A 65,431-nucleotide genomic window follows, 5' to 3' on the forward strand; every position below is an offset into this window, starting at 1 on the left:
CGATCTCACGGTCTAAGGAAGAGATACTTGACATTGGCAAAGCTCTAGCAAACGAACTAAACGACCTTTGTGCTATGCTTAGGATTGGGTCTTGTCCATCACATCATTCTCCTAATGATGTGATCCCGTTATCAATGACATCCAATGTCCATAGCCAGGAAACCATGACTATCTGTTGATCACAACGAGCTAGTCAACTAAAGGCTCACTAGGGACATATTGAGGTCTATGTATTCACACGTGTATTACGATTTCCGGATAATACAGTTATAGCATGAATAAAAGACAATTATCATGAACAAAGAAATATAATAATACTTTTATTATTGCCTCTAGGGCATATTTCCAACATTATTGTGTGTAGTTTATATACAAAGAAGAACCATAATTTGTATACATCTCTTCTGATTTTGTAAATTTTGATGAGTTTTCAGTGTGGTCGATCATAATTACGTCAGTGACTTTGTCGATCCACAGTAGCATCATCCGCATCCATTGACTTTTATCCCTGATGTACAAAAGTGAACATATACATATCTTAAAATAGCTCATATATAATACTCCCTCCGTCCCAAAATTCTTGATGCAAGCAGGTGACCGCTTTTAGTAGGGTGAGTCGCATCCCAATTTTAATAACATGTAGACTCATCTGTAAATCACTTGTTAGTAATTATTCTCAAGAAATAACTTGTTAGGGTTTGTGATATTTTCTACTATATAAAGAAGTATGTGACATTTCTCTCATAGCAAGCCATCGTTTTTTCCAAAAAAAAAGTAAACACCTTTTATTCTTATATTAAAAATGCAATTCACCATCTTACTCTCTCACCATATGACATAGTGCTGACACTCACATCTCATCTCCCGGCTTGCTATCCCCACCGCGGCTTCTTACAGCACCCTACACCACGACATTCAGCCCACACCTTACTCTCACAGTCATCTCCCCCCCCCCCCCCCCCCGCCCCTTCGACAACATTGCCCGCCCCCCTTCTCTCTCCCTCCACGACGTCCCAAGCCAATTCCTGGTGCCAAGGTGTGCACACCATCGTGGTCGAGGGCGACCACCATGACGATGCAACCTGCAGCTCACCGTAGCTCCGCACCTTCTTGAAGTACAGCGGCCACAATCATGTCCCAAGCTTATGTGTCCATCCTTTTATCTAGAGTATATTATCACTGCTGAAATCATAATTCTCAAGATATGGTACAAACTTCAGTATCAATACATCATAATAAACCAAATGCATCGGGGATCTGGGTGTACTATCCTAACAAAGACATTGTTTCGCTACGAAGCCTGAATATTTTCTCTACCACATTCGATTTTGCTGCAACGCATAACCGATTTTGTTACCTTGAAAATTCAGTATTGTACAAGCTACCTGCCACCGGTGAACTCAAAGTGGATGCTTAAAAAAGGGCTCTGATAACTTCCACATTATAAGAAATATCAGGATGGATACATTGGCAAAAGCATGTGCAGATTTGGAGGTTATATCTTCTATGTACAAAAGAATAGATAGACAACACAATTAAGCAAACAATTAATTAATAATTTGAACTAATTTTATGGATAGTTTAAGAAGGTTACCTTCAGCTCAGATAAACCAAAATATATGAACAAAGGTAATAATCCAAGGAGTAGTGGAGCAAGGAGATCTGAGAACATCCAGATTTTCTCAATCAATCGATCAGCTCAATTTGTCCACACTTATGGAATAATTCCTCTCATTCAATGGTATATACAGTCCATTGGAAACTTCAAGCAAATGACCATGCTCCATACAACTCAAGATTTAGCCTTTTTAATTTCTCGGGCAACCAGCCAACATATAATTTTTGCCTTCCAAAGTGAATATATATAATGGAACAGCTGAAAAAATATGAAAGAAATAGATTGTAACACACAGATGAATGCAACAAAAAATCTATTGTGTATTTAGGATTTAGAGGACCATTTACGAATAATAATAATAGAGTAATGGCTGATTGTAAAAGAGCTATGAAGGAAACATCACAAGCACCATACTGAATAATTCCACTCACGAGCTTTTCCTCGCAGAATCACAACTTCATAAGACATCCTTAAAAATCAGCCATCAGTAAATAGCTTGCTGAATCCAGACATGGTATGCAAATATTTCACTACATCTGGTTCCATATTCTGTATAGAAATCAAGTAGACATGGAAATATACTCATATATCGCTGAATCTTGTAAAACATTTAAAAGGTAACCAGACACATTTTAACAACACTCTCTCGGCTCTTAAATAAGTGATATTTTTACTTGCCGAGTTTGCAAGGTACAAATTAAATCATAAATTATAGTAAAAACATAATCCACATGTTTGATAATAACTAATCGATGAGCAGAACTTGTTTAACACATGAATAATCCATGACTATAAAAGAAGTTCATTGTACTCGGCCACTCATCTATTGTGTGCACTGTTTTTCCGTCTTTATTGATCATAGCAAGATGCTTCCTGATCAAAGAGATGAGTGATTTAAAGAGAGCGAATGTAAAGTGGTAGGATATTTGGCATGCATCATCGACTTGAGAAAACGAGAACAGGGAATTCACCTTGATAATTTGGGTAAACAAATTAATCTGGCTATTGCCGATACATGGATAATTAGATTCTCTGCAGATTCACAAAACAATCATTTGTGACTGTTATGCAGTTGTGCAGATGTATGCACGCTATTCATATATAAGTGCCTCCATGAAACAAGAATAAAATCAGAGTCCGTAACTAAGCTACTGAAAAAGAGCATTTGCACACAAATTGATAATATCAAGGGAAGAACAGGAAGCGAAGGGAGTCAGATGGGTTACATATCCAGTGGGAGCAGTAGTAGATGCTTGGCGGCTGGTTGGATAGGATGGCGATAGTGGGGGGAGGGATGCTCCCCATCAGGTCGACAAGCCGGAGGTTGTCCCAGCAGGACCCCTTGTCGGATAGCGCCTGGGTGAACCCGTTGCCGGCTATGCTCAGGTACTGGACAGACAGTAGCGCCAACAGGAACGGCCCGACGAAGGGGTTCCGTGACACGTCCATATGCTCCAGCAGGTAGAAGGAGAGCCGGTGAACTTGTTCTGGCTCAGCACCACCGACGCCACTTTCCTCCCAAGACGCCCGAGCTATGATGTCATTACTCCTATTCGTCTCTTACATAATTAACGTGTTTCCGATGCAATCATGGTACCGAGACACACATGAGTAATCTGCATGTATAGTTCTCTAATAATTAATCGTACATTCTGATTTTCAACTAATCCAATGTGCTAGTGCATCAGGCTCAACCAACCTTAATGCTAGGTTGAGCGGCATTCTAATTTCTAACTAATCTGATGGAATCCTCCTATGACACATCCTCTCTGCTTCCCACCTTCCAGCGGCTCGATGATGGTGATGAAGGACTATAGATAAAAATTTAACGACCCTTACTCTGTACACATTTGAATCTATTTTCAGATGAAAAACACTGAACTATGATAAAATAAACAATAATCAACGACCCTGGCTGGGGAATAATATCAGTCCTTCCTTGTACTAAACAAGGTATTGAGGGAAAATAAATCTAAGAACAGAATGTACAGATTGGCAGAAGCTAAACATCGAATGCTCTATTAGCAAGTCTAAATAATTTTGAGAAGTATTACCAAAGAGATGACTCTCCAGGCTGCCGAAGGGCATGTACTCGTACAACAGCAGCCGCTTGTCCCCTGCGCGCAGAAGCCGATCAGGCTGACGAAGTTAGGGTGGCTGAGCACCGCCAGTATCAGCACCTCCACCAGGAACTCCTTCCTCCCCTGCACGCTCTCTCGGGCATGCTGCTTCACCGCCACCATCTGTGCTCGGAAGCGCCCTGCAAGAAGAAGAAGAATCATATTGTGCTGATGATATAATACATATATCATATATAGTCCAGACCAAAGAATGATCAGAAAATCAACATGGTAGTTGGATGTGTCAAACATCTGCGACAAAAGTGATTAAGAAAAGTACTGTGTGAACTAAGGAAGCAGCATCGAGGACGATACGCAAGGAAATATGCTTGTCACTTGTCAGTACACTCCGCTAATCTCACCAAATGCGCATACACTTTTATTGCTTTGAAGAATATAAAGATAGCAAATGAAGAAATCAGTTGCTGCCTGCCCGACTCAGGTTTGCAACATACAAATGATATACACAGACCATGAATGTATTATAACTTTAGAAGAATATACATTAGTCTTTCACAAGTATAGCGAAACTTATCATGGGACGGAGGGAGTACTACAGTTTAGCACATTTTTCTATCACAAGTATAGTTGTTGAATAATGTAGGGAAAGGCTGCGTACTATAGACCCAAAGTGGTCGGACCCTTCCCCGACCCTACGCAAGCGGGAGCTACATGCACCGGGTTGCCCTTTTTTAAGTATAGTTGTTGAATAATGACGAGCAATCTGAAATCATCCACTTACAAAGAAAGAGGGAAGACATAACACGGGCTTGTTAGCTCACCCATACACAGTTGAGTCAGTGATTAAGTGGATTGCCAAAAAGAACATAGGGGAGACCATCATATCCATGTGTGGTGTACTCAGCTCCACCCTTTCTCATCACTATATTTGTTCATGTTCTCTGCTGGTTGGTTTTCTCAGAATTTGCTGGGGCAGAGGAAGCTCTCTTCAACTCCTGCTCAACAAAGAACCTTTGTGAGACCAAACAACCAAAAATCCTTGTTCATACAAACATAAAAATGATGAACTATCCAATAATTTCTTCGTGATCATGCAATAAGCTGTGCCTTCCAAAACTTCCATATGGCTGCGGTAGATTCGACTCACATGAAACATAAATAAAATAATATGTATATAATGATTTTACCTTATAATAGATGTTTTAGAAACTCATAATATATATTTGATAGCTCCACTCCAAAAGTATAAAATTCCTCACGTTGAATACCTATAAACAAAGGTGAAATAAGGATCTCTTTTGGACCTATCAATGTAAAGAGGAAAGGTTATGTCAGCAACTAATCGGAACCGTCGAAAGTTCAGCACATCCGTCTTTTAGCAAATGTACATGCAAAGCAATTCTTTCTCGGAACTCTGAACTATTCTGTGCCACATGTAAATAAATCATCAAATTACAGTAGGGAGACATGGTTTTTACATGTGTGGTTGGTGACCCGATAAGAATCAGTAGAAAGAAATCGAGTCAACAGAGATACTTTTGTAAGGGCCTGAGAGGTTATATAATGAATAGAAGATTCATGGAAAGACGTTACTTACATGATACATGTAGCTAGAGAATCACAGTGCCCCCAACTGAAGTTTTATGTTCTCCCCATTAGTGATCGCACTGAATCAAAAAGCAAAATGTCAGACAAACAGATTACCTGGAGTGAAGGCATCAGGTAAACAAATTATCTGAATCAAGCTCACTAAAAACAGAATCAAAAAGCTAAATGCCAAACAGATTGAGTACTTTGCCTGGTATACATACTTGTCCCACCTTGCATCAACCCCATTCATGGTGGTGGCATCAACAGCATCATGAGCTCCTGCTGCCCTTGCGTTGACAGAAAGGTTGTCATCGTCGGCGCCGCGCGCCTCCGAACCAAGGATCCGTTTGGCATGGAGGAGAGCGCCATCAGTTTGATGCGTCCATCCCCAAACAACAAGCCAAGATAAAGAATATTATGACTGGGAGTTGTGTGTCCCCACTTTGTGTCTACAACCACCTCCTTTCTACAGCTCCAAATCAGGGGAGCATCTCTTCGTTCCCAGCGAGACAGTCTATGCAGGTGCTGCCGCCGGCGGCGACGCCCCACCACAAAAGATTGTCTTCGAGCCGCGAGTTGCCGCATCCAACCCCAAGGACCTGCAGTTGGTAGATATTTACTGGGAAAAAATGACCAATAAAGCATGACTGAAGTTTAAACTTTGCATAACTAAAAAGCAATCAATGTATCAAAGGATTTGATCCCTGGGCATTTTCCTTTTTCCCAAGTAACAACGTCAAACTTTTCAGGGGAAGGGTATATACAATATTTACTAAACTGAATGCTTTCCACGTGTTTTTAAATCAATGGATCCTCCTACAAATTCTTTAAAGAGTACAACTGGAAAGCTATTGCGTGGGCAGCTGCTTTTCCCTCTCTTAAAGTATCGACTCTACAAATATAACACATTTTGTCACCGGAAACTCATGAATCATAAGTTACAGGGGTGGAGCACGCGACGCAACAGAGCAGAAGAGAATGTTGTACCTGAAACTTAAAGGCCACATTAAGGTTCGTGGGATTCTTGTCCGAGTGAAACAAATTGGTCTGTACAAACTGAAATATAGCCAGAGCAGCTATATCAGAACCCATGAGGCCATGAGCACACATATAGTCAGAAGCACAGCTAAATCACGTACCTTGTGAGCATACACCATTCCCTCCAGCCACTTGGTCGGGTACCACGGGGTTCACCTTGAGACACCTCGTGGATGACCTTCATCCCTTCTACACAATTAAGCACAAAAAAAAACAAATTGAGTTCACCTTGCAAGACTATTGAGAGGGATTTAGGTCCTTATGAAGTACAGAGTATAGTACGGAAAAGGGGTTCTCTCCTAAAGAAAATAATGCAGCCTCCATCCAGAAACAAATGGCGAATTAAGCACCCTCCAGTTCAATTTCACTCTCATCTAAATTCTATTTTCATGAGAAATTAATCAATTACCTAGGGTTAGTCCAGTTCATCCAAAACAGTGGAGCTCCAAGGAAGAAAGAAGAACGGTTGATCTAAAACAGGGAAGAAACAAGGCTATCACCTTCAAGATTAGTTCTGTATCAAAGCAAGAGCTCACGATTAGTTCTGGGAATTTTGAGTGATGAAGATAAGAAATGCAGTGGTACTCCTGCTCCCCTTGCTCTGAGAAGGTTTGCATACCTCAGAGTGCCCAACATCTGCCGCTGGCTAAAATAGTGTGCATAAAAAGATTAAGAATATAAGCTACATTCAGATTAGGCTAGATAAGGAGCTATGCGCTTGTACACATCAAGCCTATATCGTTATTTTCACTCACCAAGGCAATTCGAGTGCATTAGATTAGTCCAATGTGGATGACGAACTACTATTAGGAAGAGAATGAACGGAGTTACAACCAGTTAGGATCTGCACAAGTAGGAAATATAGTGACCACACCTACGAAGGAGACTCAGGGAAGTAGTTACCTGCAGCTCCATGTAGTTCCTCCGGTCACATCCCTGTCCCCTCCGCTGCCGCCTCCACCCCTATCCCCTTCTGGAAGCCGGGATCTAGGCGCCTGGAGAGGCGGTGGCTCACGACCGGATCACAAGATACATGGAGGGGGAGGTCGCTGCTGGCGAGGCGCCGACCGATGGGAATCGTGGGGCGGAGTCGTCACCGGGGTGCAGCATCGTTGGTTGAGGCCGCATTGGGGAAGAAGAGGCACTTGAGGCCACCGCCCAGCCGAGGTAGGAGGCGCCAGACGGGAAGAGGTGCGAGGCTAGGGATAGGGGAGGGGGTAGGTCAGCGTGCGGCGTCTCCCGTCATCGGCGGCGGCTCCTCAACGGGATCGGCGGCGTCTCCCGTCATCGGCGGCGGCTTCTCAATGGGATCGGCGGCGGCTCCCGTAGTAGCGCAAGGATCGACGACGGCTTGATGTGCTCGTGCGAGTCGTTCTCGCTCGAGGGCATGTGACGTCGCTCTCGTACGTGCGGGTTTTCTTTTCGCTGGTTTTTTTTCGCTAGTTAATTTTCGCAGGTTTTTTATCGTTGGTTAATCGACGTAGATTTTTTCTTCGACGCTTGTCTCGGGCGCAATCGGCTGTTACGACCTGAAGAGCGCGGGGTGGGTGGAGGACTCGGTACGTGGTTTTTTTGGTTGGTGGTGGGTCAGGGTGAGGTGGGAGGAGGTACCAAAAAAACCGGGTGAGGTGGGACGAAAATAAAACCCGAAACGCAACCTACCAACTGAGACATTAGGAGTAGAGATGAAGCATAGTGTATTAGGCATCTCCAATAAACCTTAAATTCGTCCATGGACTAGTACTCAGGCACTAATGTGGAAGCCGTCCATCCAAAGTCGGGCATGGCTCCCGTCTGTCTATAATGAAGAATATTTCATCGAGGCCGGGCGTTTATTGACTCCATGGCTAATCCAGTGAAGGCGAACAGCAACTACAATGGTCCAGGCCGCTTGTCGGCTTAGGTCATGGCCGACTGTCTTTTCGTCCGACTTTTGGGTATCGCGGGATCTAAAGGTCGGGTAACTGTGCGCAATACAACATGGCCGAGTAGACCATGTGCCCCACTGGGCATTGGCGCCGTTATGAGGCGGTCCTGTCTAGGGCCGAGCAGGTGGGCACATCCGAAAACGTTCAAGCTCAAATTGCATTCAGAAGTGGTCAAGGAAAAAAAGAGTAGAATGTAATGCCTCTAAATGTTTTCCTTTTGTGTTTTTTTTGGCCTTGGGTCATGCACATAGTGTACCTTGTTCATTGCAATAAAATGAAGAGCTCCGTGGTGTTTTACCCTATTGTGACAGGTTAAAAAAATTGAGCAAATATTTGATGCATAGCGTTAGATGGCCGATTGGCCGCCCCGCTGATGAACAGCGTCGAGGATGTCTTAGTTGGGAATTTTTTAAAGCGAGTGATTGCCTATCAAAACGCACTTTGCGCTTACAAATTGGCCAACTGTGGATATGCCAAAGTTTCAACGGCAGCATCATCAACCACCGGATGATGTATCAAAATTAGAATGAAAATATTACATATTAAAAGTCAAAAACAAAACAGCAACAAGCAAAGAATATGCATCCATAGAACTTAGAGCATGGTCATGTTTACAACGGTTAAAACTACTACTCCTTCCGCCTCAAAATGTAAGATTATTTTTTGCACTATCATAGTGTCAAAAATGTTATTATATTTTGGGACAGAGGTAGTATAATACTGCTGAGCAGAAGTCTAGAACAGCATAGGACACCTTCAGCCTTCACTTTGCCTGCCTCATACCAACATCAAAACACACTTTGTGCTGACCAAATTGGCAAATTGTGCATGCCAAGGTTTCAACGACAGCATCACAACCACTGGATGATACAAGTCAAAAACACAATAGCAGGCAGGCAGAGAATATGCACGCATTGAGCATGTTCAGGTTTACAGTGGCTTAACTTAACACACTGGACTATAATGCTATACTAAGTAGTACTCCCTCCATTCCTAAATACTTGTCTTTCTAGGCATTTCAACAAGTGACTATATACGGAGCAAAATGAATGAATCTATACTCTAAAATATGTCTACATACATCCGTATGTAGTAGTCATTTGAAATGTCTAGAAAGACAAATATTTAGGAACGGAGGGAGTAGAAGGCACAGGACACCTTCAGGCCTTCACTTAAACCGCAGTTTGTCAGGATGCCGGCGATGGTCTTCATGTGGAGTTCTTTGGAGCAGCCTCACAAGAAACTGGCCAAGCTGAAGAACTGAGTCTTCACTTAATCGCAGTTTGCAGGAGGCCGGCGGTGGGCTTCATGCAGAGTTCTTTGGAGCAAAAAGCACCCTCACAAAAAACTGGCCATACTGAAGGATTGAGTCATCGGGAGAACTGACGGGTCCAACATACTCATCATGAAAAGTCCACTGAAACAGCGATTCATCGACTCTTAGAAGAACATCCAAATTTTCATTTCTCTTAACCGCGACAATATGTTGGAACAGTTTCACACTCCCAGATATCTTGTCATCAAACAGCACAATCTCATCGTCATAGCCAGTGCTTAAAGCAGTGAACTTCACGTGATGAGGATGGTCAACCTCTGCATAGACTTGTACTACCGCCTCAATACTTCGTGCAATGATCATGTATTTCAGGTCCAAGTTGCAATCAACACCAGGAATCCGACCACCCAGCATAATATCAAAATTTGCACGGACTTCAATCTCAGCATATGCAGAAAGTATATGCTTGTCAGCTGATCCATTCCCCTCCTTCTTTACCCAGAGATCAACTTCTAGTAGTGCCTCGTCCAGTACATATATTCCTCGACACGGGCTACAAAGAGGCAAGTCAAAGGATTCCTGCAATTTGATATCTTATTAGAACCCAACAAGCTACATCAACCTTCAAAGATATACTCCCTCCGTTCCTAAATATAAGTCTTTGGAGAGATTCCACTATGAACCACATACGGATGTATGTAGATGCATTTTACAGTGTAGATTCATTCATTTTGCTCCGTATGTAGTCCATAGTAAAATCTCTACAAAGACTTATATTTAAGAACGGAGGGAGTACATTAGTACTGTACCAACAGAACAAACTCACATAAGACATGCGTGTTCGTCTAAATCAAATATTGGGTGAAAGGAAGCAAGCATGTGACTTTAATGTCATTTTATCCCTTTGACCCCATTCATCTCGGCAGCTTAAAGATTAATGGGTACAAAATATTCACACACATTATAACCCCTCTCTCAGTCCCAAAAGAATGGGTACCTCGCTATCATACACAAAAAGCTTGCTGGTTTAAGTTATAACCATATTATTACCATGTCTCGTTCCCAAAAGTTTAAGACAGGGAAAATCACAATTAGTAACCACAGACGCCTAGTATCTTGCTGATTAAAGTTATAACTATCTTAATGCACACAAGCAGTCAACTCATGACTTGTGAAAAGAAATAGATAAAGTGCTAAACTGAAGTATATTAACCAGATGACGATTTGTATGTACTTGTATTAGTACGCACATCATATAAAAACTAATGTGATCTGTTAAATGGCAGTGCTTCTTAACAGCGCAAATGCTTGCCATTGATTATTTATTTTTACAAAAGATGCAGCTCATCTCATAGATCATTTAATGGACCCAGGCAAATAATAAATAGATCCAAAACAAATCAACTTAGATGACTGACATAAAATATCATAGAGTTGAGCTGTTGAACATCATAGGTCAGCATCCAGCAATTTTGTAAACAAAGCAAGCTTTATTTACCTGATTCACAATCTCTACAGCAGTATCTCTAGGACAGTTAAAGAGGTAATTCCGTCGCTGGTCCAAGTCATCGCGAACAGCAAGTATTCCATACACACTAATGGGATAGGAGAGCCCAGAGCTTGGTAACCTCATTGAAAAGAACTGTAGCATCTGTTGTGGTGTGCGATATCCAAGAGTTGATGGAGCTGCAAATATATATTAGGAACCAGAGTGAGTTGTTAAGCAGACAGCACAAAAACATATTACTCTACTACGAATGAGTGGCACTTACTGGTAGAAGTATCATGGGTCTTGTAAACACTGTGGTAGCAGTACCCCTCCATGAAGCATAGAGATGTTGTGGGAGGGAGCAGTTTCATAGGAAAAGGAGGCAAAGTAGTAGAATCGTCGTGGTGCTCCCGGGCCAGAATGTCATCAAACAGTTTCGAGTATTCTCCCATCTGCTTGCAGTACCTCTCAATCCATTCCTGCTCAATTTCCTCTGCTTCGCTCTCAGGATAGAGCTTTCCTGGAGAATCATTGTGTCATAGATCGGCAGATGATCTGTGGGTGGTCACGAGTTTTGTTTTCAACTGAATAGAGAATTAGATACCTGGGCAGATTATCTTCGTGTTTGGTTTTTTGTCCTTGTAAACGAGTTGGCCATTGCAGTTGTCGTCATCATCATCGCTATCGACTACTTCATTCCCTGAAGAATTAGTGTGGAATCCCAGGAAGTTAACTTATTCATGGTTGAAATTTCGGGGAAATTTAATCTGGAGGCACAAATGGATACCTGGGCAATCTTTCTCCTCCCCTTCAATCACTCGGCCATCGCCCTCGCTCCAGTCGCTCCAGTCTGATTCGCTCTGCTCCCGTGGGAACTTGAGGTCCAGAGCATGCCAGGCAACCTGACCAGGATCTGAATGTGTGCAATTACATCAAAGTAATTGATCAGCTCAAGCAAGATCCATCCGAAACCTTCCTGATGGAGCGTGAATAAATAAAGTGAAGTAAAGGAGTGTGCACATTGTACGCACCGGTGACCATGCGCGCCGGCTGGCCATGGGGGTCGAGTTCGCCTACCTCCACCTCATCCAGCGTATCATGGAGGTGCTCCGTGCAAGGGCTGGGGTGGCGGGCGGCGTGAGGCGAACCCGTTGTTTCCCCTGATCCGCGGCAGGATCGCTTCTCCGTTGGCGCCATGGCAACGCCAGGGGTTCCCTTGGCGGCGGCGGCGGCGCGTTGTGTCGGCAGTCGGTTTTCGGTTCGTGATGGTTGGCAGCGGCGCGTTGGGTTGGGAAAGATTTACGGATTATTTTTAGTGAAATATACTGTAGTATACTCGAGATTATATTACTACATGCTATAAGGAAAACATTACAAGGAGACATACACACTATGAGTACATCCACACAGGATACGGAAGAACACCAAATCCGACTTGACCACATAGTCGCCCCCCTAACTCGCCTCGTCGCCGCCGGAGAGAGAAAAAGAGCTACCCAAAGGCCCAAGACGCATCTAACCCAACCAGGCCCATCAGGAAGAAGAAAGTCCGTCAGAAAATATGCCCTAGAGGCAATAATAAAGTTATTATTTTATATTTCTTTTTTCATGATAAAGATTTATTATTCATATTAGAATTGTATTGATCGGAAACTTAAATACATGTGTGAATACACAAACAAATATCGTGTTACTAGTAAGTCTCTACTAGACTAGCTCGTTGATCAAAGATGATTTAGGTTTTCTAACCATAGACATGTGTTGTCATTTGATAACGGAATCACATCATTAGAAGAATCATGTGATGGGCAAAACCCATCCGTTAACTTAGCGTATGATCGTTTAGTTTATTGCTACTGTTTTCTTGAATGTCAAATACATGTTTCTTCGACCATGAGATCATGCAACTCCCGGATACCGTAGGAATACCTTGTGTGCTATGAAACGTCACAACGTAACTAGGTGATCATAAAGATGCTCTACACGTATCTTCGAAGGTGTTTGTTGAGTTGGTATGGATCGAGATTGAGATTTATCACTCTGAGTATCGGAGAGGTATCTCTGGGCCCTCTCGATAATACACATCATAACAAGCTTGCAAGCAAATGACTAAGAAGTTAGTTACAAAATGATGTAATTGCGGAACGAGTAAATAGACTTGCCGGTAACAGGATTGAACTAGGTATGAAGATACCGACGATCGAATCTCGAGCAAGTAACAACCGACAAACAAAGGGAATTATGTATGTTATCACAACTGTTCAACCGATAAAGATCTTCGTAGAATATGTAGGAACCAATATGGGCATCCAGGTTCTGCTATTGGTTATTGATCGGAGATGTGTCTCGGTCATGTCTACATATTTCTTGAACCTGTACGGTTCGCACGCTTAACGTTCGTTGACGATATAGTGTTATATGAGTTATATAATTTGGTGACGAATGTTGTTTGGAGTCCCAGATGAAATCACGGACATGGCGAGAAGCTCCGGAATCGTCCGGAGGTAAAGATTGATATATAGGACTATGATATTCAGACACCGAAAGAGATTCTGAGTGCACCGGTAATGAGGACATTACCTATGTAAATACCAGCAAAGATATTAGGTGCACGTACATTATTTAGGATTATTGAAGGCATTTGCAAAATAAATATCATGATGAGAGATTATGCACTTGAAGTTTACACGAGCTATACAAGTGCACCATGCACATGTAGCCAAGGAAATGCTCCTCTACATGCATGCGACAGAAAGATGGAAGGAGGAGCCAGCCTTGCATGCTACGATGCTCATGTACATCACGTTGGGGCCACACATCTTGTCAACCGAAGGAAACATCAATTCCGACTAAGGCGTGCAGAAGTTGGACTCCATACGACCTGCGTTTCATAAACAAGGACCCAACGCGGCCGCCACTCCTCTTAATAAATAGCTAGCTAAAATTAGGGTTTAGATTTAAGGTTTTGTTTAGAGAAGTTTAGATATTGCTACTTTTATTTGTCTTCGCTCGTAGTGGCTAGTGCGACCGTCAAGACATCCTATCAGAACCTCATTTTGTGAGATTATTCCATCTAGCATATTCGCAATTTCAGATTGCTTTGCTATTATTTTCTTGCATGTTCTTTAACTTGCTTGCAGGAAAAATCCTTCGTGGATAGGTCGATCGTGCCGTTGGCCCGGTCGATAACGTCGCGGAGTTGGTTCGGCGATTGTCGTGGATATCAGTCATGTATGGTTCTCTCTGTACGGTTGGTAGCCGGATCGTGAGGGTTAAGTCCCAAAAAAATTATTGTTATCCCCTCTCATTGAAAGATCGGGTCCCCAATTCACATCAAGTGGTATCAGTTTTCAGGTTCATCGGTGAGAGATTTACAATTTTATTAGGTTAGATTGTTTTTCAATTCTACAACCCAAAAAAAGCCAAAAAATTAGATTAGTTCATCCGCTGCACCCATCTTTTTAACCTTTAGCAGTTTTTGCATCTAGTATTTGTGTAATTGAATTTTTGGTTGCATTCATCTAATGCTAGTGCTGGTCTAGATTAGTCCGAGAGAAAATTCTCTACTAGATTGAATTATCCTTTGTTTCTCCATGGCCTACTTCCCATAACTGGCCTTACTAAAACTTACAGAGGAACTTTCTGGCGTAAAACACCTATAATGGGGCAATCTGACTAGCTGGTCAAAATCCGTTCCGCGGTGTTTAAGTGATGCTGGAAGGTCTAAATCAACTGCTTCTCAAGAATGGCTGGTAATACCACTTAAGGGCAGATAGACTGTCCACCAAGTGCCGTGTTCCCTAGAGTTTGGTTCAAAGTCTAAGGTATCTCCGCCGCCTTCATAAGAGCGGGAAGACAAGCAAAGAAAGCTTCAAGGTTTCCCTTCCTGCATTCAGAGCTTATCAATTCGTCCCATGCTATATAGTGAAGCAAAGCCTACTTTTTGGCGACTTTCACTTTCAACCCGATTCACCGCCTACGTACCCTTTACGTCCAGTCATTCCATTTTTCCCGCATTTTTTGATTCCACTTCTGTATCAGAAATTAGTGTCAAGGGATGGAGTTACTGTTTCGTTATCTATGTCTCACGTTGTTTGCTCTGGGCTGGGCCACCTCAAATGGCCTGAGCCGCATGCGGGGAGACCCGCATGTACGTTTTCAGGAGGATCCGGCTGGCCGGCGCCCACCCGACTAGAGGGACTGAGAAATTAATCGAGTACAAAACTTATCTTCAAGCTTTACCTTATTTTGATCGTTTAGAAGGTGTTTCTTCCATCAATCATCCAGATTTACGTCGTATAGCAACAGATTTTGTGCACAATATTTTCCGTCGCGAATTCGTCCATGATCTGAATAGGTAAACGAAAAACAAATCTTCCTTTGTTCGGCTGCGCGCCACACCAATACATCCGCGTCGTTCACCGCTTTTCGGGTGTATTCAGTTTTGCACACGCGCCTGCGCGAGCTGCACATGCACCCCATGTCCCAGCTTCTTGCCGCTAGACAGGAGCATCCCGATCCTATCTTGTCATCCATCGGTACTTGATTGCTTCCACCATTATTAGCACATGTTCCATCACCCATCACCTCTTTTAGCACACGTTCCGTCACCCATCACCGCGAGTTGTGTTGTGCAATTTGCATTTGCATCTCTAAGAGCAACTCCAATGGGGCGACCCGAACGGATGACCATTTCGTCCGCTTTTTGTCCGTTTGGGTCGGCCGCCCGCCCGGCATCCGTCATGTTTTAAATATGGGTCGGCAGGCGCCCAACGCGCTGACCTTTATAAGCCAGCGTGGCTGCCTGCCCTCCTTTTTTTGTATGATTGCATAGTTCAAAATAAAGACGTTTTGGACTGAATAAAATAGCGTAGTTTATTACAAGACAAATGAAAATAAAAAGGTCTCACATAGCTCTCACATAGTTTTGCAAACGAATAAAAGAAGATACATCTATTGTTTGCCAACACGAGCCCACATATGCTCAACCAAATCATCTACAGTTGCACATGACTTTCCCAATCACGCATGTCTCGATGAAATTGGATGAACTATTCAAACGTTGCTGCTACTCCATGCTCAGGCACAACATTCTCACCCTAAAACTGAAACCCTTGATCATACAGACGTTCCGGGCGCTCATCTTTTACGATCATATTATGCATGATCACACAAGCAGTCATCACCTCCCACAGTTTTTGTGTGCTCCAGGTATTAGCAGGATACCGAACATTGCCCCATCGAGATTGCAAAACACCAAAGGCACACTTGACATCCTTCCTAGCACTCTCTTGCTCTTGGGAAAATCTTTTCCTCTTCTCTCTGACAGGGTTGGGTATTGTCTTGATAATAGTGGTCCACTGAGGATAGATACCGTCACCCAGATAGTATCCTTTGTCATAGGTGTGGCCATTGACAGTAAAGTTCACTGGTGGGCTATTGCCTTCGGCAAGCCTGGCAAACACCGGTGAGCGCTGAAGCACGTCGATATCATTGTGTGATCCGGCCATGCCAAAGAAAGAGTGCCAGATCCAGAGATCTTGAGACGCCACATCCTCAAGTATGACAGTGCAAGCCCTGACATGGCCCTTATACTGCTCTTGCCAAGCAGAAGGGTAGTTCTTCCACTCCCAATGCATGTAGTCTATACTATCAAGCATCCCTGGGAAGCCCCTGCTGGCATTCATTGCCAACAAACGTGTTGTATCTTCAGCAGTCGGCTCTCTCAAGTACTCAGTGCCAAACACAACAATAACAACCTTGCAGAACTTATAAAAGGACTCTAGGCAAGTAGACTCACTCATATGAACGTACTTGTGAATGAGATCACCAGGCACCCCGTATGCAAGCATTCGGATGACGGCAGTGCATTTCTGATAAGAGGAAAAACCAATCTTGCCAACGGCATCCTCTTTGCACTTAAAATAGTCATCGTAGCCGACTACCCCCTCTCTAATATGGAAGATGCCTATGTGACGCCCGGATAATTAGACTACAGTAATCCCAAGCTAATGATGCCACGTCACCTCCATTACTGTGATTAAACTCACGTTGATTCGAACCCGATTCAAATTCAAATTTAAAACATAGGCAAACAACAAAAGTTTTCAAACTTTAAAACTAAAATGTCCGGAGTGAACTAAATAATGCAGCGGTAATTATGATGGAGAAACCTAACTTTAATAAAATGTTTAAGTGTTCAAAATAATTAAAATTGTAGGTTAAATAATAAAATAAATGCCTTTTGAATTTTATAAAATATTAAACTATTTTAGTTGGGATAAGAACTAATGTGGCAGTAGTTTATTTAAAAGTACCAATTTAGGTGTTAGTGATAATTTTTACTAAAACTAAAATAAAACAGAAAAGAAATAAGATAAAAAAAGGAAAAGGGCAGAAGATAAAAACAGAAGACTAAAGAAAAGAAAAGGCCCCCCCCCCGGCCCCTCGGCCCACTAGGCCACCAGGCTGCCAGGCAGCCCATGACCCACCCCACTCTCCCTGGCCTAAAAGGCCACTCCCCCGACCCCAAACCCTAAAGCACCCCCACTCGCTCCACTCCCTCCCCCGAATCCCTTGGATCAGGATCGATCCCCCACTCTCCCCACACGCCTCGCTCCCCCACTTCTCGATCCCCTTCTGGATCGGGGCAACAACCTCGGCGCCGGCGCCCCACTGCTTACCCCGCCGTCCCCCCGTCGCCAGGCGCTCGTCGGACCCCGTCGGCGCCATCCTGTCGTCTCTCCCTCGCCCTTCCCCTTGCTCAAGATCGTGCCCGAAGGCTGCAGACGCCGCGGCCACCGCCGCCCCGCTTGGACCTCGTCGGACGCCATCGCCGGACTGCCTCCCCGTCGTCCTCTCCGTCGCCTACTCGTCGCCGTCTTCCTCAACGGCTCCAACGGGCCTCGCCGCCCCAGATCCCCTGCAACGGGGGTGAGCAACGAACCCCCCTCTCCTTCTCCCCCCTGCTCCTGGCTGCGCCTGGCCGCGCCAAAGTGCGCGTGCGCCCGTCCCCCTCACCTCTGACCGAGCTCGCACTTCGTCGGAGCCCGCACTTCGTCAGAGCACTTCGTCGGGGCGCTAGCTCCTCGAGCTGCGGCTGTGTCGTCCGCGAGCGCGCCATCGAACCTCCCCGTTGCTCGCCCTGCCCGACCACCGCTCCCAGCGCCCACCTCCGCAACCGGCTCCTGCCCCGCGCCCCGGCACAACCCCGCCGTGGCCTTGCCACTACCGCCTTCGGCGGCTGGATTCGCTGCACCTGTGGCCGGCGCCCCCCCTGTCGATCTGGGCGTATGCCCAGTCGGGCTGGGCACCAGCGCCCGTAACGCCCGACCCAGTATGGCCCTCTGGGCCACTGCCAACGGGGCCCACGCCCCAGAACGTTTTATTAAAAAAAAGGAATTAAAATTAATAATAATAAAAATAATTAATTAATTAATTAATTAAGGAATTAATTAAGTTAATTAATCATAATTAGATTAATCAAATTAACTAATTAGTCTAATTAAACTGTGATTAGTTTAGCTAAAACCTGATTAGCCTAAACAGGGTATGACAGGTGGGCCCCGCTGGACCCACACGTCAGTTTGACCAGTCAACACCCCTGTTGACTGCTGACGTCATGCTGACGTCATGATGACGTTAGCAAACACTGTTTTGGATAAGGTTGGATTTAAATGAATAAATAAAATCAAAAAATGATTTAAATCTTTAGAAAATCATATCTTTTAATCCGTAACTCGGATGAAAATACTTTCTACATGAAAGTTGCTCAGAACGACGAGACGAACCCGGATACGCAGTCCGTTCGTTCGCCACACACCCCTAACCTATCGAACTCGCAACTTTCCCCCTCCGGCTCCTCTGCCCGAAAACGCGAAACACCGGGAATACTTTCCCGGATGTTACCCCCCCTTAACCGGTACCACCTCATACCACGTTAGGGCACACCTAGCACCGCTCATTGTCACGTCACGCATCGTCGTGTTTATGTTTGCATTGTATTCATTGTTTCTTCCCCCTCTTATCTCCGGTAGACTACGAGACCGACGCTGATGCCACCGAGTACGACTACGTCACCGACGACCCCTCCTTCTTGCCAGAGCAACCAGGCAAGCCCCCCCTTTGATCACCAGATATCGCCTACTCTTCTCTATACTGCTTGCATTAGAGTAGTGTAGCTTGTTACTGCTTTCCGTTAATCCTATTCTGATGCATAGCCTGTCATTGCTGCTACAGTCATTGATACCTTACCCGCAATCCTAAATGCTTAGTATAGGATGCTAGTGTTCCATCAGTGACCCCACACTCTTGTCCGTCTGCCATGCTATACTACTGGGCTGTGATCACTTCGGGAGGTGATCACGGGCATATACTATATACTTTACACTGTTACATTACTGGTGATACTGTTTGGAGATGGGGGCTGAAGGGGCAGGCGGCTCCATCCAGGTAGTGGTGGGCCTGAGTTCCCGACGGCCCCCGACGGTTACTTTGCGGCGGAGCGACAGGGCTGGTTGAGACCACCTAGGAGACAGGTGGGCCTGGCCTTGTTCGGCATTCGCGGATACTTAACACGCTTAACGAGATCTTGGTATTTGATCTGAGTCTGGCTATGAGCCTATACGCACTAACCATCTACGTGGGAGTAGTTATGGGTATCCCGACGTCGTGGTATCAGCCGAAGCCCTTCAGACGTTAGCGACGGAGCGGCGCGTGCCGGATTGGAACGTAAGCCTGCTCTTGTATTAAGGGGGCTAGTTCTGCTTTCGGCCGCGTACGCAACGTGCAGGTGTGCTATGGGCGATGGGCCCAGACCCCTGTGCGCTTAGGTTTAGACCGGCGTGCTGGCCTCTCTGTTGAGCCTAGGTGGGGCTGCGACGTGTTGATCTTCCGTGGCCGGGCATGACCTAGGAAAGTGTGTCCGGCCAAATGGGATCGAGCGTGTTGGGCTATGTGGTGCACCCCTGCAGGGAAGTTAATCTATTCGAATAGCCGTGATCTTCGGTAACAGGACGACTTGGAGTTGTACCTTGACCTTATGACAACTAGAACCGGATACTTAATAAAACACACCCTTCAAAGTTCCACAGACAACCCGGTGATCGCTTTTCCGCAGGGCGACGAGGAGAGGATCGCCGGGTAGGATTATGCTACTGCGATGCTGCTGGAGATGCTACTTGGAGATGTTACTTGGAGATACTACTTGGAGGACTCAATCTACTCTCTTCTACATGCTGCAAGACGGAGGTTGCCAGAAGCGTAGTCTTCGACAGAATTAGCTATCCCCCTTTTATTCTGGCATTCTGCAGTTCAGTCCACCGATATGGCCTTTTACACATATACCCATGCATATGTAGTGTAGATCCTTGCTTGCGAGTACTTTGGATGAGTACTCACGGTTGCTTTCTCCCTCTTTTCCCCTTTCCCTTCTACCTGGTTGTCGCAACCAGATGCTGGAGCCCTGGAGCCAGACGCCACCGTCGACGACGACCCCTACTACACTGGAGGTGCCTACTACTACGTGCTGCCCGCTGAGGACGACCAGGAGTAGTTAGGAGGATCCCAGGCAGGAGGCCTGCGCCTCTTTCGATCTGTATCCCAGTTTGTGCTAGCCTTCTTAAGGCAAACTTGCTTAACTTATGTCTGTACTCAGATATTGTTGCTTCCGCTGACTCGTCTATGATCGAGCACTTGTATTCGAGCCCTCGAGGCCCCTGGCTTGTATTATGATGCTTGTATGACTTATTTTATTTGTAGAGTTGTGTTGTGATATCTTCCCGTGAGTCCCTGATCTTGATCGTACACATTTGCGTGCATGATTAGTGTACGATTGAATCGGGGGCGTCACAGCCTACTCATACGAAAACGGCGGTGGAATTTCTGATGTTTGAACAACGGGTTTGTTGTATCAAAGTAGTCCTTCCAAAGAAGGAAATGCCCGCTCTCTCGGTTGCGATTCAACGCCGGAAGGTGGCCCAGAATGGAGCCACGGAACAATGGCCGCTGGCTGTTGAGGTGGTGATGGACCAACACGACAACCAATATCTCCTCCTCGTCATCAGAGGACGAATCGTCGGAGTCGCAAAGGAAATTGTGAAAAAAGAACTCGTCGGCGGAGTCCATTTTGTACCTTGGCAAACTGTCGAACAACTTGCGGGCGTCGACGAAGGAGACGGCTAACAAAGGGAGTCGCGGCGCGCACGGACCAGCTAGCTGTCCTGCCGGCGTCCGACGAGCGTGCCGGTGAGGATCTGGCCGGGCGGCGAGGTGGCTTCTTGGTCGGGGGCGGCTGTGTGGTGGGGGGGCGTGGGGGGGGGGGAAGCAGTCAGCTCCCGGCGGCAAGACGGCGGTGGCACGCGATGTGGGAGTGGGCGGTGTAGCTGGGCGGATGTGGAGGCCCCGACAGCTGGCAGAGTCGCCGGCAAAAATGGGCGGCAACATCGGCGATGGAGGAGGAGGGCGAGGGTTGCTGTTGGATGGGAAAGGGCAATGTGACACAGACCAACGGGCCCGGGGGAGGAGAGGGCGATCATGCGCGCGTTCGTCGTGTGTTCGCGCCGACGCAAATCCTGCTAAAAAATGGGCCGGAAATGGGTTGCCCGCGGACGAAAGGCGGATGCGCGTCCGTTTGGGTCGGCGCATTGGGCCGCCTTTTCTGTCTGCGTCGACCCAAACGGATGGCGGCGGATGAAATGGGTCACCCCATTGGATTTGCTCTAAGAGCACACAAGTTTCTTGTTAGTCCTATCTCAGTCCATGCGTATACTTGTTGGTAACTGGCCTGGTAAAAAAATAGAAAAAAGCAAAAAATGCGAAAAAATAGAGAAGAAGAAAAGACAAAAAGTGAAAAAAAATAAGAAAAAAGAAATTGAAAAGAAAAAAAACAAATCAGTCCGGCTAGTGTCTATTCTGGGCTATTTTGTTCTGTTTTGGGCTAGCATCTATAGTATTATTTTTGTTACCACACTTTGACACTCCACACTTATCATATGTTTTGAGCTTTGTTATATATTTGTGTGCTTTCTCCTACTTAGCAATTTTCACATATATTTGATTCAGTACCTGGGCTTAGATTGTTTTCTCTCTTGCTAGTCGACTGCCAGCACTAGTTAGGAGTTTGAACAATTATTCAACTTGCATTGTTTTCTGATAAATTGATCCACTGCTATTCTGAGTTGAGAATACTCTGCCAAGCTACATTTTTTCCTACCAACAAGTACAGATTTCGGTTCCGCTGATTCCTACTTATCACTCCAACCAATCTTCATCGATTGTTTGAAGCCAACACCAACGCGCCTATCACCACCTGTTGCATTGGTAAGAACAAGTAAAATTTGATACTAAGCTTGAGTGTGAGCGATTTTTTCCACCATGTCCTACTAGTTGATAGGGTTTATACACTGTGTTTTTTCTCTTTCGCTAACTATGATCAACCCCCACTTGAGGGTCTCACCGCAGATGTGGAAGTCACTAGTGAGCGTCGCCCAACTTGAGGGTGCTCAGATTGCGGCCGAAGAGAGGCTCAAGGCCATAGAGGATGCATAGGGTGTTGCGAACACACAACTACAGGACATCTTTTCACGTTTGGACGAGTTGCGGACTACACCCCCCCCGGTCAACAACAACGTTGATCCTCGCAACTCCACAGGTGGCGCCGCTATTTCTCTAGCTTGGTGTGTGCCAACTGGTCATCCACAACACCCATCTACTGCCACTGATGCCGCCACCATATACCAGCACCAACAAATTCATCCCCGCATCACCGAGCAACATGGGGACGACTATGAGGATTATTTTGGTGACACCGAAGACGACCAAATGGTCAACCACCACAATGACCGTGCTCATCGACAACTACGTTTCAACCGTCAAGGTATGGCACGAGGTCCACACATGTATGGTGTTCGAGATTACGACCACTCCCATGCTAAAATTAAATTTACTATGCCTACTTTTAGTGGTAAATATAATCCAGATGCTTATCTTGATTGGGAACTTTCAGTTGAACAAAAAATTGCATGTCATGATATTCTTGAGAACCAAAGAGTAAGGGCAGCCACTAGTGAATTTACAAACTTTGCTTCTATTTGATGGAGTGCGTATTGCCATGTTAATGAGAACAATATACCTACTACTAGGGATGCTTTAAAACGATCTATGTGGCAACATTATGTTCCTTCGTATTATGCTCGTGATAAACTAAGTGAATTGCAACGTTTAAAACAAGGTACTAGTTTTGTAGAGGATTATTATCAAGAATTGCAAATTGGTTTAATGTGATGTGGATTATTTGAAATGGAAGATGCTATGATGGCTAGATTTTTAGGTGGTTTGAATCGTGATATTCAAGATATATTGGACTACAAGGACTACAATTCTATTACTCATTTGTTTCATTTTGCTTGTAAAGCTGAAAGGCAAGTAGAGGGACGACACAACAAGGGAGGAGGTAACTTTTCTGCAGGTCATCACTCAACATGGACACACTCTCCAACTGTCCCAACCACTACTGAGGCACCACCACATATCTCGAACAATGGTGCACTTCCAACAAGTTTAAAACCAGCTCCACAATCCTCGGCGCTTCGAAAGGAACTTCTCTAGCACCTACCACTTCGTCTGGATGCACACGGGACATGAAGTGTCATATATGCAAAGGTGGCGGGCACTTGATGAAGGACTGTCCAAACAAACATACATTCATTGTGCGGGAATATGGTGAGTACTCATCTGCGAGTGATATGGATAAAGATACGCGTGTTATGCTTGCCACTAATAATGCATGTGACACTAAGGAGCATGACATGGAGGAGATACATGTTAGTGCTGAGATGGCAGATAAATACCCAAGCCTTATAACCATGCGAGTACTTAGTGCCCAGGTGGGGCATGCTGAGATGCCTCAACGCCATAATCTTTTTCGAACTAAGTTTGTTGTCAACGGACATTCAGTTCGTGTGGTCATTGATGGTGGGAGCTGCAATAATTTGGCGAGTATAGAGATGGTCGAGAAACTTTGCCTCACCACTGCAAGACACCCGCGTCCATATTTCATCCAATGGTTCAACGATTGTGGTAAGTTGAAGGTAACACGTCATGTGAGAGTTCATTTTACACTTAGTTCGTATCATGATTATGTTGACTATGATGTTGTACCTATGCAAGCTTGTTCTTTATTGTTAGATCGACCTTGGCAATATTATAATAGTGTCACCCATCATGGTAGAACAAATTCATATACTCTCGTTTTTGAAGAAAAAACTATTAACTTGCTTCCAATGACCCCTGATGAAATAATAAATAATGAGAAACCTAAATCAACGGATCATACTACACATAGTATGCTTGCTGTCAATACTGATTTTTTTTGTTGGGTGTCCAAACTTCTGATCTGGACATGACGCGTGCCCAGATAGTTAGTCTGCATCCATGTCATTCATATACGGACTCTGTGTGGGATAAAATGACTTTGCCTATACATGTTGCATCTATTTTTGCCATATCCTATGATGAGTTTCAGGATTATTGAAGGCATTTGCAAAATGAATGTCAAGATGAGAGATTATGCACTTGAAGTTTACACGAGCTACACAAGTGCACCATGCACATGCAGCCAAGGAAATGCTCCTGTACATGCATGCGTCAGGAAGGTGGAAGGAAGAAGCCAGCCTTGCATGCTACGATGCCCATGTACATCACGTTGGGCCACACATCTTGTCAACCGAAGGAAACATCAATTCCGGCTGAGGCATGCAGAAGTTGGACTCCGTACGACCCACGTTCCGTAAACAAGGACGCAACACGGCTGTCGCTCCTCTTAATAAATAAATAGCTAAAATTAGGGTTTAGATTTGGGGTTTTGTTTAGAGAACTTTAGTTATTGCTACTTTTATTTGTCTTCGCTCATAGCGGCTAGTGCGACCGTCAAGACATCCTATCGGAACCCTATCATGTGAGATTATTCCATCTAGCATATTCACAGTTTCAGATTTCTTGACCATTATTTTCTTGCATGTTCTTCGACTTGCTTGCAAGAAAAATCCTTCGTGGATAGGTTGATCGCGCCGTTGGCTCAATCGATAATGCCGTGGAGTTGGTTCAGCGATTGCCGTGGACATCAGTCGTGTACAGTTCTCTCTGTACGGTTGGTAGCCGGCTCGTGAGGGTCAAGTCCCACAAAAATTGTAGTTATCCTCTCTCATCAAAAGATCGGGTCCGCAATTCACATCAACCGTCCAAGTCCCACAGAAATCATAGTTATCCGACTGTCTACTACAGCTAGTTGTGCCCGACTCCGACAAGGGAGGGGTGATGACGGTGGAGCGCCTTTGGCTCGCTTCAGTGCTTGTAGTCGTCGCTAGGTGGTCAATGGATCAGGATGTAATTTTTATTATTTTTGGTGTTCATTGTACTACCATGATTAAAGATTAATAGATCGGAAGTTTTCTGGCAAAAAAATTGAGTTGATGTTTTCGTTTTTGTATTCCCCCCATCAAAACAAGGTATTATATGTTTTGATAGAATAACTAACCGGAATTGTTTTCCTAAATATCATCAAAAAGCTCATTTTCTAAAATCTTACCTCTAATTCCTGATACATCTCCAATGTATCTACTTTTCCAAACACTTTTGCCCTTGTTTTGGACTCTAACTTCCATGATTTGAATGGAACTAACCCGGACTGACGTTGTTTTCAGCAGAACTGCCATGGTGTTATTTTTGTGCAGAAATAAAAGTTCTCAGAATGACCTGAAATCCACGGAGCAACCTTTTGGAATTAATAAAAAATATTGGCAAAAGGATCAGCATCAGGGGGGCCACACCCTATCAACGAGGGTGCAGGGCGCCCCCTTTGGGCGCGCCCATGCCTCGTGGGCCCCCTGGGACTCCACCGACCACGACCCTAACTCCGTATATTCACTTTTGGGGAGAAAAAATCAGAGAGAAGGATTCATCGCGTTTTACGATACGGAGCCACCGCCAAGCCCTAATCTTCCTCGGGAGGGCTAATCTGAAGTCCGTACGAGGCTCCGGAGAGGGGAATCTGTCGCCATCGTCATCATTAAACATCCTCCAGCACCAATTTCATGATGCTCACCGCCGTGCGTGAGTAATCACATCGTAGGCTTGCTGGACGGTGATGGATTGGATTAGATTTACCATGTAATCGAGTTAGTTTTGTTAGGGTTTGATCCCTAGTATCCATTATGTTCTAAGATTGATGTTGCTATGACTTTGCCATGCTTAATGCTTGTCACTAGGGCCCGAGTGCCATGATTTCAGATCTGAACCTATTATGCTTTCATGAATATATGTGAGTTCTTGATCCTATCTTGCAAGTCAATAATCACCTACTATGTGTTGTGATCCGGTAACCCCGAAGTGACAATAATCGGGACCACTCCCGGTGATGACCGTAGTTTGAGGAGTTCATGTATTCACTAAGTGTTAATGCTTTGGTACGGTATTTTATTAAAAGAAGGCCTTAATATCCCTTAGTTTCTAATAGGACCCCGCTGCCACGGGAGGGTAAGACAAAAGATGCCATGCAAAGTTCTTTTCCATAAGCACGTATGACTATATTCGGAATACATGCCTACATTACATTGATGAACTGGAGCTAGTTCTGTGTCACCCTATGTTATAAATGTTGCATGAGGAATCGCACCTGACATAATTATCCATCACTGATCCATTGCATACGAGCTTTTCACATATTGATCTTTGCTTAGTTACTTTTTCGTTACCACTGTTATGATTACTACAAAATTGCTACTATTACTTCTGTCACCGTTACCGTTACCTCCATACTACTTTGCTACTAAATACTTTGCTGCAAATATTAAGTCTTTCAAGTGTGCTTGAATTGACAACTCAGCTGCTAATACTTAAGAATATTCTTTGGCTCCCCTTTTCCGAATCAATAAATTTGGGTTGAATACTCTACCCTCGAAAACTGTTGTGATCCCCTATACTTGTGGGTTATCAAGACAATTTTCTGGCGCCGTTGTCGGGGAGCATAGCTCTATTATTTGAGTCACTTGGGATTTATATCTACTGATCACTATGAGGAACTTGAAAGATGAAAGAACCAAGATTTTTCCCTCAACTACGAGGGGAGGTAAGGAACTGCCATCTAGCTCTGCATTTGATTCACCTTCTGTTTTGAGTAAACTAGCAACACCTACTGTCACTGTCAAAACCAGCGGATCTCGGGTAGGGGTTCCTGAACTGTGCGTCTAAGGTTGATGGTAACAGGAGACAGGGGACACGATGTTTACCCAGGTTCGGGCCCTCTCTATGGAGGTAATACCCTACTTTCTGCTTGATTGATCTTGATGAATATGAGTATTACAAGAGTTGCTCTACCACGAGATCGTGATGGCTAAACCCTAGAAGTCTAGCCTATATGATTGTGATTGCCTCTACGGCCTAAATCTTCTGGTTTATATAGACACTGGAGGGGACTAGGGTTATACAAAGTCGGTTACAGAGAAAGGAATTTACATATCCTAACCACCAAGCTTTCCATCCACGCAAAGGAGAGTCCCATCCGGACATGGGAAGAAGTCTTCTGTCTTGCATCTTCATAGCCCAACAGTCCGGCCCATGTTAGTAGTCCGGCCGTTCGAGGACCCCTTAATCTAGGACTCCCTCAGTAGCCCCTGAACCAGGCTTCAATGACGATGAGTCCGACGCGCAGATTGTCTTCGGCATTGCAAGGCGGGTTCCTTCTCCAAATACTCCACAATAGTCTTTGAACCCGGAAAATGTGTCCGACTCTGCAAAACAAATACCACACACAACCGTAGAGAGTATAATATTTCACGAGTCCAATCCGCTGACAACCTTTTGTAGCGTGACATCACGTTACCGCCCGACCATTATTTGAACCGTTTTTTAGCCTGGCGCTCAATATTTCGAGGTGTGGTTTCATTGGAACGTTTTGTCAAAGCAGAGATCATGTCCCCTTATTGCGGGATTCTCATCAATACGGGCATGGGTAACCCAACCGTGCCATTTGCATGACCCTTGGGGAATAGGAGATTTTTAAGGCGATTGGGGAGGCGCATGATTTTCACTGCCTTTATAAAGGGATAAGGATTCACCCTTTTCACCCACACCTTCTCTCTCTCTTGCCCATCCCATTCTCGAGCTCCAGCACCCAAGTTCTCATCCTCCCCGCCCCTAGAAAGCACTCTAGCCATATCCGGATCTAGAGCACTGGGCAAGTGGATGGCCTCCTCCATCAGGGAGAAGGACATTACGAAGCTCCGGGAGGCCGGGTACTTGGCTAAGGAAATCGCCCATCGTCTTCCGGGCGAGGGACAGATCATACCCACTCCGGAGCCCCATGAGAGGGTGGTATTCATCTCCCACTTCGTCTGCGGGCTGGGATTCCCTCTCCACCCATTTGTCCATGGACTGATGTTCTACTACGGGCTGGACTTCCACGACCTGGCCCCCAACTCCATCCTCAACATCTCGGCATTTATTGTTGTGTGCAAGGCCTTCCTCCGCATCCCACCTCACTTTGGACTATGGCTAAAGACCTTCAATGTGAAGCCAAAGGTGGTGAGTGGTCAACAAGCAGAGTGCGGAGGCGCCATGGTGGGCAAGATGCCCAACGTTACATGGCCCAAAGGTTCCTTCGTGGAGATTGTCAAAGGGTGGCAATCAAAGTGGTTCTACATCACAGAGCCACATGACACCACCTGGGCCGCGGCTCCCTCATTCCGGACTGGAGTCCCGATGCGGCTCACCTCCTGGCAAGAGAAAGGCCTGACCTGGTCTTCTCTGGACGAGCTGACAGCGGTCCAGACGCGCATTCAGAACATGATAAACAAGAAAATAAAGCTTGTCAACATGATCCAGGTGATGCTTATTCGCCGGATCCTTCCGTGCCAACGCCGGACTTGCCATCTATGGGAGTTCGATCCGGCCAAGCACCAGACCCTACTGGAGCTCTTGGCACTATGCACGAAGATATCTGGAAGGTGCTCTTCAAGGCCAACGAGGCGCGGCCGGCCACGACCAAGGATAGCGAGCACGACTTAACCCACCCTGCTAGTCCGGTAAGTTTTTCATGTTTTTAAGGTGTACCCTTTACTTGCATACTCGAGGAAGGCGCCTAAGCGTCCCTATTGATTCTTTCAGGCCTGGACAGAGAAGGTAGAGAGGATTAAGTGTATAGCTCCGCTGCCCGAGGACCCAGAAATCCCGCTTCTGACGAAGATGCTGGTTCCGGTGCCTTATCAGGCGTCGGAGAAGAAGGCCAAGAAGAAGGCCAAGGGGACTAGAGGTGGTCTCCATCGCAAGGGCACTTCAGACGCGACGTCCGAAGACACCGAGACTCATTCCTCCATCGCCGAGAATGACGAGGAAGAGGAGGAAGAAGAAGAAAGTTGTTCCCCCCTGGGGGGAGAAAGAAGAGGCCAGTCTCCACGCGTCTAGAGGCCGAGGCGCCCAAAAGGGGAAAGGTTCCCTTCCAGACAGCTCCACTGCGGCCATGATACGTCTCGAACGTATCTACTTTTCCAAACACTTTTGCCCTTGTTTTGGACTCTAACTTGCATGATTTGAATGAAACTAACCCGGACTGACGCTGTTTTCAGCGGAACTGCCATGATGTTGTTTTATGTGTAGAAAACATAAGTCCTCGGAATGTCCTGAAAATCCACGGAGGCACTTTTTGGAAAATATAAAAAATACTGGCGAAAGAATCAAGACCAGCGGGCCCACACCCTGCCCACGAGGGTGGGGCGCGCCAACCCCCTGGGCGCGCCCCCCTGTTTCGTGGGCCCCCTGAGGCTCCGCCGACCTCAACTCCAACTCCATATATTCTGTCTCGCGGAGAAAAAATCAGAGAGAAAGTTTCATTGCGTTTTACGATACGGAGCCACCGCCAAGCCCTAATCTCTCTCGGGAGGGCTGATCTGGAGTCCGTTCGGGGCTCCGGAGAGGGGGATTCGTCGCCGTCGTCATCATCAACCATCCTCCATCACCAATTTCATGATGCTCACTGTCGTGCGTGAGTAATTCCATCGTAGGCTTGCTGGACGGTGATGGGTTGGATGAGATTTACCATGTAATCAAGTTAGTTTTGTTAGGGTTTGATCCCTAGTATCCACTGTTCTGAGATTGATGTTGCTATGACTTCGCTATGCTTAATGCTTGTCACTAGGGCCCGAGTGCCATGATTTCATATCTGAACCTATTATGTTTTCATGAATATATGTGTGTTCTTGATCCTATCTTGCAAGTCTATAGTCACCTATTATGTGTTATGATCCGACAACCCCGAAGTGTCAATAATCGGGATACTTCTCGGTGATGACCGTAGTTTGAGGAGTTCATGTATTCACTATGTGCTAATGCTTTGTTCCGGTTCTCTATTAAAAGGAGGCCTTAATATCCCTTAGTTTCCGCTAGGACCCCGCTGCCACGGGAGGGTAGGATAAAAGATGTCATACAAGTTCTTTTCCATAAGCACGTATGACTATTTACGGAATACATGCCTACATTACATTGATTAACTGGAGCTAGTTCTGTATCACCCTATGTTATAGCTATTACATGAGGAATCGTATCCGACATAATTATCCATCACTGATCCAATGCCTACGAGCTTTCCACATCTTGTGTTTCGCTTATTTACTTTTCCGTTGCTATTGTTACAATCACTACAAAACCCAAAAATATTACTTTTGCTACCGTTACCTTTATTATCATACTAGTTTGCTACTAAATACTTTGCTGCAGATACTAAGTTATCCAGGTGTGGTTGAATTGACAACTCAACTGCTAATACTCAATAATATTCTTTGGCTCCCCTTGTGTCGAACCAATAAATTTGGGTTGAATACTTTACCCTCGAAAGCTGTTGCGATCCCCTACACTTGTGGGTTATCAGGCGACCGACAGCAGCTCGGAGTGGCGCCCCAGGGCCAAGCCCCTGGCCCAATCGTAAGTATCCGAACACATTCATATATCTGGCCTCTCTACTTCATTGTTTTGACATGTTGAATCATGTATTTGCAGTCCGACTCGGTCCAACCTCGAGCGGTCCTTATCTTCGGAGGATTCGCTGGACCCGGAGGCGATGGACAGCGGGACCCTTCCAGCGGCCTCCTCTCCCAAGGACATGGATGGCACCATGGCGTCGTCCCGAATGATCCCAAGCCCGGGAGAGATTCAGGAGGCCGTCAGGGAGGCGCCGGAGGGTGAAGCCTCGGCTGCCGGACACATGGGGGAGCGGACTCCCATGGATACTGACGATGGGGGCCATATCCAGTTCGGCCCCCATATATCCGAATACAGTTCCGGAGACGCATATGGCTTCGGAATCAGGCCAGCCGCCTCTTTCGAAAGAAGGAGGTGTGCCTGTAACCCACAAGTATAGGGGATCGCAACAGTTTTCGAGGGTAGAGTATTCAACCCAAATTTGTTGATTTGACACAAGGGGAGCCAAAGAATATTCTCAAGTATTAGCAGCTGAGTTGTCAATTCAACCACACCTGGAAACTTAATATCTGCAGCAAAGTGTTTAGTAGCAAAGTAATATGATAGTGATGGTAACGGTAACAAAGTAAAGACAGCAAAAGTAATGTTTTTGGTATTTTTGTAGTGATGATAACAGTAGCAACGGAAAAGTAAATAAGCGTAAACCAATATATGGAAAACTCGTAGGCACCGGATTAGCGATGGATAATTATGCCGGATGCGGTTCATCATGTAACAGTCATAACATAGGGTGACACAGAGCTAGCTCCAATTCATTAATGTAATGTAGGCATGTATTCCGAATATAGTCATACATGCTTATGGAAAAGAACTTGCATGACATCTTTTGTCCTACCCTCCCATGGCAGCGGGGTCCTAATGGAAACTAAGGGATATTAAGGCCTCCTTTTAATAGAGAACCGTAACAAAGCATTAGCACATAGTGAATACATGAACTCCTCAAACTATGGTCATCACCGGGAGTTGTCCCGATTATTGTCACTTCGGGGTTGCCGGATCATAACACATAGTAGGTGACTATAGACTTGCAAGATAGGATCTAGAACACACATATATTCATGAAAACATAATAGGTTCAGATCTGAAATCATGGCACTCGGGCCCTAGTGACAAGCATTAAGCATAGCAAAGTCATAGCAACATCAATCTCAGAACATAATGGATACTAGGGATCAAACCCTAACAAAACTAACTCGATTACATGATAAATCTCATCCAACCCATCACCGTCCAGCAAGCCTACGATGCAATTACTCATGCATGGTGGTGAGCATCATGAAATTGGTGATGGAGGATGGTTGATAATGACGACAGCGACGAATCCCCCTCTCCGGAGCCCCGAACGGACTCTAGATCAGCCCTCCCGAGAGAGATTAGGGCTTGGCAGCGGCTCCGTATCATAAAACGCGATGAAACTTTCTCTCTGATTTTTTTCTCCCTGAAAGCCAATATATGGAGTTGGAGTTGGCGTCGAAGGGCCACCAGGGGGCCCACGAGGTAGGGCGGCGCGCCCAGGGGGAGGGGCGCGCCCCCCACCCTTGTGGATAGGGTGTGGGCCCCTGGTCTTCATCTTTGGCGAGGATTTTTTATTATTTATTCTAAGATATTCCGTGGAGTTTCAGGTCATTCCGAGAACTTTTGTTTTCTGCACATAAAACAACACCATGGCAATTCTGCTGAAAACAGCGTCAGTCCGGGTTAGTTCCATTCAAATCATACAAGTTAGAGTCCAAAACAAGGGCAAAAGTGTTTGGAAAAGTAGATACGATGGAGACGTATCAACTCCCCCAAGCTTAAACCCTTGCTTGTCCTCAAGCAATTCAGTTGACAAACTGAAAGAGAAAAAGAAAAACTTTTACAAACTCTGTTTGCTCTTGTTGTTGTAAACATGAAAAGCCAGCATTCAAGTTTCAGCAATTATTATGAACTAACCATACTCACAATAACACGTAGGTCTCACAATTACTCATATCAATAGCATGATCAGCTAGCGAGCCATAATAATAAAACTCGGATGACAACACTTTCTCAAAATAATCATAACATGATATAACAAAATGGTATCTCGCTAGCCCTTTCTGAGACCGTAAAACAAAAATGTAGAGCACCTTTAAAGATCAAGGACTGACTAAACATTGTAATTCATGGTAAAAAAGATCCAGTCAAGTCATACCCAATATAAACCAATCATAATAAATGCAAATGACAGTGTGCTCTCCAGCGGGTGCTTTTTAATAAGAAAGGTGATGACTCAACATAAAAGTAAATAGATAGGCCCTTCGCAGAGGGAAGCAGGGATTTGTAGAGGTGCCAGAGCTCGATTTTGAAATAGAGATAAATTATATTTTGAGCTGCATACTTTCACGGCCAACGCAACAACTATGAGAGGGCTGTATCTTCCATACTACATGCATTATAGGCGGTTCCCAAACAGAATGGTAAAGGTTTATACCCCCCCCTCCTCCACAAGCATCAATCCATGGCTTGCTCGAAACAACGAGTGCCTCCAACATTCAACGGGTCCCAGGGGGAGTTTTGTTTAATTATTTTGATTTGTTTTGATGTTTTTGGATCATGGGACTGGGCATCCCGGTTACCGGCCCTTTCTCGTGAATGAGGAGCGGAGTCCACTCCTCTTGAGAATAACCCACATAGCATGGAAGATATAAGCAGCCCTAGTTGCACATGAGCTGCTCGAGCATACAAAACAGAATTTCATTTGAAGGTTTGGAGTTTGGCACATACAAATTTACTTGGAATGGCAGGTAGATACCGCATATAGGAAGGTATGGTGGACTCATGGGACAACTTTGGGGTTTAAGGAGTTTGGATGCACAACAGTATTCCCGCTTAGTACAGGTGAAGGCTAGCAAAAGACTGGGAAGCGACCAACTGAGAGAGCGACAACAGTCGTAAACATGCATTAAAATTAATTTACACCGAATATAAGCATGAGTAGGATATAATCCACCATGAACATAAATATCATGAAGGCTATGTTGATTTGATTCAACTACATGCGTGAACATGTGCCAAGTCGAGTCACTCAATTCATTCAAAGGAGGATACCATCCTATCATACCACATCATAATCATCTCAATAGCATGTTGGCACGCAAGGTAAAACATCATAACTCATAGCTAATCAAGCATGGCACAAGCAACTATAATCTCTAAATCTCATTGCAAATATGTTTACTTCATAATAGCTGAATCAGGAACGATGAATCATCATATTTACAAAAACAAGAGAGGTCGATTTCATACCAGCTTTTCTCATCCCAATAAGTCCATCATATATCATCATTATTGCCTTTCACTTGCACGACCAACGGTGTGTATAATAATAAGAGTGCACGTGCATTGGACTAAGTTGGAATCTGCAAGCATTCAACTCAAGAGAGAAGACAAGTAATATGGGCTCTAAGTTAAATAAACGGTCATGCATATGAGAGCCACTAAGCATTTTCAATATAGTCTTCTCGACCCCCAAAGAAAGGAAAAGAAATAAAAACTATTTACACGGGAAAGCTCCCAACAAGCAAAAGAAGAACGAGAAATGTTTTTGGGTTTTCTTATTAATTATTACCACTACAGCAGGAAAAATAAACTACTACCAATTTTTATTTTTTGTTTTTCTTAAGGTTTATTAAACACACAAGAAGAAAGCAGGAAAAGGGAAATAAACTAGCATGGATATTACAGTGAAAGAGTATGAGCACCGACATCTAGCAATGAGTGTGTGTGAGCATAAATGTAATGTCGGTGAGAAATACGTACTCCCCCAAGCTTAGGCTTTTAGCCTAAGTTGGTCTATTGCCAGGGATAGCCTGGCGGATACCCATAGGTGTAGCTGGGGTCATACGGTGACGCAGAGGCTACGGCCTCCTGAGCTGCAGCGTGGCGTCGAGCTGCCTCCACTCTCCTCTCGTACTCATCTGCCTCCTCTCTGGTAATAATATATTTTCCTCTTGCCTGAAAATCAAAGAAGGTAGGAGCAGGAAGAGCAACACGGACCACATGCCGTTTGTTAAAGATTAGTCGATACTGGAAAGGTGGTCCAGTCCTCTCAATAAATTGGTGGGAAACATAGAATCAAGATCTAAATAAGCAGGAGGTAACTCCAAGTCACCCTCACGAATGTCTACATCAAGAAAATTAGCTAAGCGGGTTGCATAAATTCCTCCAAAGAAATCTCCGTTATGTCTATTATGATGCAACCTACGAGCTACAGTGGCTCCCATATGATAAGATTGGTCCCCTAACACAGCACTTCTGAGAATGCTGAGATCAGGCGCACACATGTGGCATGCTTCATCCTTAGCAGCTATACATCTACCAATGAAGAGAGCAAAATAATGTATAGCAGGAAAGTGAATGCTCCCTATAGTGGCCTGCGCTATATCTCTAGATTCCCCCACAGTTATTCTAGCAAGAAAGTCTCTATATTTAGATTTAGGGGGATCCCTAATACTACCCCAAGATGGAAGCTTGCATGCAAGAGTGAGATCCTCCAAGTCCATGGTATAAGATTTGTCATAAAGGTCAAACATGACTGAAGGAGAATTACGCGAAGATGAAAAATCAAACCTCCCCACAAATGAACTTGTGAGGTCACGATACTGTGGGCATTTATCAGCTTCAAAGTCCTCAAGACTGGAATTACACAAATATGCGTAGAATTCTTCTTTAATTCCCACTTGATTCATAAAATTTTCCGAAGGCCATTCACAGGGCCTCACGAGTGCGTCTCTTGGTGGTTCCTCGTCACCATCACGCATTGCAAGCATGGGGCCTTTCTTCCTTGAGGAACCACCTTGGAACATCTTCCTAAGCATATTGTTTTCTCTGAAAATAATTCTGAAATTTTTAGTAACTTCAAATAAAAGTGAACCAACTTCAATAAAACTGATAGCAACTACTCAGACAAGTGCCTAGAGCATATATCAAGCATTAGAACTACTTGGAACCATATACGTTTGACATGCAAGCTCAAGAACATGGTCACCTATGCAGCACAAATTTGCAATGAATAAAGCACTAGAACAAAAACTAATTGGACCAATGGAGGAGTCACATACCAAGGAACAATCTCCCCAAGCAGTTTTGCGAGAGGTGCTTTGAGCAAGGAGATCGAAAATCACAGCAAAAGCGGCTGGAACACGAGCTTGAGTTGGTTTTTCGGGTTTGTGCGAGACAGACGAAGAAGATGGGTGCAGGGATAAGTGGAGGAGGGCCACCGTGGGCCCACGAGGCAGGGGGGCGCGCCCAGGGGGGTAGGGCGCACCCTCCACCCTCGTGGCCAGGTGGCAGCTCCTCCCGCGGTAATTTTTGCACAGTAAATCCTCAAATATTCCCGAAAAAATCATATTAAATTGGCATGGCATTCTGAGGACTTTTATTTTCGGCATATTTTTATATTGCACGGATAAGTCAGGAGACAGACAGAAAAAATATTATTTTACTTTATTTCTACTAAATAACAGAAAATATAAAGAGGGTACAGAAGGTTGTGCTTCTAGTTTCATCCATCTCATGATCATCAAAATCAACCCACTAACAAGGTTGATCAAGTCTTGTTAACAAACTCATTCCGAATAATCACGAAACCGGAGAAATTTCGAATGACACTAAGTTACCTCAACGGGGATATGAAAATCCCCAACAATAAGAATATCATACTTTTTCTTGACAGTAGGAAGAGGAAATTCAAAACCTCCAAATATAATCGATGGAACTTTTCCAATAGAGTTGATACTATAAACTTGAGGTTGTTTCCTCGGAAAATGTACCGTGTGCTCATTGCCATTAACATGAAAAGTGACATTGCCTTTGTTGCAATCAATAACAGCCCCTGCAGTATTAAGGAAAGGTCTTCCAAGAATAATAGACATACTATCATCCTCGGGAATATCAAGAATAACAAAGTCCGTTAAAATAGTAACGTTTGCAACCACAACAGGCACATCCTCACAAATACCGACAGGTATAGCAATTGATTTATCAGCCATTTGCAAAGATATTTCAGTAGGCGTCAACCTATACAAGTCAAGTCTACGATATAAAGAGAGAGGCATAACACTAACACCGGCTCCAAGATCACATAAAGCAGTTTTAACATAATTTCTTTTAATGGAGCATGGTATAGTAGGTACTCCTGGATCTCCAAGTTTCTTTGGTATTCCACCCTTAAAAGTATAATTAGCAAGCATGGTGGAAATTTCAGCTTCCGGTATCTTTCTTTTATTAGTAATGATATCCTTCATGTACTTAGCATAAGGATTTGTTTTGAGCACATCAGTTAATCGCATACGCAAAAAGATGGGTCTAACCATTTCAGCAAAGCGCTCAAAATCCTCATCATCCTTTTTCTTGGATGGTTTGGGAGGAAAAGGCATGGGTTTCTAAACCCATGGTTCTCTTTCTTTACCATGTTTCCTAGCAACAAAGTCTCTTTTATCATAACATTGATTCTTTGATTGTGGGTTATCAAGATCAACAACAGGTTCAACTTCTACTTCATTATCATTACTAGGTTGAGCATCATCATGAACATTATCATTAACATTTCCACGAGGTTCATGTTCATTACCAGATTGTGTTTCAGCATCAGACATAGAGATATCATTTGGATTATCAGGTGGTTCAGCAACAGGTTCACTAGAAGTCTGCACAGTTCTATCATTTTTCTTTTTCTTCCTCTTAGAAGAACTAGGTACATCAATATTATTTCTCTGAGAATCTTGCTCGATTCTCTTAGGGTGGCCTTCGGGACATAAAGGTTCCTGAGTCATTCTACCAGTTCTAGTAGCCACTCTAACAGCATAATCATTTTTCTTACTATTCATTTCATCAAGCACTTCTTTCTGAGCTTGAAGTACTTGTTCTACTTGAGTGGTAACCATAGAAGCATTTTTGCTAACAAGTTAAAGTTCACCTCTAATATTAGCCATATAATCACTCAAGCGTTTAATCATAAAGGTATTCTGTTTTAATTGTCTACCAAAATAAGCATTAAAGTCATCTTGCTTAAACATAAAGTCATCAAACTCATCCAAGCACTGACTGGCAATTTTAGTAGGAGGGACTTTAGCTTTATCATACCTATAGAGAGAATTTACCTTTACTACCTGTGTCGGGACATCGGGAGGTTCTTCAGTAAATAAGTAATTGAGATCATATACTTCTTCAACAGGCGGTAAATTAAGACCATGTATTTCTTCAATAGGAGGTAAATTCTAACATCTTCAGCTTTAATACCTTTTTCTTTCATAGATTTCTTTGCCTCTTGCATATCTTCGGGACTGAGAAATAGAACACCTCTCTTCTTCGGAGTTGGTTTAGGAATAGGCTCAATAATTGGCTCAGGAGCTGGCTCGGGAGGTGCCCAATTATTTTCATTTGCCAACATATTATTCAATAGAATTTCAGCGTCATCCGGTGTTCTTTCCCTGAAAAGTGAACCAACACAACTATCCAGGTAATCTCTGGAAGCATCGGTTAGTCCATTATAAAAGATATGAAGTATTTCAGGTTTCTTAAGAGGATGATCATGCAAAGCATTAAGTAGCTTGAGAAGCCTCCCCCAAGCTTGTGGGAGACTTTCTTCTTCAATTTGCACAAAATTATATATATCCTTCAAAGCAGCTTGTTTCTTATGAGGAGGGAAATATTTAGCAGAGAAGTAATAAATCATATCCTGGGGGCTTTGCACACAACCAGGATCAAGAGAATTAAACCATTTCTTAGCATCACCCTTTAATGAGAACGGAAATATTTTGAGTAAATAAAGGTAGCGCGATCTCTCATTATTAGTAAACAGGGCAGCTATATCATCTAACTTACGAAGATGTGCCACAACAGTTTCAGATTCATAGCCATAAAAAGGATCAGATTCAACCAAAGTAATTATATTTGGATCAACAGAAAAATCATAATAATCCTGATCAGGAACACAGATAGGTGAAGTAGCAAAAGCAGGGTCGGGTCTCATCCTATCTCTAAAAGATTCTTTACTCCACTTAACTAGCAACCTCTTACGTTCAAGACTATCCTGGCAAGCAAGAACAACTTCAATAGATTCAGCATTAAAAAGATAACCCTCAGGAATAGCAGGCATATTTTCATCATCACTAACATCATCGTGTTCAGTTTCAATAATTTCTCTTTCTCTAGACCTAGAAATTTGTTCATCTAGAAATTCACCAAGGGGCACAGTAGTATCAAGCATAGAAGTAGTTTCATCATAAGTATCATGCATAGCAGAAGTGGCATCATCAATAACATGCGACATATCGGAACGAATAGCAGAATCAGGTTTAGGTGTCACTAGCTTACTCATAACAGAAGGTGAATCAAGTGCAGAGCTAGATGGCATTTCCTTACCTCCCCTCATAGTTGAGGGATAAATTGTTGTCTTAGCGTCTTTCAAGTTCTTCATAGTGTCCAACAGATATAAATCCCAAGTGACTCAAAGAATAGAGCTATGCTCCCTGGCAACGGCGCCAGAAAAAGGTCTTGATAACCCACAAGTATAGGGGATCGCAACAGTTTTCGAGGGTAGAGTATTCAACCCAAATTTGTTGATTCGACACAAGGGGAGCCAAAGAATATTCTCAAGTATTAGCAGCTGAGTTGTAAATTCAACCACACCTGGAAACTTAGTATCTGCAGCAAAGTGTTTAGTAGCAAAGTAATATGATAGTGATGGTAACGGTAACAAAGTAAAGACAACAAAAGTAATGTTTTTGGTATTTTTGTAGTGATGATAACAGTAGCAACGGAAAAGTAAATAAGCGTAAACCAGTATATGGAAAACTCGTAGGCACCGGATTAGCGATGGATAATTATGCCGGATGCGGTTCATCACGTAACAGCCATAACATAGGGTGACACAGAACTAGCTCCAATTCATCAATGTAATGTAGGCATGTATTCCAAATATAGTCATACGTGCTTATGGAAAAGAACTTGCATGACATCTTTTGTCCTGCCCTCCCGTGGCAGCGGGGTCCTAATGGAAACTAAGGGCTATTAAGGCCTCCTTTTAATAGAGAACCATAACAAAGCATTAGCACATAGTGAATACGTGAACTCCTCAAACTATGGTCATCACCGGGAGTGGTCCCGATTATTGTCACTTCGGGGTTGCCGGATCATAACACATAGTAGGTGACTATAGACTTGCAAGATAGGATCTAGAACACACATATATTCATGAAAACATAATAGGTTCAGATCTGAAATCATGGCACTCAGGCCCTACTGACAAGCATTAAGCATAGCAAAATCATAGCAACATCAATCTCAGAACATAATGGATACTAGGGATCAAACCCTAACAAAACTAACTCGATTACATGATAAATGTCATCCAACCCATCACCGTCCAGCAAGCCTACGATGCAATTACTCACGCACGGCGGTGAGCATCATGAAATTGGTGATGGAGGATGGTTGATGATGACGATAGCGACGAATCCCCCTCTCCGGAGCCCCGAACGGTCTCCAGATCAGCCCTCCCGAGAGAGATTAGGGCTTGGCGGCGGCTCCGTATCGTAAAACGCGATGAAACTTTCTCTCTGATTTTTTTCTCCCCGAAAGCCAATATATGGAGTTGGAGTTGGCGTCTGAGGGCCACCAGGGGGCCCACGAGGTAGGGCGGCACGCCCAGGGGGGAGGGGCGCGCCCCCCCCTCGTGGACAGGGTGTGGGCCCCCTGGTCTTCATCTTTGGCGAGGATTTTTTACTATTTATTCTAAGATATTCAGTGGAGTTTCAGGTCATTCCGAGAACTTTTGTTTTCTGCACATAAAACAACACCATGGCAATTCTGTTGAAAACAGCGTCAGTCCGGGTTAGTTCCTATTCAAGTTAGAGTCCAAAACAAGGGCAAAAGTGTTTGGAAAAGTAGATACGACGGAGACGTATCAGTGCCTATTCCACCGGTGACTTCTGTCCATCCAGAGGCACCGGATAATTTGTTGGAAGCGCTGCGAGGCGCTTCCATTGTTGAGGAACTCCATACCCTTATGGGTACGGTGACTGAGAGGATTCAGTCCGCGAAGAGCGGACTGACCGAAGCCTGCACAAGCCTTCTAATAGGCTTTGAGGTTAGCAATTTAATAAAAAGAATGTCACAGTATAGATAGTAGCCATTGATACTATGTCCGGTGTTTGGAAAGAAAAGCCGATTAGAGGATCAAATAATTTTCACAGGAGACTAACCTAACATGTCTATGTGAACAAACAGGCCTTGCTGCTGGCTACGACCTCTCATACTGCTGAAGTCTCTAGACTGAAGCAGAGTCTGGAGCGGACCAAGGAGGAGCTCGTCCGCATGAAAAAGCAGTTGGAAGATAATCAAGGTATGCAATAACCTTGGATATATTCAGGAAGGATGAATGGTTTGTGCTGACTAAAGTGCCATTTGATTTGTTAGGGGCGGCGACCTAGGTGGAGACCCTCAAGAAGGCGCTGGCCGAGGCTAAGGAGAAAGCGGCCAAGGAAAAGGCCGCCCGTGAAAAGCACGATGCCAGGGTTAGTGAGGTCCAGCAGGAGCTCCGGGACGCCGTGATGCGAGTCCTTGGAGCACAAACTTGCGGATCAAGAGTCCGAACTGGACGAGGCCTGCCAAAACATACACGATGCCCGGGTTGAAGCCCAAGGCGGCCTCCAGGAAATCCAGGAGGCCAGGAAAATCGCGGCAGGTAAGGCCTTTATTATGCAGAGCAAATATGTGAAGAGAAGGTTCCTCTTACTGACCCGGATTTGGAGTTCTCCAGGGGCGTGTGCGGATCTGCCGTGCAGCGTTTTAGGCGTTGTGGAATTCTTCCGGGCCGAAGAGGGGGGCTTCACGGATTAGCTATTTTGGTCACAATACATTGCGCTAGAATATCCGGTGCCCTTTAGCGATCAGCTCAAATAGTTGGTCGAGTTGCACAGGATGGCCGAACTAGCCATGAATGATTTGATAATCCGGCTATGGCCTGCCGAAGCTATGCCCAGCAGCTACTTCGGCCTCGTGAAGCGGCTAGTCAGTTCCTGCCCTCGGCTTGATGCCATCAAGCGGTCGGTCTACATTGAAGGCGCGCGCATGGCCTTCGCCCGAGTCAAGATGCATTGGGTGAAGATGGACGCCGTGAAGGTTGCGACCGAGGGACCGCCCGCGGGCAAGGAGCACGGCACACCCGAGCTGTATTTTGACAGTGTCCTGGACGGATCCCGCCGTGTCAATAGAAGTTTTAGGCGCAGCCCCTAGTGTTTGTAAGTCTGAACTTGGGATGTTGTAAATACCTGATTGGATAAAAACCAATTCATTGCGTAATGCGGAAAAAATCGCTAAAGATTTGAAAACCTCTCAAACAGCTTACCGGCTCACGCCGCATCATGACAGTCAGTTTTTGGCTTTCTCTACTGAGGTGCTCATACGGATGAACCAGGACACAATCGCAGTAGTTCTCCCTTTACTACCCTAGCCGATATAGCGGAACATAAGGTAGCAAGCACAGGAGCCGGGCAACCCAACTATTGACCAAAGACATGATTCGGAGCCGATGCATATAATGCTATAAGTTCGAAGTGCCGAACTACACTGTAAAATAGTGTCCGGACTTTGTTGCAGTATTATGGAGCGTAATGAAGCCCCTAGCGAATTAAGGCGTACCAGAGTGTACAGGTGCAATTTGATAAAAATATCAAGAAAAAGAAAAAAAGGAAATAATAGGCTAATGCTGCAAAAAATGGGCCGCAAACTATTTTTCATTGTAGTTTGATTAATACGTCAAAGCGTATTTTGTACAAGTAGCGCGATAAGCAACAGGACTATTTAACATGCCACAATCAAGGGAGAGCTGCGTGCGGGTCCTCAAAAACAGGTATAGCGATCGTTTAAAGAAACCACCTGGAAATTCCCCCATACGTCAATGCTTCTTGCCGTCTTGGTGTATCCGTCCCTCTATAGGTCTGTCGATCAGGTCACCAGGAAGGACCTGGGAAGAAAAGAGACCTAAAAAGAAAAAGAGAAGGTAAAAGTATGCGGGTCCAGGAGCGGTTGAGCCGTACTATGGACCATGATCTAGCTGTGCCTCCGTCTATGCTCATGGTATTTTAAGTGCATAGTTATGTATGCGTGGTACGAATGTTGCCGCTTGGTCGGGACTGGGACGGAGGCTGGATTGCTAGTCAAGCTCTTGACGAGCTGGACTGTCCTGCTGCAGGGTAGTTCGGACTCGTTTGACAGTATCCGGGAGCTTGGCAGCTGAATTAAGGTTCTGCCTGAAAAGGCCGCTTTGTACTTCTGCTGCAAGGGCCGCGGTGTGCTCCTCGGTATGGAGGGAGCGTTCCATGTTTCCATTGACTGTTATGACACCGCATGGTCCGGGCATTTTGAGCTTGAGATAAGCGTAGTGCGGCACCGCATTGAATCGAGCGAATGTGATTCGTTCGAGCAGTGCGTGATAGCCACTGCGGAAGGGGACGATATCGAAGATCAATTCTTTGCTTCGGAAATTATCCGGGGATCCGAAGACCACTTCCAGTGTGATTGAGCCCGTAAAGCAGGCCTCTACACCTGGTATGACACCTTTAAAGGTGGTTTTGGTGGGCTTGATCCTTGAGGGATCGATACCCATTTTGCACACTATATCCTGATAGACCAGGTTCAGGCTGCTGCCACCGTCCATGAGGACTCACGTAAGGTGGAATCCATCAATGATTGTGTCGAGGACCAGTGCGGCTGAACCGCCATGATGGATACTGGCCGGATGGTCCCTGCGATCAAAGGTGATGGGGTAGGACGACCATGGGTTGAACTTTGGGGCGAATGGCTCCATCGCGTGAAGTCCTTGACCGCGTGCTTGTGCTCCCTCTTGGGGATATGGGTAGTGTATATCATGTTCACCGTTTTTACTTGGGGGGAAACTTCTTCTGACACCCTGTGTTCGGTGGCCGGGGCTCCTCGCCATTGTCCTCGCTTTGTGACCCCTTCTCCTTGTTCTCGGCATTTAACTTGCCGGCCTATTTAAAAACCCAACACTCTCTGTTGGTATGATTGGCTGGTTTATCAGAAGTGCCGTGGATTTGACATGGATGATCAAGTATGCGGTCCAAACTGGACGGGCCTGGATTGTTTCTTTTATATGGCTTCTTCCACTGATCGGACTTAGAGCCACTGAATCCGGCATTGACCGCCGTGTCTTCGGTGTTATCACTGTTGCTTCGACGCTTGTGTCTGTTGCGTTGGGGCTTGCCGTTGCTGTTTCTGGCTTCAGAAGTGCCAGGTTTGCTTGCATTGTTATTGCTACGGGCTAGCCAGCTATCCTCGCCCGCGTAGAAGTGGGTCATAAGCGTCGTGAGGGATGCCATGGACTTCGGTTTTTCTTGGCTGAGGTTTTGGGCGAGCCATTCGTCATGGATGTTGTGCTTAAAGGCCGCTAGGGCTTCGACATCCGGACAGTCAACGATCTGGTTCTTTTTAGCTAAGAACCTAGTCCAAAATTTCCTGGTTGACTCTCCGGGCTATTGAACTATGTGACTTAAGTCATCGGCAGCTGGAGGTCGGACATATGTACCTTGGAAGTTGTCGAGGAAGGCATCTTCCAAGTCTTCCCAGCTGCCAATGGAGTTTCCGGGCAGGCTGTTCAACCAGTGCCGAGCTGGTCCCTTGAGTTTTAGCGGGAGGTATTTGATGGCATGAAGATCATCACCGTGGGCCATATGAATATGGAGAAGGAAATCCTCAATCCACACTGCGGGGTCTGTTGTCCCATCATATGATTCGATGTTCACGGGTTTAAACCCTTCTGGGAATTCATGTTCCATTACTTCATCAGTGAAGCAAAGGGGGTGTGTGGCGCCTCTATACCGGGCCAAGTCGTGACGTAGCTCTGATGGAGTTCGTCTACGGTCTTCGGTCCGGGCGTGGTTATGTTTGTCACGTCCGGTCAGATGGCCATATCGCGCATCGGGGCACGCCCCCGCGATCCATAGATCGATCTGGTCTGTCCTGCTTTGTTTTCCAGGTCATGCCGCAGGTCATGTGTGTATCCCCGAGCTGTTGTATTTTTGTTTTTATGACGAGGTAGTGCAGGCTGGTGTTCGGCTCGAGCTGCCGCTTTGTCCTGGCCACGTGGTGGCCGGTCGGCCGCATTATGCGCTGGTAGGACAGGCTCCAGCGCCTCGTCATCGAATTTGGGTAACAATTTGTGCTTCGGGTAGCTTTTAGTTCGGTACTCGAGGCCGTATTCCTCGGCTGCCAGGACATCAGCCCATCTACCGTTGAGCAGATCTTGATCAGATCGAAGCTGCTGCTGCTTCTTTCTCAGGCTCCTTGCAGTGGCTATTAGCCAGTACTTAAAGCACTCCTGTTCGACGGGCTACTCAGGCACGATAAAGTCTTCGTCACCGAGATGCACCTTGTCCTCAGAGAGTGGAAGGTAGTTACTGTCCTCGGAGTCTTTGTTCGTGGCCTGCTCGTTAGGGCTAACTCACCCATCTTCCCGTTTGTCCTGTTCGGAGGTTGGCTCAACGGGGTCTTCATTGTCTTCGGCATCGTCCGGAGTATTGTTTTCTCCTATGACAGTATTGTTGCTTTTACTACGGTGTGGCTTAGAGCGGCACCGCTGATGCCGGTGCTTTGGCTGTATCTCAGGAGGCTTGTCCTCGATTGGATTTTCATTGTCGTCGTTGTTCTCTTTGGGTGTATCCACCATATATACATCATACGAGGAGGTGGCTGTCCAGCGCCCTGTAAGTGGTGGTTTTTGTGCCTGCTCCTCTCTGACATCGTCGTCCATACCGTCGATGTCTTTGGAGTCGTAGTCGAGCATGTCGGTTAAGTCCTCGACAGTGGCTATGTAGTGGGCGGTGGGTGGGAAACGAAATTCTCCGTCATCGGCTTCCAATTCAAGCCGGATATAGTTTGGCTGAGAGTCTCCTGTCAAGGAGAGGGCTTTTAGTGAGTTTAGCACATCGCCTAAAGGAGAGTGCCGGAAGATGTCCGCAGAGCTGAACTCGAAGATCTGTGCCTGATCAGGTTCGATGGGCGCAGATGTACGCGGTTCGAAACTTACGGTCGAAAACGAATCCGAGGTTCCGATGACATAGGCCCCGCTCGAGGTTGGACCTGTGTGCGGCTCCAGCGCCTCTAAGTCTGCGGCTTCCGTGGCGGGGTTGAGCATCCCGTCCTTGGATGGCGCAATCTGCTCCGGATCTAGGGCCAGAGCGGTTATAGGCGCTATGTCCCGAGCATGATCTGATGACAGATTTAGGTCATGTTCATCGTGGTGGCAGGGAGCGGCCGTCTTGGGCTCGAACCCGTCGAAGATCAAGTCTCCATGGATATTGGCCACGTAATTCAAGCTTCCAAACCTGACCTGGTGGCCAGGGGCATAGCTGTAGATCTGCTCTAGATGGCCAAGCGAGTTGGCCCGTAGTGCAAAGCCGCCGAATACGAAGATCTATCCAGGGAGGAAAATCTCCCCCTGGACTGCGTTGTTGTAGATGATTGATGGAGCCATCAAGCCTTTTAATGACAATGCAGCGGAACTCTCAATGAAAGCACCAATGTCGGTGTCAAAATCGACAGATCTCGGGTAGGGGGTCCCGAACTATGCGTCTAAGTTTGATGGTAACAGGAGATAGGGGACACAATGTTTACCCAGGTTCGGGCCCTCTCTATGGAGGTAGTACCCTACTTCCTGCTTGATTGATCTTGATGAATATGAGTATTACAAGAGCTGATCTACCACGAGATCATGATGGCTAAACCCTAGAAGTCTAGCCTATATTATTGTGATTGCCTCTACGGACTAAACCCTCCGGTTTATATAGACACCGGAGGGGACTAGGGTTATACAAAGTCAGTTACAGAGAAAGGAATCTACATATCTGAATCACCAAGCTTGCCATCCACGCAAAGGAGAGTCCCATTCGAAAATGGGAAGAAGTCTTCTGTTATGCATGTTAATAGTCCGACCGTCTGAGGACCATGTTAATAGTCCGACCGTCTGAGGACCCCTTAATCCAGGACTCCCTCACCTACACCTGTATTGATTCTGATATGTCGCATTTTAGTGATGATGCCACTTCTGCTATGCATGATGCTTATGATGAAACTACTTCTATGCTTGATAATACTATGCCATTAGGTGAATTTCTTGATGAACAACTTGCTAGGGTTAGAGAGAATGATATTATTGAAACTGATAATATTGATGAAAGTGATGATGAAGATTCTCCCCCTAGATATGAATTGCCTGATGTGCCTGAGGGTTATGTTATGGATGAAGAAACCGCTAGAGACCTTTTTGCTTGCAAAGATAGATATTATCTTAAGAAACTGTTAGCTAAGCTGAAAGAAAAGTCTCTGAATGCTAGAATGAAATATGACCCTGCTTTTGCTACTTCACCTATCTGTATTTCTGATAAGGATTATGATTTTTTCTGTCGATCCTGAGTTAATTACTTTGGTTGAATCTGATCCTTTTTATGGCAATGAATCTAAAAGTGTTGTGGCACCCTATTCACTCATGAGGAAAAAAATCGTTATTACTATATCCTTAAGTTATTTTTGTTCTCATTAAAGGGTGATGCTAAGATATGGTTTAATTCTCTTGCTCCCGGTTGTGTGCGTAGTCCCCAGGATATGATTTATTACTTCTCTGCTAAATATTTCCCCGCTCATAAGAAACAAGCTGCCTTAAGGGAAATATATAATTTTGTGCAAATTGACGAAGAGAGTCTCCCACAAGCTTAGGGGAGGCTTCTCCAATTACTTAATGCTTTGCTTGATCACCCTATCAAGAAAAATGAAATACTTGATATCTTTTATAATGGACTAACCGATGCTTCTAGAGACCACCTGGATAGTTGTGCTGGTTGTGTTTTCAGGGAAAGAACTGTTCAGCAAGCTGAATTGCTATTGAATAATATATTGAGCAATGATAATGATTGGACACTTCCTGAACTAACTCCTAAGCCAACTCTAAAGAAAAGGGGTATCCTTTTTCTCAGTCTTGAAGATATGCCAGAGGCAAAGAAATCTATGAAAGAAAAAGGTATTAAAGCTGAAGATGTTAAGAATTTACCACCTATTGAAGAAATACATGGTCTTGATAATCTGACATAGGTAGTAAAGGTAAATTCTCTCTATAGATTTGATGAAGGTGATATTCCTCGTTATAAGTCTGCTAGTCAATACTTGGATGAGTTCGATAATTTTATTTTTAAGCAAGAAAACTTCAATGCTTATGTTGGTAGACAATTGAAACGTAATGCTTATATGATTGAACACTTGAGTGATTATATGTCTAGAGTAAAAGGTGACCTTAAGCTTATTAGTAAACATGCATCCATGGTTACCACTGAAGTAGAACAAGTACTTAAGGCACAAGATGATTTTCTCACTGAGTTAAATGATAAGAAAAATGATAATGCTGTTAGAGTTATGACTAGGGGTGGTAGAATGACTCACTAACCTTTGTATCCTGCAGGCCATCCTAAGAGAGTTGAGCAAGATTCTCAGAGAACTAATGTTGATGCACCTAGTCCTTCTAAGAAAAAGAAAAGGAAAAATGATAGGACTTTGCATGCTTCTAGTGAACCTGCTATAGACACACCTAAGAATCCCAATGATATTTCTATTTCTCATGCTGAAACACAATCTGGTAATGAACATGCGCCTAGAGATAATGTTAATGATGATGTTCATGTTGATGCCCAACCTAGCAATAACAATGATGTAGATATTGAACCTGCTGTTGATCTTGATAACCCACAAACAAAGAATCAACGTTATGATAAGAGAGACTTCGTTGCTAGGAAGCACGGTAAAGAAAGAGAACCATGGGTTCAGAAACCCATGCCTTTCCCTCCTAAGACATCCAAGAAAAAGGATGATGAGGATTTTGAGCGCTTTGCTGAAATGATTAGACCTATCTCTTTGCGTATGCATTTGACTCATATGCTTAAAATGAATCCTTATGCTAAGTATATGAAAGATATTGTTACAAACAAAAGAAAGATATCGGAAGCTGAAATTTCCACCATGCTTGCTAATTATACTTTTAAGGGTGGAATACCAAAGAAACTAGGAGATCTAGGAGTACCAACTATACCATGCTCCATTAAAAGAAACTATGTTAAAATTGCTTTATGTGATCTTGGGGCTAGTGTTAGTGTTATGCCCCTCTCTTTATATCGTAGACTTGATTTGAATAAGTTGACACCTACTGAAATCTTTTTGCAAATGGCCGATAAATCAACTGCTATACCCTTAGGTATTTGTGAGGATGTGCCTGCTGCAGTTGTAAACGTTACTATTTTAACGGACTTTGTTATTCTTGATATTCCCAAGGACGACAGTATGTCGATTATCCTCAGTAGACTCTTTTTGAATACTGCAGGGGCTGTTATTGATTGAAACAAAGGCAATGCCACTTTTCATGTTAATGGTAATGAGCATACGGTACACTTTCCAAGGAAACAACCTCAAGTTCATAGTATCAATTCTATTGGGAAAATTTTAATGATTACTATTGGAGGCTTTGAATTCCCTCTTCCTACTGCCAAGAAGAAATATGATATTTTTATTGTCGGGGACATGCATATCCCCGTTGAGGTAACCTAGTGTTATTCGAAAATTTTCTGGTTTTAGGTTATTCGGAATAAGTTCGTTAACAAGACTTGATCAACCTTGTTAGTGGATTCCTTTTGATGAGCATGAGATGGATGAAGTTAGAAAGCACAACTCTCTGTACCCTCCTTTTACTTTCTGTTATTTAGATGAAATAATGCAAAAATAGTATTTTTCTGTCTGTTTTTTGAATTATCCATGCAATAAAAAAGATACCCCGAAAATAAAAGTTCTCCAAATGCCCTGAAAATGAAGTATGATTTTTTTGTAGAATATTTAAGAATTTCTAGCACTGAGAAAACACCAAGGGGGCCCACCATTTGTCCACTAGGGCACATGGCGCGCCCCCCACCTCGTGGGCCCCACATGGAACACCTCCACTTATTCCAGCACCCACTCACTTCGTCTTCCTCCAGAAAAAATCCTTCCATAGCTCAAACCCGTGTTCGAGCTCATCTTGTTGCCATTTTCGATCTCCTTGCTCAAAGCTCCATTCACAAAACTGTTTTGGGGGATTGTTCTTTGGTATGTGACTCCTCCAATGGTCCAATTAGTTTTTGTTCTAGTGCTTTATTTATTGCAAATATTTGCTGCTAAGCTGACCCTATTCTTGAGCTTGCATGTCAAATTTATTTGGTCCCAAAGTAGTTTTAATGCATGATATAGCCTCTAAGCACTTGTGGGAGTAGTTGCGATCAATCTTGTTGAGTTTGGTGCACTTTTATTTTGAGTCACTAAAAATTTTAGATTTTTTAGAGAAAATGATGAAGAGATTGTTGAGGGGCTGTCGGTGTCAAAACCGGCGGATCTCGGGTAGGGGGTCCCGAACTGTGCATCTAGGCGGATGGTAACAGGAGACAAGGGACACGATGTTTTTACCCAGGTTTGGGCCCTCTCGATGGAGGTAAAACCCTACTCCTGCTTGATTGATATTGATGATATGGGTAGTACAAGAGTAGATCTACCACGAGATCAAGGAGGCTAAACCCTAGAAGCTAGCCTATGGTATGATTGTTGTTCGTCTTATGGACTAAAACCCTCCGGTTTATATAGACACCGGAGAGGGCTAGGGTTACACAGAGTCGGTTACAATGGTAGGAGATCTACATATCTGTATTGCCAAGCTTGCCTTCCACGCCAAGGAAAGTCCCCTCCGGACATGGGATGAAGTCTTCAATCTTGTATCTTCATAGTCTTGGAGTCCGGCCAATGATGATAGTTCGGCTATCCGGACACCCCCTAGTCCAGGACTCCCTCAGTAGCCCCTGAACCAGGCTTCAATGATGACGAGTCCGGCGAGCATATTGTCTTCGGCATTGCAAGGCGGGTTCCTCCTCCGAATAATTCATAGAAGATCGTGAATACCAGGATAGTGTACGGCTCTGCAAAATAAATTCCACATACCACCGTAGAGAGAATAATATTTACACAAGTTCAATCTGCTGACGCATTTCGTGGCATGACGTCACACCACGGCCAAGCCTTTACTAGAATCGTTTTTGTCATACCACCTCAGCGCGTTTAGCGAAGCGGTTTCCTTGGCACGTCTTGTCGAAGCAGAGATCGTGTCCCCTTATTCCGGGATTCTCATCAATACAGACGTGGGTAACCCAACCGCGCCATTGATTGCGGCGCTTGGGAGATAAGCGAGTTTTACCAGGCTGGGTGGGACGCATAGTTTCGTCCGCCCATATATAAGGGGATAAGGATCCACCTTTTTACCTACGCCTTCTTCCTCCTTTGCTTATCCATCTCCGTGCACTCGAGCTCCAACGCCCAAGTCCGCACATCTCACCTCAACCTTCTCCAGCCATGTCCGGAGCGGGAGGCAAGTGGATGGCCTCCTCCGTTACGGAGGGGCACATCAAGAAGCTGCGCAATGCCGGATATTTGTCCAGCGATATCGCGCACCGGCTCCCCGACGAGGGGCAGCTCATCCCCACCCCCGGGCCCCATGAGAGGGTGGTATTCCTTCCCCATTTCCTCCGCGGACTGGGCTTCCCACTCCACCCCTTTGTCCAGGGGCTCATGTTCTACTATGGCCTGGATTTCCATGATCTGGCCCCGAATTTCATCCTCAACATCTCGGCGTTTAACATCGTGTGCGAGGCCTTCCTCTGCATCCAGCCCCACTTCGGCTTATGGCTAAAGACCTTTAATGTCAAGTTGAAGGTTGTGAAGGGCAGCCAAGCGGAGTGCGGAGGCGCCATGGTGGGCAAGATGCCCAACGTCACTTGGCTCGAGGGCGCCTTCGTGGAAACCATCAAAGGGTGGCAATTGGGGTGGTTCTATATCACCGAGCCGCGTGACCCTGAATGGGCAGCGGCCCCCGAATTCAGATCTGGCATCCCCATGCGGCTCACTTCCTGGAAAGAGAAGGGCCTGCTGTGGGGTGATTCGGAAGAGCTGACCGGACTCCAATCCTGTCTCCAAACCCTGGTGAACAAGAAGCTCAAGCTTGTCAATGTAATCCAGGTCATGCTCATCCGCCGGATTCTCCCCTGCCAACAGCGGGACTTCAGCTTGTGGGAGTTCGATCCGGCACAGCACCAGACCTTGAGCGGGCTCTTCGACACTACGTACGAAGAGGCCTAGAGGGTGCTGTTCAAGGGCACCGAGGCTCACGCATCCGCTACCGAAGATCGCGGATTCAGCTCGCAGCGTCCGGCTGGCGAGGTAAGCTATGTTATCCTTTATGGGACACTTGTTTTTCATAGTTTGACTCTATGCGGGATCTAAACTCCCAATACCTTTAACAGTCCCGGCAGAAGACGTCCGGACAGGTTAACTTTCCGGCTCCCCTTCCAGAAGACCCAGCGAATGCCTGTTTGACAGGGCTGCTGGCCCCGGCGCCTTACGTGGTGCCGGAGAAGAAGGCCATGAAGAAGGCCACAGGAACCCGGAGGAGTTCCCGGCGTCAGGTGTTATTGGATTCATCGTCCGATGACTCCGAGGCAGACTCCTCCCATGAGGACGAGGAGGAGAAGAAAGAGGCCTCTCCCCCAGCGGGGGGAGAGAAGAAGAGGAAGGCTTCCCCAACGGGGGAGGCCGAAGGGTCCAAGAAGGGAAGGACCCTTCCCCCGGACTGTTCCACCAACACCGACGACGACGACGAGGAGTGGCCCTCAAGGGCCAAGCCCCTGGCGAGATCGTAAGTATCCGGACTCCTGAACAATTCATAATTTTTCTTTTTGTCACACGGTGTCTTTCTAACGCCATATACAACCCTGTAGTCCGCCCAAGGACGATCTTCCCGCTTCGTCGACCGTGTCCTTGGGTACGTCGGATGTGAATAGCACTTCACTTCCGACCGCCTCCTCCCCTCGTGATGCCGACGACGCCGAGGTGGGATCCCAGAAAGGGACCCACCAGGAGGAGGAGGCCTCGGAGGTGCCGCAGGGCAACCTCCCGGACTTTGGACTGGACTCCGCACCGGAACCTTCAGTTGTTCCGGAGTCCGGCGGGCGGCCCCTTCGTAAGAAGGGCAAGACTGTGACGCCGGCGGCCTCCGTCCAACCGGAGGCGCCGGATAACTTGCTGGAGGTACTCAACGGCGCTTCCATCGACGAGGAACACCGCACTGTCATGAGTGCGGTGATTCAGAAGGTTCAGCTCGCCAAAAGCGGGCTGACCGAAGCCTGCAGCAGCCTTCTAACAGGCTTTGAGGTAAGAATTTTAAGATATGTAATATAGTACCACATAGACAGTAGCCCCTGATGCTCGGTTCGGTGTTCGGAAAGAAAGTCGGACTGAGGATCTAAAAAGATATACGCAGGAGTCTTAACAAAAATATGTCAATATGGGAATGCAGGCTGCGCTGCTGACCTCTGCCGCACTGACTGCGGAGGTCAATGCCTTGAAGAAGAGCCTCGAGCGGTCCGAGGGCGAGCTCGGCCGTGCCAAGAAGCAGCTCGAGGACAAGGAAGGTGAGTAACACCTTATTAAAGTTGTACCTTACAGAAAAGGATTTGGTTGCAAGAGGAATGACGAGGATAACGTGGGTACTCCAGGGGCTACGAACAAGGTGGCGACCCTGAAGGAGGCGGTGTCCGCGGCCGAACGCAATGCGGCCGCGAAATGCGCCGAGCGAGAGAGGCAGGAGGCGCGGGTGTCGGAGGTACAGCAAGAGCTCCAGGATCTCGTGGAAAAACACGAGAGTTTGGAGCGTGACTCGAAGACTCGAGAGTCCGAGCTTGCGTCGGCTCTTGAGAGTGCCAAAGCCGCTAAGGCCGAAGCCTAGAAGGCCCTCCAAGAAATCGAGGCATTGAAGAAGATAGCAGCGGGTAAGGCATTCTTCATGCAAAGCAAGCATGTAAAAGTGAATTACCTGTTACTTACCCGAATTTGGAGCTCTCCAGGAGCGTTCGCAGATCTGCCCCGTAGCGTGTCCGATGCTGCCACTTTCTATAGAGCCGAGGAGGGGAGCTCGACGGAGAAGGTGTTCTGGTCTCATTATGCTGAGGCAGGACATCCGGTGCCCCTTAGCGACCAGCTGAAGCAGCTGGTCGAGCTCCACAAGGTGGCCGAACAGGCCATGAAGGGCCTTATAGTTCGGCTATGGCCCAAAGAGGCCATGCCTGGGAGCTACTTCGGCCCGGTGCGGCGGCTGGTGGATGCGTGTCCCTGGGTTGAAGTCATCGAGCACTCCGCCTGCATTGAAGGTGCCCGTCGGGCCCTTGCCCGTGCTAAAGTGCACTAGGGCAGGATGGACGCTGAGAAGCTTGTGACGGACGCGCCACCATTGGGCAAGGAGTATCGCACGTCCGAGATGTATTATAAGGGTGTCCTGAAGGGTGCCCGCATTATTGCGGTGAGTTCTCCAAAGATGTAATTTTTTTAGTAGACTCGCATTTTGTTATCCTATGCGCTGAAAACTTCGTTCATATGCGCTAAGCAAAACTTTTTAATTTAAAATATTACCTTCTGTGCGGCCGTTTATCAAATCTGAGAGATGGCAAGTCATTGGCTTCGGCCCCCCATGCCACGAGTGCTGGGGTGTTCGGGATAAACTTGAGCGCTCTTGTTCCCATTTTTGGGTCCATCTAGGGAGGCGCTCAACACAACGAACGAGGCAACCGGACTTATAATGCTTGAACACTCTCACTTAGCCATAGAATTCTATAATTTTAAATTTCGGCGAAGCCCCTAGTGTTCGGAAGGCCGAATTCGGGGCGCTATCCACGCCTGGGCCGGACAAAGCCGGTTCCTCGCTCTAAGCGGCATAAGTCTTTAGGGACTCGAAAAAACCTCTCGAACGGCGACCGGCTCTCGCCCCATCATGACGGTCAGTTTTAGCTTTCTCCACTGAGGTGCTCGCCCAGCTCAACGGGGGCACAATCGCAGTGGTTCTCCCAGCGCTACCTTAGCCGATATAACGGAACGTAAGGTACCAAAACATGGGAGCCGGGCAAACCCAACTATTGACCCAAGACATGATTCGGAGCCGATGCATATAATGCTATTAGTTTGGGGTGCCGCACTTATGAAAGTGTTCGGACTTATCACACCATAGTATGGGGGACTTTAAGCCCCTGGTGTATTTAGCCGTACCAAAGTGTACGGATGCAACATGTCATAAGTGAACATATGTGTAAGAAAGGAATGCAATTATAGGCAAAAAGCGATGCATTGTTTATTCACAAAAAAAGGTACTGCCATGAATGCAGGACGATACAAATAGTGCGATAAGCAAGGGGTGGGACTATTTAACATGTCCCCCTCCAGGGGTAGGCTGCGGAATGGTGTATAAAATAGGTATAATGCTCGTAATGGAGACCACCTGGATGTTCGTCGTGGCTTTTCTTCTTCCCTGGCTGTTGTATCGTGAGTCCGGCGGGTCTAATGCCGGACAAGGCCTCTGGTAAACGGAGTCCTGAGGAAAAAGAGAAAAAAAAAGATGATGACCTATTTTGGAGCCCCTGGTGTGGTTGAGCCGCACTCTGGGCCTGCCGTGGTTGTGCCCCTCCCCCTTTGCCCATGGTATTTCCAGAGCGTAGTGATGTACGCGGAGTACTGGTTTTGCAATTTTGTAAGGGCTGGAGTTTGGGCCGCATTGCTACGCGTGCTCGGAACGTGCCAGGTGGTCTTGTTGTAGGTTACTCCGGGCGCGCTTGACGGTGTCCGGTCGCTTAGCAGCCGGACTCGAGAATTGCCTTAAGAGGCTACTCTGAACCTCCGCCGCGAGGGCCGCTGTGTGCTCCTCCGTTCAGAGAGAGCGTTCGGTGTTTCCGTTGACCGTGATGACTCCTCGAGGGCCTGACATCTTGAGCTTGAGGTATGCGTAGTGCGGCACCGCATTGAATTTTGCAAACGCGGTTCCTCCGAGCAGTGCATGATAGCCGCTGCGGAACGGAACTATGTCGAAGATTAACTCCTCACTTCGGAAGTTATCTGGGGATCCGAAGACCACTTCCAGTGTAACCGAGCCTGTACAATTGGCCTCTACACATGGTATGATGCCTTTGAAGGTCGTCTTTGTGGGTTTAATCCTTGAGGTGTCTATGCCCATCTTACGCACTGTATCCTAGTAAAGCAGGTTCAGGCTGCTGCCGCCATCCATCAGGACTCTAGTGAGGTGAAACCCGTCGACGATTGGGTCTAGAACCAATGCGGCAAATCCGCCATGGCAGATGCTGGTGGGGTGGTCCCTTCGATCAAAAGTGATCGGGCAGGAGGACCATGGATTGAACTTTGGGGTGACTGGCTCCATCGCGTATACGTTCCCGAGTGCACGCTTCCGCTCCCTTTTGGGTATGTGGGTTGCGTATATCATGTTCACCGTCCGCACCTGTGGGGGGAAACCCTTCTGTCCTCTATTGTTCGGCGGCCAGGTCTCTTCCTCGTCATCGCTATGCAGCCCCTTGTCATTGTTTTCGGCAATTAACTTGCCTGCCTGCTTGAATACCCAACAATCCCTGTTGGTGTGATTAGCTGGCTTTTCGGGGGTGCCGTGTATCTGGCACGAGCGGTCGAGTATTCTGTCCAAATTGGATGGACCCGGAGTAGTTCTCTTGAATGGCTTTTTCCGCTGACCGGGTTTGGAGCCTCTGAATCCGGCGTTGACTGTCGTATCCTCAATATTATCGCCGTTAATGCGGCATTTGTGCTTGGTGCGACGTGACCTGCCATTGCGGTCCTTGGTATCCGGACTGCCAGAATTTTTGTTGAGGTTGTTACTGCGGGCTAGCCAGCTGTCTTCTCCCACGCAGAAGTGGGTCATGAGTGATGCGAGGGCTGCCATGGATTTCGGCTTCTCCTGTCCTAGGTGCCGGGCGAGCCACTCGTTGCGGATGTTATGTTTGAAGGCTGCGAGGGCCTCTGCATCCGGACAGTCGACGATTTGATTTTTCTTGGTTAAGAACCGTGTCCAGAATTCTCTGGCCGATTCGTCTGGCTGCTAAATTATGTGGCTTAGGTCATCAGCATCTGGTGGTCGCACATATGTGCCCTGGAAGTTATCAAGGAATGTGGCTTCCAGGTCCTCCCAACACCCAATTGATTCTGCTGGCAAGTTGTTAAGCCAATGCCGAGCTGGTCCTTTAAGCTTGAGTGGGAGGTATTTGATGGCGTGAAGATCATCACCGCGGGCCATGTGGATATTAAGGAGATAGTCCTCGATCCAAACCGCGGGGTCTGTTGTGCCATCGTAGGATTCAATGTTCACGGGTTTGAACCCTTCGGGGATTTGGTGATCCATTACTTCGTCTGTGAAGCATAGTGGGTGTGCGGTGCCTCTATATTGGGTTATATCACGACATAGCTCAAGCGAGCTTTGTCTACTGTGTTCGGCCCGGCCGGGATTGTTGTATCCAGCGCGACGGTTGTTGTCGCGTATCGTGGGGCGCCCACGTGATCTGTAGATCGATCTTGATTGTCTTGCCTTATCCTCCAATATGTCTCGCAAGTCCGGCGCATTCTCCCGTGGCTTTGTACTTTTTGAGCGATGTCGGGGTACGGCTTTAGTGGAGGGCCTAGAGGCCTCTCTGTCGCGGCCACGAGGTGGCTGGTCGGCCGTATTGTGCACTGGTGATGTAGGTTTATATGCTTCCTCCTCTGATCGAGGCAGCAGCTTGCGTTTGGGGTAGCTTTTGGAGGGGCGTTCGAGTTCGTACTCTTCGGCCGCAAGGACTTCAGTCCATCTGTCGTCTAGCAAATCTTGGTCAGCTCTAAGCTATTGCTGCTTTTTCTTGAGGCTGCTTGCCATGGCCATAAGCCTGCGTTTAAAACGCTCTTGTTCGATGGGATCCTCAGGCACGATGAATTCGTCGTCGTCGAGGCTTGCCTCGTCTCCGCAGGGAGGCATGTAATTATCGTCCTCTACCTCTTTGTCTGCCGCTCTCTCGTGAGGGCTGGCTTCTTCATCCTCCTGTGATGAATCTTGCTGGAGGGGGTTGTCTTCGGCACTGTTCGGGGTGTTATTGTATCTGGTGCCAGAATCTCCATTCTTGCTGTGGCGGGATTTAGAGCGCCCCGCTGATGCCAGCGCTTAGGCTGTTTCTTGGAGGGGTCTTCCTCCACTGTTCCATCGCCATTCCCATCCTTTGGGATGTCTACCATGTATATGTCGTATGACGAGGTGGCTTTCCAGTGCCCCGCAGGCGCTGGTTCTTGGTCGTCTCCGACATCGTCGTCCATACCATCGATGTCTTCGGAGTCGAAGTCTAGCATGTCGGTTAGGTCGTCGACAGTGGCTACAAAGTGGGTGGTGGGTGGGCTTTGAATTTCTTCGTCGTCCACATCCCAACCGTCCTGACCGTGGTCCGGCCAGGGCTCTCCTGATAACTAGAGATACTTTAGCGAATTTAGGATGTCGCCAAAGGCGAGTGTTGAAAGATGTCCGCAGCGGTGAACTCCATGATCGGTGCCCAATCGGATTCGATTGGTAGGGGCGCGGGAGGTTCGGATTCCGACGAGGAATCCGTCGCCTCGGAGTCACGAGCTTTACAAGGGATAGGGTCGGTATTCGGCTCCATCGCCGTAGAGGTAGCAGCCCCTGAGGTGGTGTCTAGCCACCCATCCTCGATCGGCACAGTCGGCTCTGAGTTAAGGGTCGGAGCGGACTCTTGTGCAGCCTCCAGGGCACTGTCCGGCAGCAGAGCTAGATCATGCCCATCGTGACAGTGCGGCGCGCTCGGCTGTGGCTTGAATCCATCGAAGATCAAGTCTCCGCGGATGTCGGCCGTATAGTTCAAACTTCCAAATCTGACTTGATGGCCAGGGGCGTAGCTTTCGATCTGCTCCAGATGGCCAAGCGAATTGGCCCGCAGTGCAAAGCCGCCGAATACAAAGATTATGTCCGGGGAGAAAAGTCTCACCCTGGACCGCATCGTTGTTGATGATCAAAGGAGCCATCGGGCCTATGGGCGATGACACAGAGGAACTCTCAATGAAAGCACCAATGTCGGTGTCAAAACCGGCGGATCTCAGGTAGGGGGTCCCGAACTGTGCGTCTAGGCGGATGGTAACAGGAGACAAGGGACACGATGTTTTTACCCAGGTTTGGGCCCTCTCGATGGAGGTAAAACCCTACTCCTTCTTGATTGATATTGATGATATGGGTAGTACAAGAGTAGATCTACCACGAGATCAAGGAGGCTAAACCCTAGAAGCTAGCCTATGGTATGATTGTTGTTCGTCCGATGGACTAAAACCCTCCAGTTTATATAGACACCGGAGAGGGCTAGGGTTACAAAGAGTCGGTTACAATGGTAGGAGATCTACATATCCATATTGCCAAGCTTGCCTTCCACGCCAAGGAAAGTCCCCTCCGGACACGGGACAAAGTCTTCAATCTTGTATCTTCATAGTCTTGGAGTCCGGCCAATGATGATAGTTCGGCTATCCGGACACCCCCTAGTCTAGGACTCCCTCAGGGGCTCTTCGGTCCGAAGCTCGAAGGGTAAGCAGAATAAGGAGAACAAAAAGCCCACGTACAATCTTCCTCGCACCGCCGAAATCCGGCCATGCGAATGACCTTGTGATGTGTTCCTAAGGGCCGCTGGAATTTATGATGACTTTATTACTTGGCTGAGAACGCAGGCCTCATCGACTTCCTCCACGACTACCGCGAATAGTATCTCCTACTCACTAATATTTTTGTGCAAAATTTTTATTTCCATGCTAAGAAATCACCACCTTCAGTGGAGTTTCACTTATATGATGAGGTTAAGGAGATGTCACTCCATGATTTTGTCGGTTCTGCAAGATACCCTTTGTGGGTAGCATCGAGGAACTACATCATAGTGATGTGGATGGATTTATTGATAGAATTGTTGTATGGGAAACAAGAAAGTTTCTGATGCAAGAATTACTAGTATATATTTTCCTGTTCTACGTTACTTTGTGATATTTTCTAGTAGGTGCTTAATTGGTCGCGGGAATAGTGAAAATCTTAGTGCTCCTGATCTTGTTATTTTGCGCCATGCTTTGTTTCGTGATACAACTTCAGCCTAGGCGCTATTGTTGCTAAACGGTTAAGTCTAAACCGTACAAAGTGCCCCATCTTTGGCGGTACCTTTGTTTCACGCCTTGCTAAACACTTTGAGATACCTATTAGGCATTATGAGAAATAGGAAAAGTTGCTGCTCCATATTTTTCTAGATTATAAGAGTATGGTAGCACATGAATTTATTATTAAGAATAAGAAGAAGATGCTTAAGTATAACTTGATATTTGATAAAACTCACTGTTAGACTATTACCTTGCCTGCACCCTCTTTGTTTAACATACTTTCATGCACGTACCTAATCTTGCCCGAGGCCATTTATGCATACTGGAGACTGACACAAGTCCCAGAGTGTGAGCCTGAGCCACCACTTGACCCTTATTGACAGTCTGTTTATCAGTGGGATCCGGAGGAGCTCGCCAACTAGTGGCACCCTGAGGACCCTCCTTAGTACACCGGAGAGGGTAGCTTCGAGCAGTGGCCATAGACCAACTTAGGCCAAAAGCCTAAGCTTGGGGGAGTATGTATCTCTCACCGACATTACATTCATGTTCACACACTCATGCTAGTTGTTGGTGCTCATACTTTTTCATTGTACTATCCATGCTAGTTTATTTTCTTTTCTTGCTTTCTTCTTGTGTGTTTGATAAACTTTGAGAAAAAAAAACCAAAAAAATTAGTTGTAGCTTTTAGCTAGTTTTACTTTCCATGCTTGTAGTAGTAGTAATTAAAAGAAAACTCAAAAAGATTTCTCGCTCTTCTTTTGCTTGTTGGGAGCTTTCCCGTGTAAATAGTTTTATTTCTTTTCTTTTCTTTGGGGGTCGAGAGGACAAGACCACGACAAAAATGTTGAGTGGCTCTCATATGCATTATTGTTGATCTAACCAAGAGCCCATATTACCTTGTCTTCTCCTTTGTATTAAATGCTTGCAGATTCCAGCTTAGTCCAATGCACATGCACTATTATTATTATCCACACCATTCGCTCGTGCGAGTGAAAGGCAATAATGATGATATACGATGGACTGATTGAGATTAGAGAAGCTGGTATGAACTCGACCTATCTTTGTTTTTGTAAATATGATTAGTTCATTGTTCCTGCTTCAGCCTATTATGGATGAAACATGTTTGCAATGACAATTAGAGATTATAGTTGCTCATGTCATGCTTAATTAGCTAGGAGTTTATAATGGTTTACCTTGCGTGCGAACATGCTATTAAAACGGTTGTGATGTGGTATGATAGGGTGGTATCCTCCTTTGAATGATTCGAGTGGCTTGACTTGGCACATGTTCACGCATGTAGTTGAAACAAAATCAACATAGCCTCCACGATATTTATGTTCATGGTGATTTAAATCCTACTCATGCTTGCACTCATTGTTGATTAATCTTAATGCATGTTCATGATTGTTGTCGCTCTCTAGTTGGTCGCTTTCCAGTCGCTTTCTAGCCTTCACTTGTACTAAGCGGGAATACCGCTTGTGCATCCACTTCCATAAACCCCAAAGTTATTCCATATGAGTCCACCATACCTTCCAATATGCGGTATTTACCTGCCGTTCCAAGTAAATTTGTATGTACCAAGCTCTAAACCTTCAAATCAAATTCTGTTTTGTATGCTCGAATAGCTCATGTATCAACTAGGGATGTCTATATCTTCCATGCAAACAAAACTCCCCCATGATTGTTGTTAGTTGGACGGCACCCGTTGTTTCGGACAAGCCATGGATTGATGTTTGTTGGTGGTGGGGGAGTATAAACTTTACCATTCTGTTTGGGAACCGCCTATAATGTGTGTAGCATGGAAGATTTCGAGATCTCTTGGTTGTTATGTTGACAATGAAAGTTTGCTGCTCAAAATATTATTTATCTCTGTTTCAAAATTCGAGCTCTGGCACCTCTGCAAATCCCTGCTTCCCTTTGCGAAGGGCCCTATCTATTTACTTTTATGTTAAGTCACCATCCTCTTATTAAAAAGCACCGGTTGGAGAGGACCGTTGTCATTTGCATGTGTTGCTATTTAATTTACATTGAGTATGACTGGATCTCTTTTACCATGAATTACAATGTCTAGTCAGTCCTTGATCTTCAGGGGTGCTCTTCATTTATGTTTTGCGGTCTCAGAAAGGGCTAGCGAGATACCATCTTGTTATATCTTGTTATGATTGTTTCGAGAACGTGTTGTCATCCGAGATTTATTATTATTGCTCGCTAGTTGATTATACCATTGATATGAGTAAACATGAGATCTAAATGTTATTGTGAATATGGTTAGTTCATAATCTTTGCTGAAAACTTGAATGTTGGCTTTACATATTTGCAAAAACAAGATCAAACAGAGTTTGTAAAAGTTTTTATTTATCACTTTCAGTTTGTCAACTGAATTGCTTGAGGACAAGTGAAGGTTTAACCTTGGGGGAGTTGATACGTTTCCAACGTATCTACTTTTACAAACACTTTTGCCCTTGTTTTTGACTCTAACTTGCATGATTTAAATTGAACAAACCCAAACTCATGCTGTTTTCAGCAGAACTGCCATGGTGTTATTTTTGTGCAGATATAAAAGCTCTCGGGATGACCTGAAAATCCATGGAGCAACCTTTTGGAATTAATAAAAAATATTAACGAAAGAATCAGCATCAGGGGGCCCACACCCTGTCCACGAGGGTGCAGGGCGCTCCCCCTATCTCATGGGCCCCCTGGGACTCCACGGACCTCAACCCCAACTCCGTATATTCACTTTCAGGGAGAAAAAAATCAGAGAGAAGGATTCATCGCATTTAACAATACGAAGCCGCCGCCAAACCCTAATCTTCCTCGGGAGGGCTGATCTGGAGTCCGTTCGGGGCTCCGGAAAGGGGAATCCGTCGCCATCGTCATCATCAACCATCCTCCATCACCAATTTCATGATGCTCACCTCCGTGCGTGAGTAATCCCATCGTAGGCTTGCTGGACGGTAATGGGTTGGATGCGATTTACCATGTAATTGAGTTAGTTTTGTTAGGGTTTGATCCCTAGTACCCATTATGTTCTAAGATTGATGTTGCTATGACTTTGCCATGCTTAAATCTTGACACTAGGGCCCGAGTGCCATGATTTCAGATCTGAACCTATTACGTTTTCATGAATATATGTGAGTTCTTGATCCTATCTTGCAAGTCAATAGTCACCTACTATGTGTTGTGATTCGGCAACCCCGAAGTGACAATAATCGGGACCACTCCCAGTGATGACCGTAGTTTGAGGAGTTCATGTATTCACTAAGTGTTAATGCTTTGGTCTGGTACTCTATTAAAAGGAGGCCTTAATATCCCTTAATTTCCAATAGAACCCTGCTGCCAGGGGAGGGTAGGACAAAAGATGTCATGCAAGTTCTTTTCCATAAGCACGTATGACTATATTCGAAATACATGCCTACATTACATTGATGAACTAAAGCTAGTTCTGTGTCACCCTATGTTATAACTATTGCATGAGGAATCGCATCCGACATAATTATCCATCACTGATCCATTACCTATGAGCTTTTCACATATTGATCTTTGCTTAGTTACTTTTCCGTTGTCACTGTTACGATTACTACAAAACTGCTACTGTTACTTCTGTCACCGTTACCGTTACCTCCATACTACTTTGCTACTAAATACTTTGCTGCAGATATTAAGTGTTTCAGGTGTGGTTGAATTGACAACTCAGCTGCTCATACTTAAAAATATTCTTTGGCTCCCCTTGTGTCGAATCAATAAATTTGGGTTGAATACTCTACCCTCGAAAACTGTTGCGATCCCCTATACTTGTGGATTATCAATTCCCTATACCCAAGCAACCACATATCGCAATGAAAGATTGTAGTGAATTTGGTATAGCTTTAAGAGCATCTCCACTCGTTCGCCCCCCTAGTGCATAGGCCGGTGCTCTTTCAGGCGTTCACCCGGTAATTTTAGGCCCAGGGGGCGATCAAGGCCCCAGCCACGCCCCAGGTGCCGCTCCCCAAGATGCAGCATATTCAAACTTGATCCGTTCTGATGTCTACTATGCAACCTTCTTCTTGTAGATGTTGTTGGGCCTCCAAGTGCAGAGGTTTGTAGGACAGTAGCAAATTTCCCTCAAGTGGATGACCTAACGTTTATCAATCTGTGGGAGGCATAGGATGAAGATGGTCTCTCTCAAACAACCCTGCAACCAAATAACAAAGAGTCTCTTGTGTCCCCAACACACCCAATACAGTGGTAGATTGTATAGGCGCACTAGTTCGGCGAAGAGATGGTGATACAAGTGCAATATGGATAGTAGATATAGGTTTTTGTAATCTGAAAATATAAAAACAGCAAGGTAACTAATGATAAAAGTGAGCGAAAACGGTATTGCAATGCTTCGAAACAAGGCCTAGGGTTCATACTTTTACTAGTGCAAGTTCTCACAACAAGGATAACATAATTAGATCATATAACAATCCCTCAACATGCAACAAAGAGTCACTCCAAAATCACTAATAGTGGAGAACAAATGAAGAGATTATTGTAGGGTACGAAACCACCTCAAAGTTATTATTTCCAATCAATCCGTTGGGCTATTCCTACAGCCCTAGAGTTCATAGTAAAATAACACCTTAAGACACACATCAACCAAAACCCTAATGTCACCTCAAGTATCTGTGTGTATGATTATACGATATGCATCACACAATCTCAGATTCATCTATTCAACCAACACAAAGAACTTCAAAGAGTGCCCCAAAGTTTCTACCGGAGAGTCAAGATGAAAACGTGTGCCAACCCCTATGCATAAGTTCACAAGGTCACTGAACCCGCAAGTTGATCACCAAAACATACATCAAGTAGATCACGTGATATCCCATTGTCACCACAGATAAGCACATGCAAGACATACATCAAGTGTTCTCAAAATCCTTAAGGACTCAATCCGATAAGATAACTTCAAAGGGAAAACTCAATCCATTACAAGAGAGTAGAGGGGGAGAAACATCATAAGATCCAACTACAATAGCAAAGCTCGCGATACATCAAGATCATGCCAAATCAAGAACACAAGAGAGAGAGAGAGAGATCAAACACATAGCTACTGGTACATACCCTCAGCCCCGAGGGTGAACTACTCCCTCCTCGTCATGGAGAGTGCCGGGATGATGAAGATGGCAACCGGTGATGGATCCCCCCTCCGGCAGGGTGCCGGAACGGGCTCCCGAGAGGTGCTTCGTGGCTACAGAGGCTTGCGGCGGTGGAACTCACGATCTAGGTTATTTTCTGGGGGTTTCTGTATTTATAGGAATTTTTGGCGTGGTCTCA

The 65,431-nt window shown here is 45.6% G+C and overlaps 1 protein-coding gene and 1 long non-coding RNA gene across 7 annotated transcripts; both read right to left on the minus strand.

Annotated features, from left to right (window-relative positions):
* Positions 1 to 307: 307 nt before the first annotated feature.
* On the minus strand, positions 308 to 7,693 carry LOC123065166 (uncharacterized). 6 transcript variants are annotated; one of them, XR_006430912.1, is made up of 11 exons: positions 7,231 to 7,693; positions 6,737 to 6,841; positions 6,429 to 6,516; positions 6,277 to 6,345; positions 5,511 to 5,888; positions 5,297 to 5,366; positions 4,887 to 5,003; positions 4,521 to 4,694; positions 3,673 to 3,878; positions 1,595 to 1,876; positions 308 to 508 (listed from the first exon to the last, which is right to left on the minus strand). It is a non-coding gene; the product is annotated as an uncharacterized lncRNA (long non-coding RNA). The 6 variants fall into 6 exon arrangements; XR_006430916.1 differs by lacking the exons at positions 308 to 508; positions 1,595 to 1,876 and having other exon boundaries at positions 3,425 to 3,878; positions 6,737 to 6,798; XR_006430915.1 differs by lacking the exons at positions 308 to 508; positions 1,595 to 1,876 and having other exon boundaries at positions 3,425 to 3,878; positions 4,887 to 4,967; positions 5,520 to 5,888.
* Positions 7,694 to 9,123: 1,430 nt separating this feature from the next.
* LOC123065168 (uncharacterized) lies at positions 9,124 to 12,315 on the minus strand. Its single transcript, XM_044488517.1, has 6 exons — positions 12,052 to 12,315; positions 11,808 to 11,933; positions 11,625 to 11,720; positions 11,304 to 11,540; positions 11,030 to 11,217; positions 9,124 to 10,110 (listed from the first exon to the last, which is right to left on the minus strand). The coding sequence occupies exons 1-6, from the start codon at positions 12,215 to 12,217 to the stop codon at positions 9,562 to 9,564; spliced, it is 1,362 nt and encodes a 453-aa protein (XP_044344452.1). The 5' UTR covers positions 12,218 to 12,315; the 3' UTR covers positions 9,124 to 9,561.
* Between the last annotated feature and the right edge of the window lie 53,116 nt (positions 12,316 to 65,431).

This window comes from Triticum aestivum, chromosome 3B (assembly GCF_018294505.1).
Source record: "Triticum aestivum cultivar Chinese Spring chromosome 3B, IWGSC CS RefSeq v2.1, whole genome shotgun sequence".
In the NCBI taxonomy this organism is placed as follows: Eukaryota; Viridiplantae; Streptophyta; class Magnoliopsida; order Poales; family Poaceae; genus Triticum; species Triticum aestivum.

What these genes read in the sequence shown, in the direction of transcription:
- LOC123065168 (XM_044488517.1), bottom strand. Translation starts at nt 12,217, where the DNA reads ATGGCGCCAACGGAGAAGCGATCCTGCCGCGGATCAGGGGAAACAACG. An exon ending in GCCGGCGCGCATGGTCACCG is followed by an intron (nt 11,934 to 12,051) that starts GTGCGTACAATG and finishes GCACACATTCAG; the next exon opens with ATCCTGGTCAGGTTGCCTGG. An exon ending in GACCCATGATACTTCTACCA is followed by an intron (nt 11,218 to 11,303) that starts GTAAGTGCCACT and finishes ATATATTTGCAG; the next exon opens with CTCCATCAACTCTTGGATAT.